Below are 72,089 nucleotides of genomic sequence, written 5' to 3'. Positions count from 1 at the left end.
TTAGACATATTAATTAATTAACCAATTAATTAATCATTTATTTTGAAGTGCTTTGGTTTAAACCCAGGACTTTGCACATGCTAAATTTTATTTTTGATTGATAAATAATAACTCCACCTATTTATGGAGAGTGATGAAATGAGACTAATCCATCACCTCATATACTCAACTTTTGAGGGTATGGTGAAAACATTTAAAATCTACTCTTTTACAATTTTGAAACATATAAAACATTGTGGTTTATTTGCAAGAGATCACTAGGCCATATTTCTCTTTTCTGACTGCCATTTTAATCCACTGAACAAGAGTGTGATGTGAGTTTCTGGGCTGGAATGGTTTCTGGTAAAGTGTCTGTTTTTGCACAGGGAGCTAACAATGCTGAAACAGAAGCTAGAAAAATCAGAAAAGTTGAGTACTGAACTCCAGCAGAACACAAGTGGGCCAGAGAGCCAGGTGTCTATCTACATGCCATCTCACAAGTCCCTGTGTGGGGCTCCATAGGTGTGGAGTCAGCTGAAGGGAAGAATGACTACCTGCCTCATGCTCTGCTACTTGCTTCACACACCCTGGGAATAATACATGAGGCATGTGCCACTGTTATGCCTATTTCACAGAGGAGAAAACTGAGGCTCTGGGAAATTGTGTAAAACTAATTTAAAAGTGAGAGTCATGCCAACCTCATCTGCTCTAAAGGAAGAATTTCTTAAATGAGTCACAGAAGCACAAATCACAAGGGAAAATGACATTCTGACTACACTAAAGTTAAGAAATTCCATTGATCAAAACATAAAGACACAATATGTACTTGGAGTAAAAATGGGCAGCTCATAAAACTGTCAAAGAGAAACCACAAAGTGTAAATAACTTCCTCAAATCAATTTGAAAACAAACATTCAAATAGGAAAAGAAATGGTTCAAAAATATAAATAAGAATATCCTTGGAGTTGTGTAGGAGGCTCTTATTTCAAATGTTCATGTGGTCAACAACTCATATGGCCAATAAAGTCATGAAAAGATGTTAATCTAACTAGCAAGCAGGAAAGGCAAATAATCACAAAACTAGGTACCAGGTCACATTTCAGACTGGCAAAACCAAAAAGTCCAATGTAGCCAAATGTTGCCCAAGATGCACAGCAGCATGAACTCTCTGCACTACGAAGGGGAGTCACACTCGTCTCACTGCTCTTAACCAACCTGACATTGTCTATGGAAGATGAAGATGTTCATAGCTGATGGCCAGCAATTTCAATTCTATGGATATGTGCTGGAGAATATCACCCATGTGTCTACAAAAAGCCAGAGAGTTCATAGCAGAAGCATGTGCAGATCAAAGGGATGTAATGTCCAGGTGAGAGTTTGTTAATAGGAGAATGGGTGGGACACAGTTATTTACTTTAAAAATGAGTTCCCCAGAGGGAGAGTGTGTGAAGAGATTCCAAGCTATGGCCCCCACATTAAATCCAGTTTATTTCCTGCTTTTTGGCAGATAAAGTTTATTAGAGCCCATTTATTAACTTATAGAATAAGGGCACCTTCCTGCTAGCATGATTGGGCTGAGTGGCTGCAACTGGAAACCATATGGCCTGCAAAAACTAACGATTTACTAGTCCTCTCTTTCTTTCTCTCTCTCTCTCTTTCTTTATCTCTCTCTCTCTCTCTCTCTCTCTCTCTCTCTCTCTCTCTTTCCTTCCTTCCTTCCTTCCTTCCTTCCTTCCTTCCTTCCTTCCTTCCTTCTTTTTGGTACCAGGGATTGGTACCAGGGATTGAAATCATGGGTGCTTAATCACTGAGCCACACCCCCAACACTTTTTTATATTTATTTTGATACATGGTCTCACTGAGTTGCTTAGTGCTTGGATAAAGTGCTGAGGCTGGCATTGAATTCTCAATCCTTGTGCCTCAGCCTCCTAAGATGCTAGGTTTATAGGCATGTGCCACGGCACTTAGTTCTACTAGTTGCATATTTACAGAAAAATTTCCTGATACTTAAACTAGAGAGTCATCAACATGAATTGCCCTTGCAAATGTGATATGAAAGAAAAGATTAAGCTATAGAGGAATATTTAAAATATTACAGGATGGACATTTAAATTTGTACATTACTGTTTTAATCCATTTGGTGCTGCTATTCCAAAATGCCACAGATTAGGTAATTTGTAGACAATTGAAGTTTACTTGATTCATGGTTCTGAAGGCTAGGTGGTCCAAGATCAAGTGGTCATATCTGACAATGGCCTCTTTCTGTCATCATCCCCTGCTGAAACACAACACACAATGAGAGGGCTGGTAAGAAAGAGGAAGAGGGACCATCTTCACTTTCATGAAAAACAGGTTGTAACCACATTAATCCATCTATAAGGCCTGCAATGTCATCCCCTCTGCAAGGTCATACCTCTCAGCACTGCTACACTAAGGATCAAGTCTCCAACACAATAACATGGGAGGGAACACATTCAAACCATAAAAATTACTATATATTTGTTATATGGCTATATAGCTGATGGTGTAACAAGATTGATGGGAAAAATAAAACTAAATCCAGTGCAGTGGTTTCCTGGGTACCAAAAGGGTCATGTGATCGGAGGTCAGGTTTTTGTGTGCGTGATTGCAATGCTTCTAGTTCCCCTTTTTGTTTGAGTGTTATGTTCATGAACTGCAGATGTATGAAAGAACTACAAAGTTCTGGCACTCAAGAAATCCTCTAAAAATTAAAGACAGACTCCAATTATGTGGTGTGCCACTAGTAAGCTCTGGGTAGAACAAAGAAGAGCTGTTTGGGCTGGGGTTGTGGATCAGTGGTAGAGCACTCACCTAGCACATGCGAGTCCCTGGGTTTGATCCTCAGCACCACATAATAATAAATAAAAACGAGTTGTTTGAGGCAAAGCTGATGTTTCAACTAGAATTTTCTGTCCATAACTAGAGTGAGGTGTGGGAAACACTTGTCTGAGGGACACAGTTTAAAGGGTTACCAAAAATATAAGCAAGGTAATTAATATTTGAGTGCGGTATCTTTAAATTGCAAATGAATGCAAAAATCCATGATGAGCAAATTATCAACATTTTAAATAAATGTAAAATTTGTGGCTCAGGATTAGGATCAAGAGGATGTGGTGCCCTGTGTGACTTCATTTAATAAAGTTTTGAAGTTTTCATTATTGTGGAAGTTTTTACACTCATTTAAAATAAATATTGCATTAAGAATATTCACATTTTCTGAGTGTCTTAGAACTTCAGAAAATTTTGCACAATTAAGAGTATACTTAGCTCATCCAAGGTCCATTTCTGTTTCTTCATAAAGCCAACAACACCTTATAGAGTTCAGATGAATTACAAATGGAACCCACTTATCCATCCACTCAACAAATATATGTAAGTTTCTCCTATGTGTTAGATATTGGGTGAGACAACTTGAATGAAGCTAGGAACAAGGTTTAATCTCTGTCCTAACAAAATCTAGAGGCAAACAGACAGAGACAGAACAAATGTCAACTGGCATTAGATTGTGAATTGCTATGAAGATAAAGCAAGGGAGCTGACCATAATTGGAGGGCAAATGAGCAGCTTCATCTAGGAAGGCTTCCATAGAAGGGGATGCTCTTGTGAACAGCAAACATTGGATCCAGATATGTGATGTCAAGTTCTGGAAGGAGCTATCTCTGGCCCCTCTTTATCCTCCCTGGGGAATTGTAACTATGTTCCCTGTACAGAGTTTTTGACTTCCCTTGCAACCCCCCATAGCCACATCAACCATGTCCAGCCATGCAGTGGCTCCTGGGAAAAAAAATGGCCACATCCACGCAGAGGGTTAAGAGAAGCTAGGCTGAGATGCTGCATCCTGAGCCTGTCACTCTCATGGAGAACACTGCCATGAGGAAGAGAGATGTCACACATATTCATCATAATCAGGGGTGTCTGTAGAGAGCTGATCTTACTGGTGGTAGTGGCAATGTGTAGAGGGGGGACATCAGAAATCAGAGTAGGAAAGATGGCTGTGAATCTTGGTGACTTCCTCATAGAAATTTCCTCCTCCAAGCTGACATTTGATGTGGTAATCTATCACAAGCTATCAGGTCAGACATGGGGATTTGCAATGCATTGTCTGCTGGGGAGATTGGGAGAGAGGAGAAAAAGCTTCTTAGCATTCAGAGGAACAGATCTGGGGAAACTTGAAGAAGGAACAATGGAAGTTCAACGTCTAGGACCTGAATGGAACAATTGAGAGTTGGTGCCTGCAGAATGCTCTGCCCAGGTTCTTGGCACCTTCATTTGTGTCACAGGGTTGCAAAAAAATATGTATAGGGCTTTAAACAAATGAGATAAACTTTCAAAGCAAAAATAACAAAGGATAATAAGTTCCAGGAGAGTCACCGATCCTGGCCTGCTGCTCTGAGAAGCAGAGACTGAAGAATCTTCCATAGCACTCATTTTAGATGAGCCACTTTGTTGTCTGGAATCAGTGGACTGGGTCACGGACTATTCACATTGGATTTCAACAATAAAGAAACAAAGATGCTGAACCATGCTTATCTGGAGCTTCTGATTCAGAAGCATTTCCAGATCCTGCCGTTGTTACCTGAGAGGAAATGCTGCTACTGCTTTGACTGGAAACAGATCGCTCTCCCTCACGTGTAGAGCTATTCTGACCAGAGATGCCAGAGCTCTGAGTGGAGTTTCCACTACTCTCTGTTTGGTGAATGACCCGGAACATGTAGAACTCTTTTCCAACTGAGCTGATGTACCTTCTGTTTTGCCAGAAATTTTTGCAAGATCTCGCTCAACTGCACAGTTGTTTTTTTCCTTCTGATTTGTTTTTTGGATAGCTCTTATACCCCATCTTAGCAATCAGTTTGTCTCTTGTTGTATGGATTGGAGCATCGGTCATTTTGATGCCTTCAGCCATACTAAGAATTTTATCCATAACTTTTTGAGGGTACGAGCACCAAAGCAAGATGTGGTTTGCCTAGGTCATGGAAAAGGAGACTAGCTGCTGCATCTGCCGACTGCAGGTCCCACTTCCTCCGGGTTAGCAGAGGCAAGGCCACCCTAGGGGGCCAGGTGCCCAGCATTGTGGAACAAAAACTCCCAGTGGTGGCGCCAGTGTTTGTCAGTCTTGCCCTCTCAGCACAGCACCGCCACCCAGGCGGCCACCCACGGGTTCTGGCTCAGGAACTCTGACACCTCTTGCACCGTGTTAGGCCTGCAGGAGGTGGAAGACACCAGCAGACGCTGCTCCAGGGAAGAGGCAGGGTGCGCAGGGGCGAATGGCCCTGTCACTGTGGCCTGCACTGGCTGCCCTCCAGAGAAAGCCCCTCAGGAGGACCACACACCAAACAACAGCATCCAGAACAGCTGAAATGCCCACTCCCCAGTATCTTATGCAGTGTTATCTGTATGTTCTTGTAAAAATCAAATTTCCCAGTAATGATTCAAAGGAAAAGTTTAACTGTATTTTTTTAAGTAGGGGGGGGGTGGAGAGAAAGAGAGATAGTTTAATAGAGAGCCTGCAGTCATCTGCCACAGAGAAGAAACAAAATGCTTAAGATTGACTGCATTTTGAGGAAAGTAACTGAGTAAGAAGTCTGGAAATTGGGAAGGAAGTGGTGGGCAGCCCATACAACATAAAATCTCATAAAGGAACAAAGCACACTGCAACTACAAGGTAAACTTCAGGGGTGAGGATAATATTATTATTATTATTATTATTATTATTATTATTATTTGGTACTAGGGATTTAACTCAGGACCACTTAACCCCTGAGCCCTGTCCCCAGCTCCTTTTATATTTTATTTAGAGACAGGGCCTCACTAAGTTGCTGAGGCTGGCCTCCAGCTTGTGATCCTCCTGCCTCGGCCTCCTGAGTTGCTGGGATGACAGGCTTGAGCTTCTGCACTCAGCTATAATTTTAAACATTTGCACACTGAAAATTCAGAAGAAATGATTCTGAAACAGTTATTTTCCCCCAGAGGAATACTCTGCATACATGAAAACTTCCAGCAGATGTGCCCAACCGGAGGCAGGGCCCTTACCTTGGTCGGTGTTGATGGTGGTGGGGTTGAAGGCCTTCCCCAGGATGTTGCTTGAGATGGAGAGGGAAAAGCCAGAGCCCAGGCCATGCCCTTTATAATGAAGCTCATGCAAAAGGAAGACGATCAAGCCTGCCACAAAGAACTGCAGAATTAAAATAAATTAATTAATAAAAGTGAACTCTGTGTTACTGGCCCCAGTGCCCTGGTTCCTTCCATCTTCAATGACAGGGCTCTCTGCTATGAGGGCCAAATAAGAGACCCTTCCTCAATCTGCCTCATGAAAATTCAGAAGCCAAAGCCAGGGTCTTTCAATTCTCTATTTTTTTTTAAATCTATTTTTTAGTTGGAGGTGGACACAATGTCTTTTTTTTTTTTATTTTTATGGGGTGCTGAGGATCGAGCCCAAGGCCTTGTACATGCCAGGTGAACCTCTGCCACTGAGCCCCAGGCCTAATATTTTTTTTTTGTTTCTTAATTGTTTTGGGGTTTGCAAGTGGACAGCATGCCTTTATTGATTTCAGTATTTCTCGTTGTAGATGGGCGCAGTGTCTTTATTTGATTGATTTCTTTTTGGGCGGTGACCAGCCTCCAACCCGGGGCCTTACCCTGCTCAGGCCAGTGTTTAGCCTTGAGCCCAGCCCTGAGCCTGGCCTGGCCCCAGCTCTGGCTGAGTACTGCTGAGGAGGAAGAGGGACAACAGGGTCACTCAGGAAGCGGGGTGAGAGTGGGGGTTCAACTGAGTGGTGATCAGAAGGCAGATCCCAGAACCCATCTTTGAGGGGGTCCCTGTCCATGCCTGTCATCACATTCTTAATGGACTGGCCGATGGTGACAATCATGCCAAACACTAGGGTCCTATGAAAATCTTGAGCAGAGACTGGAAGTAATTCAGATGACAAATACTGACACTGCCCACGGAAACCTTGTTGAGGAGTGTCCAACTGTCACACGTCAAAGCGCATGAGAACTCAGAGGCTTTCTAGTGAAAGCACCTTTCATCTTTTTTGTGGCTTTTGTGATTGAACCTAGGGCCTTTCGGACGGTAGGCATGTGCTATACTAAACTTCAGACCAGTCATCTTTAATCTTTTTTCAAAAAAAAAAATGATCTTGAATTCTTAATATGGAAAAACATTTTTAAAAAATTGTCAAGGGTAAGGAGAAAACTTCTGGGGCTGTAGCTCAGTGGTAGAGGCACAGAGTTCCATTTTCAGGTCTGCAAAAAAAAAAAAATATTAAAAACAAAGAGAGAAAGAGAAAAAAAAAACACCCAATTTGGGCTTTAGAAAAATAATGCAAAATTTTTGTTTGTTTGTTTTGATTTTTGTACTGGGGATTGTACTCAGGGTCACTCAACCACAGAACCTCATCCCCAGCCCTATTTTGGTTTTATTTAGAGACAGAGTCTCACTGAGCTGCTTAGGGCCTCGCTGTTGCTGAGGTTGGCTTTGACTCAAAATCCTCCAGGATCAACCTCCCGAACTGCTGGAATTAGAGGTGCGCACCACTGCACTAAGCCAAGTATATTATAAAATGTCAAAAATAAAAATTAAAAAAAGAAAACCACTTATTAGTGCTTTAGAAGGATAATGCATTAATTTAAGGCATTGAATAATAAATGCATTACTTAATATTTAATAATGCATTACTTAATTCATTAATGATTAATGCATTAATACATAAATATATTCTACAATCTTGATTTGTGTCTGAAACTCACAATTTAAGTTAGATGGATTTCTCACTGAATTATTTAACCTGGATGAAGAGTTCTTTAAGCCACTGTGCATTTTCTAGCTTTCATGGTAATTGCTCTCTAATTTAGAAACTGTGAGGAACAAGAATTTCTAGACAATTCTATAATTAGAAAGAGGCATATAATTTCAAACTACTCATATAAGCATATATTACATTAATACATCTGAATAAATGAAGCATGTGAGATCACAAAACAAAAACATGGTCCTAAAACTCCACACACAGTTATGAAAAGTGCTGTAATGACAAAGCAAAATAATTGTCTTTTGGGTCCAAAGCATGAGGTTTCAAAGTCCTGTAGCTAATAAATGTCTATACCTTCTTTATTTCAAATTTATTGCTGTGCATGCATTATCATAATTTGTTTGAAGGATCATGTGTTGATCTAGTGTTTCATTTCAAACAACTCTCTTAAAAGTACTAAAAATTTTTCTTCTAATATCCATCACTAATAGTATTAGTACCATAGTTATATGGTGATTTTTGAGCCTAAAGGAGAAGTTTACTTAAAATTTCAAAATTATGTGTCACTGAAAAGGTAGAAGATATACTATATTAAAGCTTGCTTTATTGTCTAGGAAATAGAAATATCAAAGGAATTATTTCCAGGTATTTGGTCATTTTTGATGTACTGATCTGTGTATAATAAATAAAATTTAATTATATTTGCAGATTTATGGAACTATGCTTCAAATTAAATGTTCCTTGAGAAAGAATATTAGTGTTTTTAGCTTCTATATCTATGTCTGAAAAATTTACACAATATCATTATAATTATATATTTTCTGTAGAAATGCTATTCACTGTATTGTATTTGGAGGAGATTAATGGATTTGGTATTTTTGCTTCAAATATTTTTTGTCAAAAAAAAAAGAACATGGTTATAAAGCTTTTTTTATATTATATTATCAATTTATAGTGACTTTTTTATTCTCTTTCAAGCACAACTATATATAAAAAATAGTGATTCTTTTTTTTTTGGTGTCATGTTATCTTCCAAAATTCTTATCCTTTGTGAAACAAAATGATAATTTTGTAGTGCAGAATTACATCCTTATAAAGCCTATTTTATTTCCTCCAATTTTAATCATGGATCTAAATTCATATTAAAATGTATTCAACATTTTTGACTGTGTATTATAAACCCATAAACTAAGCTAACTATTTTACTTAGAGACCTGGATCTTCAAATATACAATTCTATTTTACCCACAATAAATTAAAGTAACAGTAAAATAGAAGCATAAAATGAGATAAACATTCACAATGAAAAAAGGAGGTGATCTCCAGTGACAAAAGACTTCAAAGAACTTCTGGAAAACAGAAAGTATGGAATCAGATGAAGGATGCATTTGAGTTCTAATTAGGGCTCCCAAAGAGGGAGATTAAGACCATGACTAGGCATCTTGGAAGTCTCTAAGGTAGGGTGCTTCAGATCAGCACAATGGAAATAAAGGGAAGGGAGCTTGTTTGGGTGCACAGAATCTGGGTTTGCAGTCTTATCTCAAAGGAGGCTTCTGCTTACTCCAAGTAAAATTTTGGAGTTGTCTTGCACTCTCATATTGGGTCCTACTTGAGACATAGAGTGTGATTTACATGAGTCTCAAACAGTCTTGAGTGTTGGAAGCCTTGAATGGTCATAGCCAGAAAAACTCTCTTCTATTGATGAAAATATTTTGAAAAGACCACTTCCAGCAATTGTCTGGGAAATGAATCTTTCTGTCCTTATGGTGCCATAAAGCACAGTTCCCTATAGTGACACCACAAAAATTCGCTTTTCAGTCAAAGTTCTGTACTTAGTTTATGATACTGGTGAGAGTCTGTTCCTGAAAGAAAAAAAACTTATAAAAAGGAAAACAGGGCAATTAATTACAGTTTTGACAGCTGTGTAGACTGAATGTCAAATTAATGTCATCTTGTGTTTTTTCTGCTCTTCTTTTTAGATCCCCTAAATGGACTTTTTTTGGTCTCTACAACTTAGCTGATTCAGTGAAACTCATACATATGCCCAAATCAATTGAGCCTCCTCACCATGATTTTCTCAAGACACAACTACATCACTGGTCTTTTTACAATTCCTGTATGGAAAGTGAGTACTAAAAAGAAGAGAATTGGATCATCTGTTTTCAAATTGAATCATCTGAGTTCTTATCTCCATTGCAACATGGAATCAATGTCCTTCTGATAAGGAGAGTGAATTGACCTAGCTAGGATTGTACTTTCCCCTCTTGCTTTCTGTTTTTTTTTTTTTTTTTTTTTTTTTTTTAGTACATGGAATTTTGATTCCTCAGGTACAGTTTAAATTTTAGTTCGAATCTTGTTAGACATCCTGGTGGAATAGTGTCCTCTTAAATAATTAGGATTTCTAAAACTAGAGGATGCGGAAGCATGGTGTAAGATAATGTAATTCCCAAGTGGGTTAATGGGAGTGATAGAGAATGAAGAATCTTCAACTGTGACAGTCTAGCTCCTGGATCTATGTAGTCTATCTCTTGGTAACACAAACTGATATAATGTTATGTAATTTAAGAAGTATAAGCAACATCATCACCTGTTCCAGAATTCTACCAGGCCAGTACCTTTTTATTTATTTCTTTTTTGTAGGTGAAAATACAGTGAATAACATGGTCATAGACCCATATAATATCTTTGTTTTTGTTAACTGTGGTCTCATTCACTTTTATGCATGATCCCTTGGCACTTTATTAATGGTGCGTGCTTAGGATTTATTGTCCCTAAAAGCAAAATGTAAAAAAAAAAAAAAAAAGTTTGGGTTCTTCTTGTTAAAATTATTTCTTCATTAAAAGAGGTCCACTTTTTAATTTATGATGAGAGAATGATGAAAAGAATGATGCTGTCACAAGAACCTAGGAATAGACCTCTCTTCCTAACTGGCTGGATATTTGTAAGAAGTATTTGATAGATAAAATGCAGTGACTGGAAACCACTATGGTACTCAGTCCTCATTCATCCTGTGCATCATCAGAGGCTGGATAAATACAACTAGCGAAGTCAAGTTGTCAACTTGGTTGTCTTGTACAATGTCCATGATATATTTGCTTTGGTATTTGATAGCATGAAATCTCATGATATTTACACTGCATTATCTCTTTCAGAGATCCATCCCGATTACTGTACCCCCAAAATTTTATAGTCTTCAAAAGTTCCTTCTAGACTCTTGAAAAGTCTTAATTTCTTCCTATAAGTTTATGTACCTTCTTAGCTGAGGTAACATTTTTTACAGTGTAATTAAGGGTGAAGTGTGCTGCCAAGTATTCTTGTCTTTAGAAAGAGCTTTTTCCACTTTTCATTTTTCAAGGCTAACCCTGAAAGATACTGTAAAATGATGCTATTTTATTTCCATTTACTTCTAAATTAAGCTAACTCATATTTATTTCCAATAACATTTTGTTAAAAGATGGCCAATTTCTCCTTCTATATGATTTATAAAGGCACCTTTTCCCAAAGAAGGGAATGAATAGGTGTTGTATCAATTCTTTGCTCTGAAATTTATTGGGGTTTTCTGAGAAAAGTGTAACTTCGTGATTATCTTCTTGATTAGTTATTTGCTTAGTTATTGGTCACACTCTACAAGTGTGGCCCTAAGCGAAATGCAAAGGATGATAAAGAGTAAAATAAGTAGAGGCTGTACATTTATTATGCTTTTGTAGCTGAAGAAAGGTTTGTGAAGTACTTTATGACTTGCATAACTCTCTACCTTCCATTTAAAGTCATAAGATAAAATTCATCTTTATTTTTTGTGTTTCAAAAATAAACTTCTAAAAATAAAATTTACACCTATTTTTTCTAATCCTGTTCATGATTTTTCCATTTTCTTGATTATATGAAATTTTCATAACTCATACTAACTTGATAATCTGTGTCATTTCCTGGCTTACAAACAATTCTTGATTTTTGTCTCTTTTTATTTATAGTTGGCCTCCAGTGACTAAGAGGAAGACTCCTTTCTGTCTGCTCCTCCCAGCCCTGTTCCAGGCTCTGAGCTTCCCAGACCCTCATGCAATTGGTTGTAAATTCTCCCAGAAGCTTTTTTACTGTCTAATTTTCAGAACTAAAAATAGAAAATAAAATAAAAACTTAAAAAAAAACGTTAAAATGCATAATGTGGAGGGAGAAAGCCATATATATATATATATATATATATATATATATATATATATATATATATATATATATATATTGTAATTAGGCTTTTTTAAAATTTTGAAAATATTTCTCTTTTTTTAATGTGGGTCAGCCACTGATATTTCATCAAAATATAACAGTTTCTTTGTTGAGTTAAGGTAACCAAGGAATAGCCACACCCTCAGAACAAAATAAAACACACACATACAAAAAAAAAAAGAAAAAAAAAACAGAATCATCTTTAACCTAACATTTTATAAAATGTCTCAGATCCTCGTAACTTGCACACAAGCTTCTGTGTTCAGTTGAATTGTAACTGCTTTTTGTATTTGGAGAGAGTGTGACTACTGAACTTGAAACCTTTTATTCTGAGTGTCTTGGTGGTTTTTGGTGAGATTAAGTAGGTGACAGGGTGAAGAGAATGTGGGATGTTCTTCCCTATTATAACATGAATTTTTCTCCACAGTCTACTCTCAGCTGCCAGACCTCAAGTTTTTCTTACACTGGTATAATTTAACTATTCTTACTTCCCCTTTACCAATAATTTTTAACAGCAGATTATCAAACTACACTTATTAAGAACAATTTTTAAAATAAAGTTATAGTTCACCTAACCAGTCTACACTTATTGCTTATGGTTTCACTCACCTGCTATGCCTGTTTTTAGTGTCTGAAAAACATGGATATTATTTTCCATATTTTATCCAGTTTCTTTCATGTATATACTGGAAAGAAAATCTGGTCTGGAAATATTCCATTTTGATTGAATGCTATATTCAAGAAAATAATATTTAAACATGCTAAACATATCTACAGAATTTCTCAAGAAGTTATGCTTTAACCAAATAGAATAGCCTTAAAAGAAAAAAACTATGGTCAGCTTCAATAAAGCAAGAATAAAACCCAAGTATTTATCATTAATGATAGATTATAGATGATACATATAGAATAACCACAAGATTTAAAGAAAAAATCGTAAGCAGACTGTCAATTAATGATAAATAATAATAGATTTTTCATTAATGATAAAATTCTAAAAAAGCAATTTTCTGTGCCTCATTTCAAAGAGAGTTACTCAATATAGAAAAAAAATAAAACAAAAAGAGCACAGTTTGTGGACAGAAATTGTGGTTCTAACTACAGAGCTCAAGAAAGTTATGCTGATTCTGCAGTAGACCTTGAAAATAGTTTTGTTAGCTTACCTCAGTCCTACCTTTAAAATGATGCTTTAATAGAAATATTAGCTAGTAAGTAATCAAATGATTGAATACAGCAAAAGTTAGAAAATTCTAGTGATCTATTTTTCATGCCTCTCACACAAAAAAATGAGTATTGGAAAATACAGGAAAAACAAAGTGATAAAAAAGAAAGCAAAAACCCACTAAACAAATAATGGAAACTCAAGTTCTGCATATGAAACACAGTAAAATGTGCACTTTTTGTAATATTTGATGGGATAGAAGAAAGTAGTATTGATTGTTCTTGATGGTAAGAACATCCCTCCATGAGCAGCATTCATGTCCTGATATTGGATGTTAGAAAGGCTAATAAATTTGAGAAAGAAAGCATTCTTACTTCTTGTGTGTGTTTTGTGATGAAATCTATTTTAAAGTCAAATTTGTGAAAATTATTACTGGTTTTTAACCTTCATAAATTTTCTGTAAACAAAGAATGCAACACATAATTATTTTTAAAAGGGAATAACTAACTGATGAAGCATGAACACAGGTACTTGTAACTATTGAAAAATAGAGTGGGATGTTGTGGTGTGTACAGATGCTGATAGTCAGAAAAAATAAAGTTTCCAATGTAGATTAAGCAAGAAATCACAGAATGCATATCATTCTGATTTCATAAATGATAATCAATTAAACACTAAAGCCTTTTAATATTTGATTCATTAGTCCTGAAAAGAGAGAAGTGGCCCCATAAGCTAAATTGGTTTTTCTCCCTCTCTCATTGCTATTGGAAAAAATAATGGGAACACCTAATACATTGTGTATATGTATATATTTCAAGATTATGTATATATTTCAAGTACATATTTCAAGTTTCTATGTATATATTTCAAGATTATGGTCAATATCAGTCAACTAGTAGTATGTATGGCTAAATTTATTGCCTTTTAGAACTTTAAATAGTTGCAGATAGAGTGGAGGATGCTGATTTGGGTCTAAAGTATGGAAACTACTGTTTTATATGGTACTGGGGATTGAAACCAGGGGTGCTTTATCATTCATATACATTCACAATTCTTCAATATTTTATTTTGAGAACTGGTCTCTCTTAGTAACCAAGGGTGGTCTTAAAGATGTGATCCTTCAAGGCCTCACCTTCTATGATTTTTCAGATTACAGGTATGTACCACCACATCAGGCCTGGACACTACATATTAATTTTTATATGCATCTAATAATCAAAACTATTTTAAATATTCCTGCCTTTTCTTTTATTTAAAATATTGAATACTAACTTTCTGACATTGCTGGAGAGCATCTGCCTTTTCCCTCACTCCCACTTAGCTTGAGGAACACACAGAAAGAAACCAGAAAAACTGGTTTCAAAATATAATAGAATCCACTCTACAGCCATTCATATGTAAACAGAACAAAAAACAAACAAAAAATTATACTGAAGCCAGAGACAGTGGCACAGGCCTGTCATCACCAACAGCTCTGGAGGTTGAGGCAGGAGGACTGCAAATTGGAGGCCAGCCTCAGAATCTCAGTGAGAGTCTGTCTCTAAATAAAATTTAAAAAAAGGCTGGGATGGGGCTCAGGAGTTCAATGTCCCTGGGTTCCATTCCTGGTACCAAAAAATAAAAAAAAAAAAAATGCAGACTTTTTGTGCTCCTGCTGGACATACCTGGAAATGGATGATTACAGCAAAGACAAAGATGGAGGCAATGAGATTCCTGAGGTAGAGGTGATTCTGGTGGGAGAAAACCTCTCTAAGGGCTGGGACTTTGTCTGTGTTCGTGGCCCAGGGATGGAACAGTGCAAGATGGCGACCTCCAATTCCATGCCTGTTGGCAGAGTAGGATACAAACATGAAGGGAAGAACAAAGGGCTGGACTCCGCTGGGTCTTGGGCCTCCTCCTGGCCAAAGCAGAGGCAGGAGAACAGAATAAGCCAGGAGACTCAGCCAGGAGACTCATGCACCAACAGTCACAGGGTGATGATCTGGATTTTTTTGGCACCAAGGATGGAACCCAGGGGCCCTCAGCCACTGAGCCCCACTCCCAGCCTATTTGTATTTCATTCACTGACAGCATCTCACTGAGTTGCTGAGGCCTTGCTGTTGCTGAGGCTGGCCTCCAAGTTGATATCCTCCTACCTTAGCCTCAGCAACAGGCAGAAAGGGGCCTGGCCTGAGGAAAAGGCAACAGACCAGCCAGGGACACTGCAGCACAGGGCACCAAGGTCTGAGCACTTCAGAAATGGCATGAGACTGACTTTAGAACAAGAACACAGTGGGAAACGCTGTCACCATGGCCCCTGAAGCCCAGGTCGGTGCTTTACTAAACGTGGCATCTGTGGGCAGAGTGGCTAATAGCTGGGGACTCAGATGTCCCAGTCTCTCCCTGGGACTGCATTTTCCTGTTACCCCAGAGTTGGAACAGCAGGACTCGTGTCACCTTCTGGATGGCCACTCAGATGGGCCATTAGTCCTGTAGACCACATGGACAGGATATCTGTGACAGAAACGCTGTACTAGCTTTCCCTGGCCCCCTGGCATACCCGTGGTGGTCTTCTTACAGCCCCTCTCCCTGCCACCTGTGGCTGTGTAGGACAACCGCTGATGTTTCTATGGTAAAGAATCTGGAGACATGAAACCTTGAGCATTTTGTAAAGGAGGAAGTTCAGCAATCTCAGTAGGAGAGAGTAGGGACTTGTCCTGGATCCTCTTGCCACCAATGACCTCTCTGAATCCCTGCACTTGCTCCGCTGAGCCATAAGTGGACCCTCAAACAGACCAACTCATCTCTGCCCCAGGGCCTTTGCACCCGCCAGGTTCTCTAGATGGACCTGTATCACTCTTCCCCAGTCACCCCATCTTCCTTCTCTGCTCTATTCTGACCCCGGGGCCCTGGGATGACACTGACGCTCACACACCTTACGTTCTATCCCTTTGTATTATTAGCACCCACAGAAGCGCCTAGTGCTTAACAGCACGTTACTGACAAATGTCTGAAATGAAAGGTGGGTGACATCAATGGCAGTTTGTGGGCCTTAGAAGCTTTCTGAATGTTTAACATGGTCATTTCTTGAAAATCACTACCCTCTGATCTCTAGGAAATGGGTTGTTTCATGCACTAGTGTTATGGGGGCAAGAGCCATGTGACATCTGTACTGTCCACCTCCCTCCCAGCCTGGACTGTCCCAAACCTCAGGGAAGAAGGACCAACTGCACTCTCCACTCTAGGGGCCCTTCCACACCCCACTTTACAGGTCACAAGCTGAGCCGTGGTGGCACTCCTGCTAACAGGAAAGCCTTTCAGCTGAAAGCTACCTGAGCCTGCTCCACCATCCTCTTGCCCGTCCTGGGGCTGTCCCCGTGGCTCCACCATTTTGGCTCCTTACAGCACCACTCAAAGCCCCCCAGGTAAGATCTCTGCCCCAACGAGGTACCAGAGGTGGCCAAGGCAGCCACCTCCATGTCTCAGTTGTCTGTGGCCTTCATCTCTCCCTAAGTCCTAAGGCCCTCACTCTGATGTCACACTGGCTGACTCAGGCTGAATGGCTTTGCCACCTTGCCAGACATTTTCTCAGCCTGTCTCCAAGGGACAGCAAATCATTCCTTCAAAACTGTCCCCTCACTCACCATCCTGCACCAGAGCAAAGTGATCCTCTGGCTGGCTGCCATGGCCCAAGCCTTCACTGACTGGTCCCCTGTGGTCACCACTGCTCCCACTCTTTTTGAAGGCAGCCCCCCGCCAAAGCCAGGAGGTCTTGGCAGACTCCTAAACTCCTACCCAGATTTCACCGCCACATCCACAGCTGGGGCCCAGCTGCTTTGCCCCCAGATCCTCAATTCACCTTAGATTTTCTGAAATTCTAGGAAGAGTCTCGTGTCACCTTTGCCTATTCTTCTGTAAGTGTCACCGACACTCCTACCTGGGGTCCAGTCTTTCCCATGGGATCTCTCAGGCACCCTACAGGGATGCATCTGCAGTTTCCTCAATTTGATGTCATGGCACTGAAAGCCAAGAACCAGCTCCATAGTCAATTCCAAAAAAACACAAAAAATGCACACAAATATTTTCCATGAGAGACTCCCCAGCAAAAAACAGATTCAGGGATCAGAGGCCAAAAGAAAAAGAAAAGAAAAAAAAGTCAATTTCCCTCTTCTAAGAAGTTTCACATGTTTTTCAATTTTTATTTTATTAAGATTTGTAAGCCAGGTGTCATGGTGCATGCCTGCAATCCCAGTGGCTCTGGAGGCTAAGGCAGGAGGATTGCAAATTGGAGGCTAATGTCAGCCAAATTGGGGCTCTAAGCAACTCAGCGAGACCCTGTCTCTGAATAAAATACAAAAGAGGGTTGGGGACGGGGCTCAGGGGTTAACTGTCCATGAGTTCAATCCACAGTGCCTTCCTCCCCAAAATGGCAATACTGTGGGTTGAACCCAGGAACAGTCATTCGACTCATGACTGTTTTGAGACAGGGTCTCACTTATTTGCTAAGGCTGTCCTTGAACTTGTAATCATTGAACTAACTGCTCCTTGCCTGAACAAGTGGTTTGGTGTAGAAATTTTATGTTTAGAATCTTATTCGCTAAGAACAACTGCTAAAATATGTGCAGATGATTGCCCAAGGATATTCACTTCGATGCTAACTGTGACTGAGAAAGAACTGAAATGTCCACCAGAAGACAATAGACTAAAATCAACACTTCTTTATCTTTTCAGTGCAGGGTCCTGCTAAGAAATTTGAGGCCGGATTACTCTGTGGCATGCTAACTGTCCTTGAAATATTCTTATAAGACATGAAAGTTTAGATATCATTTGATTGTAAGTGTTGTTGTTGTTATTGTTATAATAATAATAATAATTATTATTATTATAATTATTATTATTATTATTATTATTTGGTACTAGGGATTTAACCCAGGACCACTTAACCCCTGAGCCCTGTCCCCAGCTACTTTTATATTTTATTTAGAGACAGGGCCTCACTAAGTTGCTGAGGCTGGCCTCCAGCTTGTGATCCTCCTGCCTCGGCCTCCTGAGTTGCTGGGATGATAGGCTTGAGCTTCTGCACTCAGCTATAATTTTAAACATTTGCACACTGAAAATTCAGAAGAAATGATTCTGAAACAGTTATTTTCCCCCAGAGGAATACTCTGCATACATGAAAACTTCCAGCAGATGTGCCCAACGGGAGGCAGGGCCCTTACCTTGGTCGGTGTTGATGGTGGTGGGGTTGAAGGCCTTCCCCAGGATGGTTTCACAAATGTTGCTTGAGATGGAGAGGGAAAAGCCAGAGCCCAGGCCGTGCCCTTTATAATGAAGCTCATGCAAAAGGAAGACGATCAAGCCTGCCACAAAGAACTGCGGAATTAAAATAAATTAATTAATAGAAGTGAACTCTGTGTTACTGGCCCCAGTGCCCTGGTTCCTTCCATCTTCAATGACAGGGCTCTCTGCTATGAGGGCCAAATAAGAGACCCTTCCTCAATCTGCCTCATGAAAATTCAGAAGCCAAAGCCAGGGTCTTTCAATTCTCTATTTTTTTTTAATCTATTTTTTAGTTGGAGGTGGACACAACATCTTTTTTTTATTTTTATGGGGTGCTGAGGATCAAGCCCAAGGCCTTGTACATGCCAGGTGAACCTCTGCCACTGAGCCCCAGGCCCAATTTTTTTTTTTTTTGTTTCTTAATTGTTTTTGGGTTTGCAGGTGGACAGCATGCCTTTATTGATTTCAGTATTTCTCGTTGTAGATGGGCGCAGTGTCTTTATTTGATTGATTTCTTTTTGGGCGGTGACCTGCCTCCAACCCGGGGCCTTACCCTGCTAAGGCCAGTGTTTAGCCTTGAGCCTAGCCCTGAGCCTGGCATGGCCCCAGGTCTGGCTGAGTACTGCTGAGGAGGAAGAGGGACAACAGGGTCACTCAGTAAGCGGGGTGAGAGTGGGGGTTCACCTGAGTGGTGATCAGAAGGCAGATCCCAGAACCCATCTTTGAGGGGGTCCCTGTCCATGCCTATCATCACATCCATAATGGACTGACCGATGGTGACAATCATGCCAAACACTAGGGTCCTAAGAAAATCTTGAGCAGAGTGTGGCAGGAATATAGATGATAAATACTGACACTGCCCATAGGCAAGTGCTTTACTAAACTTCAGACCAGTCATCCTAAATTCTTTTTTTTAAAAAATGATCTTGAATTCTTAATATGGAAAAACATTTTTAAAAAATTGTCAACGGTAAGGAGAAAACTTCTGAGGCTGTAGCTCAGTGGTAGAGGCACTGAGTTCCATTTTCAGGTCTGCATAAAAAAATATTAAAAACAAAGAGAGAAAGAGAAAAAACACCCAATTTGGGCTTTAGAAAAATAATGCAAATTTTTTGTTTGTTTGTTTTGATTTTGGTACTAGGGATTGTACTCAGGGTCACTCAACCACAGAACATCATCCCCAGCCCTATTTTGGTTTTATTTAGAGACAGAGTCTCACTGAGCTGCTTAGGGCATCGCTGTTGCTGAGGTTGGCTTTGACTCACAATGCTCCAAGATCAACCTCCCGAACTGCTGGAATTAGAGGTGCGCACCACTGCACTAAGCCAAGTATATTATAAAATGTCAAAAATAAAAATTTAAAAAAGAAAACCACTTATTAGTGCCTTAGAAGGATAATGCATTAATTTAAGGCATTGAATAATAAATGCATTACTTAATATTTAATAATGCATTACTTAATTCATTAATGATTAATGCATTAATACAAAAAATATTCTACAATCTTGATTTGTGTCTGAAACTCACAATTTAAGTTAGATGGATTTCTCACTGAATTATTTAACCTACTAACTTAAGATCTCAAAGACATGCTGTATGGAAGATGGCAGAGTAGAAAATTGTAAATATTGTTTTCTAAATAGCACATTCCAGTTAACAGAGGCTAGGCTTGGCTGACTCTGAGGCTGGACCCCATTATTGGGGCTGCCTATCATTTGATACAGCCAATACTCTTAACCTAGTTTAACAGCATGTAGAAACTGAGACTCCAGAACTATTATCTAAATTTCTTCCACATCAAAAAATCTAATCAACAGCAGAGCTGGACTGAGAGGATCACCTTTTTGCTCATTAAATTCTTTTAAATACAGAAGAAAAATAGCACTTGCTAAATAACTACCATGTGTTAGGCACTGTGAGAGTGATTATTTAATTTAATCCTCTTTTTTTTTTTTTTTATACTGAGGACTGAGCAGACGTGCTTCACTTCTGAGTCTCATCCCCAGCCATTTTTTATTTTATTTAGAAACAGTGTCTCACTGAGGTGCTTAGGGCCTCACTAAGTTGCTGAGGTTGACCTCCAAATAGTGATCCTTCTGCCTCAGCCTCCAAAGCTGCTGTAATTAGAGGCATACTCCACAGGATCTGGCTTTGATAGAATTCTTATGACAGCTCTGAAGTAGATGTCACCTCCTTCGTGAGGTATGGAAATCATGGCTGGTGAAGGGGTGACCTCCATGCACTGATCCTTCAAGTCCATCCTCTGGGGCATTCTGGCCCTCCCCTGCCCTGCCTGGCCTTCCCCCATACCCAGCACCACCCAGAAGTGCTCTCTCACTAACAGGCCATGGAGCACCTACAGGGTCGGCAGGCAAAGCACACAGGCCAAACTGGGCTGTTTTAATGCCCCCAAATTTAGAGCCAATTCAAATTCTCAACTGGACACCAGAAATTTACCCATGATCTTTCTTAAAGTTCTGGGCTCACGTTGAAAAGGGCTTGGTCTTTTGGGGTGTCACCCACTTCAATCATCTTGGTGCAAGCCAAGAGCTGCATGATGAGGCCCAAGTTGACCATTGCAGAGATACCGAGCTCCATGAGTGTGCCTAAGGAAACGGGCAGCCACAAAGCCTCTGTGAGCTCAAGAAAGCAAGACATTATTTAATAAAATGAACGTACAGAATTGAATGTGACCCCTTTTCCACATTGGATGGGCTTCAGGTTGCTGGCAGCAATTATAGCATAACCCCCCAAAACCGAAGATAAGAACACAACTCAGTTTCTCTGTCGAGCCCACCAGACCCCATGTCATTCTGTTTGGAAAGTCACGTACCCATCAAGAGCCTACTGCATTCCCATCCCCATGGACAGATCCATTCTGGCTGGACAGAGAGGCCCGTCCTTCATCAGTTCATAAAACTGGAGAACATTCCAATCATTTCCTGAGTCTGCAGATGGGGCTGGCACATTTGAATCTAGTTGGGAATCAACCTTCCCTTTCCATCATGTTCAGATGAGCTCTGATTCTGAGTGACTGGAACCTCTTTGGAACCCCATTTTTAAACCGTGTTCATCAAATGCACCATCAACATACACAAAAAAATCATTTCTAGACACACAGGTGACTGGTTAGATTTGACCCTCCACTGTCACTCATGGTTTTGATTCATATGTTTCACCTGTAGATATGAAAAAGATGCAGCTGAGAAACCAATAGAGAGTTCTAGAGAGTATTCTATGTGGACTCACCATCTCATTTCAGGGATTTCAAACACTCTAGTTTTTTTAAGTTTTCAGAAATTCTCAAGCAGAGACTTATCTTGCTCTTCCAGGTTTTGTATTGCATTCAAACCCAACTCTTAAGAAGATGGTGTTTCCCAGGCTGAATGCACCGTTGATCATGCTATTTGACGTGGCACATGCAGACTTTCCAGGCCACAGAGCTGCCCATTCTCTGAGCTCCACAGAAAGGCTGTAGTTTAACTAAATGGTGCTGGTCCAGCAGAAAAGAGGCACAGTGAGTCGAAGCCTCCCGCTGTTGGAGGCCAGAATCCCTCACATCCAGTAGAAAGGGTCCACAGAATCTGAGGCCATAATACCAAACAAAGGATCTGGAAACAAGTAGAAACCAAAGGAGTGGCACATGGTTCCCCCCTCTCCCCCTTTCCCCAACAAAAGCACAGGAGACCGGATTCACCTGACAGCAGACTAAGAAGATGAAAAGGGGGATGGCTCGCCACAGCACCTTTGCCTTCAACTGGACCTGAAGAAGAGGTAGAATCAGAGGACATGAAGTTTCCCAGTAAGTCATTAAAAATAGAGTCCAACAGACACTTTCTCTGATCACCAAGAAAGGCCAAGGTGGGCTGGTGGCACAGCTCCATGGGGAAGCACTTGCCGAGCATGCATGATGTTCTGAGTTTAGTCTCCAACAGAAAATCTCCACCAAAAAAGCGAAGAAGTCAAAACATGCACCAAGCTGAGTCCTGAAAGGTGAGTCTCATGCTTTCTGTGGACAAACCCAATGCGAAGATGTCCGTACGTATCACGTCTGAGAATGCTCATATTATACAGCATCATGATCTTCCCACTGCTTAAGTGAGTTCAATGGCAAAGCTGTACTCTTAACCATTTACATGAACAGTTTAGATCCTCAAGGAGGGGCAAGAGGAAGGCAAGTTCAAAGACAGCCTCAGCCAAAGTAAGGCAGTGAGCCACTCTATGGGACCCTGTCTCTCAATAAAAAACAAACTAGGTGTGGAGACATCTCTCAGTGAGTGGTTGCTTCTGAGTTCAATCCTAGGGATAAGTAAGTAAGTAAGTAAGTAAGTAAGTAAGTAAGTAAGTAAATTCTTTCTGTTGTTGATATTTTTAAAATAATATTTAATCTTTATTTTATTTACCTCTTCTCTGATGTTTAGTATTTTTTATTCTACTAGCTTTGGGTCAGGCATGTTCTTGATTTTCTACCTCCTTGAAGAGGAATTCTTGGCTGTTTTCTTTTTTGATATAGGTATGTACTGATCTAATCTTAAAATTGCCTCTGCTCTATGATATAGGGATTTTATTTTGTGTTTCTATCATTTTTCTCAAGAATCTTTATAAATTTCCATTCTGTTTGTCATTGACCCTGCTATTTGAGAGCTTTTTGTTATAATCGCAGACATGCAGAATGTTTCTGAAGTTCCACCTTTTGTAGGTTTCCAGTTTTATTACATTGTGCTCAGAAAAAAAGTTATTTCAAATGATTTTTAGCTTTTAAAATTTGTTAAGGTTTGTTTTATGACTTAATCTGTTGTCTATTCTGGAGAATGTTGTTGGTACTGTTGTGAAGAATTTGTCATCTTTTGGTTTTTGTTGGAAAGTTCAGTTAATCGTATCTGTTCTGCAGTGTATTTTAAATTCTGTGTAAAGCAAGAAGAGACAGAAGCAAGGTGTTGTGTATATTGTATTTCTCATGAGAGGATTAAGTCTGTGAGATTTTCCAACGTACTTATGGTTTTGTTTATGTGACTTCTGATAACAAATAGGGTTTATTTTGTGTGTGTGTGTGTGTGTGTGTGTGTGTGTGTGTGTGTGTGTGTAGGGGGGTTGTATGTTGTATTTCTGTGTGAATGCATACTCAGTGTTTGGTTATATCATGTGCATGCCTTCAGGAAGTGTAGAGTATATAGGAATGTATAAGCCTGCATTTGGAAAGTATACATTATAATTGCATGACCGTCAGTACCTGGGTGATAACAGGCAGGTGTATTTGTGGGTATGTATATATTTTTTTAGAAAGGAAGTGGTGGTGTGTGTATTCGGGGAAAGCAGGGATAAAGGTGATTTATGCATCTGTGTTTTTGTTGGGATGACAGTGAGTTTTGGGTCATGCACCTGTTTCTAAATGTGAGGTGTTTTAATGATATCTGTGGTGAAAAGGGTTTTAATGAGTGTGCATCTTTCCATGTATGTGCCTCAGCAAGAGGTGTTCACAGGTCTCTGTGGCTGGATGGCATGTGTGCATAAAAATCTCTTTGAACTTCCCCAAGATTGAGTGGAACCAGAAATACCCTGATTACAAAAATGTAACATTCTTAACCCTAAATGACACAGGTACAACCACTCACATACACACATAACCATTTAAGCTAATTAGAGTCATGAAGCTATAAGAATAGGGCATTATAATCCACTGGTATATTAACCTATTTAAGATGGTTGGGCTTTTTATACAAAAAATCCTGAAGTAGTCCTGAAGAATGTTTGTATTGAAACAGATGAGAAATATTGGTTGAGGCCCACTGCTATTTTGTGTTTCACTGATATTAATGCAGAGACCATTAGGAGCAGCGCACTAGCTGAGCTGAATAAAGATAGCCAATTTCAAAGAAAATCATATTTTATATAATACAGGATCTTTTAGATCACATCAGGTTAACTCTTTTGGAAAGCAAATGTGTAAGCCATGCAGTTCACAAGACATGACATGGATCATCCACATTCCGCATGGCTTGTGAGGCCTCTGTTTGGCAGCAGAAGACCCTCAACACTGGTTCCCAAAAAAGAGATTCCTGCAGTCCAATATTGGGATTAGAAAATTGTAGTAAACTATGGTGAAAGCAATTTTGAAGACAGATGCCTTCTGTTTGTTTCCAGAAAAAAGAGTAAGGAAAATATAAGTTAAAAAGTCCTTTTCCATGAAATCCTATTTGTTTTGCTTTGTGAGCATACCCTATAGAAGAAAATAGAATTCTGACTGTGAGGGGAAATCTGGACCTCCAGTGATTGTTATAGAAGAATAGGAAATGTTGACACCAAGGGTATGCTATTAAGTACTTAGCATAGGACTGCCTACTTCTTTGAGAGAAGGCTCTGTGGTAAATAGAAAATGCTGGTAAAATCTTTTCTTTTGATTTCATGAAGCCTAGAGTTTTATTTGATGTTTGAGATCCACTGTGCTTTGAAATACAATCTTCTTAGCATCCCTGCCACAAGTTTTTATGAAAGGTGATTTAGCGTACTGTGATGGGCTAACATCCATTTCTTCTTTTTATGGGAAACATTTTTTACTAAAAAAAATAAAAATGGTCAATACTCTTTAATAGGGAATTTTATTCATCATTGAGTGGAGGCTTTCTTAAAATGCTTTTATTCAAACACATCTTTTTTTTTAGAGAGAGAGACAGAGAGAGAGAGAGAGAGAGAGAGAGAGAGAGAGAGAGAGAGAGAGAGATTTTTATATATTTTTTTTAGTTTTTGGTGGATACATCTTTATTTGTACATGGTGCTGAGGATCGAACTCAGGGCCGTGCACATGCCAGGTGAGCACACTACTGCTTGAGACGTATCCCCAGCCCCCTCAAACACACCTTTTATTTAAAATATAGAAATTACTGGCTTTACAAAGCCAGTTATGTAAAAAAAAATTCAGACACTTTAAAACAAACATATCACTCACATTATATTTTCTACAAAAATATTTTATTTACCATTAAATTTAGAAAAATATAAAAGAATCAAATTATTTCACATACATATAAAAGTTAACCTTAGATAAAACATATATAAATTTATACATAGTGTTCTATAGTGCACATACACATACATATTCTAAAATATATATTAGATTTAATCGACTTGGAGAAAAATTTCAGGAAGTATCTAGAATTGATATTGTTTAATAAACTTTCATGAATAAGTAATTACAAAATCGTGTCTAAAATTGTGAGAAATAGTTTCATATGTTATCTTTATCCCAAGAAAGTAAGTTTTCAGAGATTTATCAGAGGATACATAATCTGTCATTCCTCACTGTCTTATCATGCATTCACTACTTTTCTTATTTTTAGTGTGGATTCTCTAGTGCATTAAGACTTCTTTCTTCATTTGTATATTTAGTTTTCCACTTCTACCTATTTTGTTTTACTTTCATAATCACTCTTTGTATTCTGTCTTTCTGTATCTCAAAGAATAGATTTAAATGAGACAATATATTATTTTTTAATAAATGAATATATTTTAGTTGCTTAAAAAGTATTTGGTTTTTTTTTTCATAATATGTTACAGTTATTCTTGAGTATTACAAACTCCACAATGGAATATATACAACATTTCAACATATATAAACATGCTTTTTTATTTTTGTATTTAAATATTTGATTTCCTCTGAATTTGCTCACAATCTTTTATGACATAATTTTTAGATTTTATTCTAATTTATTATAAAAGACAGTAGAATGCATTGTAATTCATATTACCCAAATAGAGTACAATTTTTCATATCTCTTGTACACAACAGAGTCACACCATTCATGTCTTCATACATGTACTTAGGATAATGACATCCATCTCATTCCATCACTTTCCTATCCCCATGCTCCCTTTCTTGCCCTTCCTCCACGCTGCCTTATCTATAGTTTTTTCTGTTCCTCCCATGCTTCTCCCTCCTTTCCATTACGTATCAGAAATTTTATGTCACAGAAAACATTCAGCATTTGGTTTCGGGGGATTGGATTACTTGACTTAGCATAATATTCTTCAGCTCCATCTATTTACTTGCATATGCCATGATTTCATTCTCTTAAATGATGAGCATTATCCCATTTTGTATAAAAAGAACATTTTCTTCATGAATTCATATTCTGAAGGGCATCACAGCATACTAAAAGAATGCAGCTACAACAATGTTTATACTACCACAGTTTAAAAAATGATTTTAACTATCAGATTATAAATGCTTTTTCTAAAAATCTGATATAAAGGTATAAAAACTCTACATGGTTTCTATTGAACATTGTGGATGTTGAAGGTGTTGAATATTTTCTTATATATTTATCATCAGAAATACTATTATTACTACTAATAGAATGTTTCTAAAATGAAAATATTAAATGGAGAAGCCAATAAAGTAATAGCCTTGCCTCATAATGTATTTGGTGTAAGACTTTGTAAATATTATAGTATTTTTTAGGTATAAAACCTTAACTAGATTTCATTTGAATCTTAGCTTTTCACACTTAATAACTTTATAAACTATGATATATCACTTTACTCGGGGATTCTCAGTTTACTTATCTGTCAATCATTAATAATTGCTCTCAGATTTTTCTGGAAAATTTGAACATGCCCAACATTGTTTTCTTTTTCTTTTTTAAAAATATTTATTTATTTATTTATTTTTTAAAGAGAGAGAGAGAATTTTAATTTTAATTTTTTTTTTTTTTTTTTTTTTTTTTTTTTTTTTTTTTTTTAGTTTTTGGTGGACACAACATCTTTGTTTGTATGTGGTGCTGAGAATCAAACCCAGGCCACACACACTCCAGGCGAGTGCACTACCTCTCGAGCCACATCCCCAGCCCTGTTTTTTTTTTACTTATATGTTATGAAAGAAATTTTTAGAGTTCTCTAAAGTAAAGTAGCCCTGAAAAAAAGCAAACGCTCTATACAATGTAGACATGCAGTGGTCATAACTTTTGAGATCAGAACTACATGAAGCTTGGTTTTGTATACTCCATCATTTCAAGTTTTGTAAACAAGGGATAAGACAGTGTTTCTATACCATGAAGAAGACCTCATAGCAGGACAGGTACACACTGCAGTCACTTATCCCCATGAAGTCCCAATATCACATCCACTTATCACGTCCACCACATTTGCAAAAAACATCTCATTACATCAAAACTGGTATATGAGATGTAACCTCACTAAAAGTCTCACCAAGCACAAAAAAAAATTGGACACCATACATGGGAAGGAGGAAGCCAGGACCAGATCAAACAGAAACTGCTTGCATTAAGACCTGTAGCCACCTTGGTGATGTAGCTGAACACAAAGAAAAATCAAAGCATGAGTATTGGGGTTTATAGATAAGTGTGCAAAAAGCTTATTTGTTCTAAGGCAAGGAAGCAATGTAAACCATTATTGTAACTATACACTTATAAATCACAATTTTAAACAAAAGGACAGAAAAACAGGCAGAAGTATCAAATTAAAGAATAGGATAGAGTTTTTAAGTCATAACAGAAGACTTGACAATCCTTACCAAAGGGGTGAAGATGTACAGAAATTTTCCTTTATGAAGGTCATTTGTGGAAGGAGTGAGTTTTTCGTTTCTGAAGAAAATTTTGGCAGAAAGTATAGAATAAGAGAAGGAATAGCAAAAGCACAAAGGTCACAGAAGGAAGCTAGAGTCTAGTAAGATGTTCAGTTAAAGGGTTGGGAATATAACTCAGTTGGTAGAGTGCTGGCCTCACATTCACAAGGCCCTGGGTTTAAGCCCCAGTACCCAAAAGAAGTTCAGTTACAAATGTTTATTGTGTTTATCATGATGTCATTTAGAAGTATTATTAGTATTATTATTTAAATCAGGAATTGAACCCACAGGTGTTAAACTACTGAGCCAAAGCCCAGCTCTTTCTTTCTTTTTTCTTTCTTTCTTTTTTTTTTTTTGAGACTTAATCTTGCAGAATTTCTGAGACTGGCTTTGAGCTTGCAATTCTCATGCCTTAGTCTCTACAGCCAACCAAGATTACAGGCATTCACCACCATGCCCAGGTTGGAATTTTTTAAAGTTATTATATTTTTATTATGTCAGGACTTCATCTGACAATGATTGTATTTTCTTTTGCTAATGTTTTGAATAGAATCTGTACCTTATACCACAAATAACCAAAAAACTCACTCTTTATGTAAATATGATATTGTCTTAGCGTGAGTGGAATGACTCTACAGTTCTTTAAGTGACTCCCTAAGTATCATCAAGCATAATGTCAAATCTTTGATATTGTTCCATAAGAAATTTGGAAAAGAATGTGCCACATTAAATGTATATTCCAATAAAATTAAAGAGCCTTGAAAAATATGTCCCAGATACTTGTGCTTTAATCCATTATGAGTAATGTTTTAGACTGTATAGTTGAGAAAATAAATGTTGTTTAGAACCCCACATCTCAGTGATTTATTTAATCAATGTTTATTTCCCACTCTAAAAGGTCTAAAGTGAACAAAATCTAATGGTCAGGCAGGTATACTGTGTGACTTACATCTGAGATAGTTTTCAGAACTCTGGGGTTCCTGCATTTCATGGGTTTTAAGAATCATTTTTCCTCTACAATTTGTTAGTATCACAAGAGTACGTGTTTCCATCAAAAATATCAACATTAGTCTCCCAGACTTTAGAAATCTTCACTTTGTGATGGTGTGCTTTGGGAGAGGCATTAGCTTTCAGAATCAGTTTCAGCCTTCAGCACACTTGTTCGTGCTACTTGCCATCTTGAAGTATTTTTTCCAGCAAAAAGTATGCTTAGAGAGTTATTTTGTGTATGGAGACAAACTTGAATTTTTATTTAACTTGCCTCTTGTCTGATTCATGTCTCTTAACCAGTGATGAATTTCTATTAATCATTTTACATGAATAATAAATGTAAAGGCATATTTAATAGAATAAAATTATAAGTAAAAAGACAATGAGCCATTTTGCCTTCATTAGGATTGCCAAATGAGAAAGAAATTTAATGTATTTTAAATATTTGTAATTTAAAATTATTGTACTTAAAATATTATAGCAATACCTTTAAAACTGTTTCTTTATCTTAAAATATATGATTGAAACTTTATAACTTAAAGATTATTTTTTTAAACCTGAACTCAATGAATCACATCTCACCAGGTGCAAAACTCAAAAATGAAGGCAGAGAACTTGTATATTAAGAACAAGATTAATTTTTTTTAAAAAAATAGATGGCTATTTTAAAATCTGAAAGATAATGTTGAAAAGATCCTTCAGAATGAAAACAGAAGATTAGACAAGGAGATAAAATTTTCCTAACATGATTCTAAAATGAGAGAAATGAGATATGGAAAAGGGGAGACAGAACATGAAAAAATAAAATTCCCTACTGCTGAGTGGGAATGTGAATCTTGAAAGAGTTTTAAGTCTTTCCACAAAGTAAAAAGTGATCATGAATAAAGGTGCCAAACCCACAGTTGTCCCTGTGTTACCACCAGTCTCTCTGTCTAAAGACACAGGAGAAGTTGTTTCATGTTTTTTCAGATAAGATTTAAAACTAAACATACAAGCCAGTCAACCTTTCTTTAAACTATGAGCTAAACATAAAGACCATGGTGTCAATACAGACTTTATATCCTGTGATATTACTGTGTCTGTGTTTTAAACAATTTCATCTGTTGCTTTATGAATTTTTAAAAATGACCGAATTCTGTAATGGAGTCCTTTGTAAATTACCTGATAAATGTTGAATAAGAAAAAGTTATCTACCATATCTAGGAAGGCATTAAAATTAATTAATCTATAGAACTAGAAGTAAAAGTGTCCCAGAAATGAATGTAAATTTGCTAGTTTACATTTAACTTCTGGATTCTTACCATGTATCCATTAAATTATAAGATTTGAAGAAAAATATTTTAAGACAGTTTGTACTAGTTATTTGTCTTGGCTAAGGGAAGTCAGACCTCTTAAGACCAACTCCATTCCTCTTTGATATACCCCTAAATGCTGTGTGGTCCTGCACTGGCTTTGGCCTTGTTTTTCAGTTCCTACTCTTCTGTAGCACTTTTTGTTCTGACATTATTTAAATAGTGCTCTCATTCTGGGTGGTTCTACACATTCTGTATTATCAGTAACAAGCACAGGGTAATCATTAATTATTGAAGAAATACGAAGGAAAATTACTTCTAAAAAATAGATAAAGAGAGCTAATTATTTTCTTTAACTTTTTTAAGACCTAAATATAATTACTCAAAAACTTGTTCTTCATTTTTTTTTTGATGTCACACTGGAAAGACATGAGAGAGACACATGGACAGACACAGGGGATGTATAAAATTTTCTGAGGTTAAACCTTGTTGTGCACACCCATTTCTCATGTATTTGCTTAAAATTCTGACTTCTTTTCTCTAATATATAAAATCAGTAAGGTTTGGTAAATTAGAATGCTTATTAGTTTTGACTTTACATCAAAATTGATTGATATTTTCTTGCCACGCATTTATTTATTTCATGATCCTCAGATTTTTGAGGCTTACTTAATATTCTTATCATCTTTCTCTTATGCTTGCATTACTCAGAGACAGAATTGCTGTATTCTTTCATATGTATTTCTTAAGAGCAAAAACTTCAGAGTATTTGTTTGGGTATCAAAGGTATTTTAAATTAATCTCATGGTAAAACAACTCTAAATACTCCTTTCTATGTTTTACATTTTCAAATTGAGGTTTTTTTCAGAGCATATTTTACTGAATATTTGTGTTTCACAATAACAGACTCAGAAATTTCAGTCACTAAAAGCCATTTATTTACTGTTATACGTGCAATTTGGATTTTTAATTTTGTGCAGCTACAATCATATTTGATAATAATAGTTATGATGCTTTCATGAACAAAAGTATATTACAAAAATAGATGTATTTCACTATACCTTAATAAAAATGGACATGTATATGTATCATTATTTAAATGTTTATTTTCACCTCTGGGTATATTTTACCAATATTATTATAAAATAAATCATATAGCATTTATTAATTTATGTTTATTTGGTTGTACCATAGTTATTTATTATGTTATTGTTGTATACATATTACTGGTTAACACATTCTTTTTTTTAAAGAGAGAGAGAGAGAATTTTAATATTTATTTTTTAGTTTTCAGCAGACACACATCTTTGTTTGTATGCGGTGCTGAGGTTCGAACCTGGGCTGCATGCATGCCAGACAAGTGTGCTACTGCTTGAGCCACATCCCCATCCCCAGGTTAATACATTCGTAAAAAGAAAATGCTATTTGATAACCATAGTAATGGAATATTAAAGAGCTTATTAAACTACTCTTTTAATACATATTTTCTTTTATCTTTCTAAAACCTTCTAAAATGTGTAAATGTATAAATATACACATTAAGGAACAAGAGATCCTATGGCAATAAGTAATATATCAAAGAATCAAAACCTGATAAATTCAGTGCTAGAATTAACAGGTTTCCTGAATTGCAGGTCAACGATGTCTCTAATGCAGATAGTAAGCAAAACATTAAAATAACTAAATAACTGTAATTGAAATGATTCAGCAAACTATTTGGCATGACCATATATGGCCTCAATTTTAATCAAATATATATTAGATTTATTTATAATATTTAGGTTAATTTATTCCTTTATTTCCTCTATCTCTTCTTTGAGAAATGACCTCTAGTAAACAGCCTCATTTGGCCTCAGGATATGTGTACAGTAAGAAAAAAAAGTCTCAAGAGTTCTATTATATTCATAATATATTCACATATTCCCAAGGCCTTTCACATACTAGTCAGTCACACACAGCAAGCAATTTGAAAGTTCATGAAGTTTTGCAATATAACATTGTTATCCTTCCAAGCCCTTTCTAAGAATTCTGTGTGATTTATTGAAAACATCAAGGAAAATGAATATGTCTTTTTAAACCCAGAACTTGAAATGACACTGGACTCAAGAGATCAAGTTTATGAAGACAGGAGTTATGTGTTATGGCTTCTGTTTATCTGCAGAAGAGCTGTCAAGGTGAAAGGGGTTGTGTGAGAATGGCCTTAGGCCTGAACCTAAGCAACTCCTGTAATGCCAGATTCATGAGACCCCAATAGACCTCCAGGAGCTGAATCTGATGTAGTCAGACAAGAGTGTTTATTGTAAGCTCAAGCCTGGACTCACAACCATTTCAGATTTAGTGGTCCCAAAGAGTGAGTCTTGACCCTTAATTCATTGAGGATTAATAGATTTTGTGGGATATTGTATGCATCACAACATCACACAGCCAATCATTTCACATCACAGAAAAGTCAAACAACAACTCTTAACATTGATTAGCACATTCATTGGCAGAAACAAGTTGTGTAAGGGTGATTGGTTAGTTCAAGTTGTGGATACTTTTGAACCGATTGGTTTAGGCCATGAGAGGTTGCAAGAGTGTATATGATAAACTTGCCTAATCATGTTACCAATCAACAAAAGTACTGGGAAGGTCACCTGGTGTTTCAGGTATTTTCTGTGTCTCATGTTTTTTGTGGTAGCTAGGGGGTTGCTGTGGGTCCTAACCTAGTTTAACTGTGTCAGGATCACTTGGCATGGAAGATCTCTCCAGTTATTTACAGACAAACAACTCAGCAGGGTTAGTATATGCCTAGGAGCACTCTGAGTTTTTCCATGGACAAGGGTAACTCCTCCTTTTGGACAGGCTTTGCTCTGAAGTGGCTGGTTTCTCAAAAATGGAGTCACATCAGTTTCTCACTCCATTTAAAAAACTCCATTTTGAAACCTGAGGTCATTAATAGAGGTCACTTTTCACCAGGCACACCCACAGAGCCCTCTAATATGGCCTCAGACAAATTACTTGCCCTCACCCTGATAAGCTGAATAAAGCCTCTGGCAGGCTTTCCTCTCCTGATAAGAGTGAAAGGTGAGAATATCAGGATGGAGACCACCAGACCAGATATTTCTGACCTCAGGGTAAATGAGAATTCTGGTGGCACCTGGTAATTACAAGGTGTGGTAAAAAATAAAAAATAAAAACAAAATTTAGTATAAAAAATAGAGCTAAAAACAGGGATTTAGCCAGCCTAAACGAGTATGTACTCCAGCTGGAGAGCCTGATGAGGACCTACACTGACATCCCATCACTTGCCATCATTTTCCTATTCTCTGTGTGATCCTCACTGCTCTCAAACTCTACCACCTTGTCTGGACCTTTGTGTGAGCTGCAACTTCTCCCTGTGACCCTCTCCTCAACTGGTCGTCTATTCCCCACCAGAAAAAGCCTGTTTTGCTTTAGGACCTGATCACTGCTGTTGAGTGAGTGTGAATCTGCAGGACATAAAGCCTAAGGCTTGAGAGTTTTGAACTTAGCATTCAGAGGAAATGTCTGTCACTAGCCTGTCATGATTAAATCTGTTTTGCAATGTTCAGAATTAATCTAATATTGTTTTCTGGGAATTAATTAATCTAGAATTGCTTGGTATTATTTGATTATCTCCACTGCAGGGCCGATCATTAAGGATTGTTGTTTTCTTCATTAGGAACCTATAGAGTAAAGTTGTATTAAGAATTTGACTGAATAAAGAATTGAAAGGGGCAGAAATGCATGGACATTCTTTATTTCTCCCCTTGACTGCAATGCCACAAGTTTGCTCCCTGGCAAAATGTTGTTATTATTTTTAAAGTATTAAATTAAGGAATTCTTATCACTAAAGATTATTATTATCTTCAATTCTAAATGTTGACTTTACTTTTGGCATTATCTCTGTCCTTTGACTGTTATTGTTACGGCTATTTACTGGTAATGAGGCCTTGCTTTCCCAATGCTGAAGTATAACACCAGAGAAGCACATCAAGGCAAGTTTAGAGTGGAAAGTTGAAGCTTTATTAAAGGACAGCAGAAAAGACTTCTCCCTGGAGGAAGAGGGGGACCCAATGAAGTGGTACCCCCTTTCTCCACAGAAAAGTCCACTTCACCATGGCTGATTTGGGGACTGTCAGGCAAAGAGTCTCTGCAAAAGAGTTCAATGTAGATAAACTTTCTATTTTTGTGTTGCCCTGTTTACTTGGCCACTGGCCAAGGTGCTGGACACCCCCTTACTATTTTCACAAATATATCCAGTATAGTACTTTGAAGAAATTGCAAAGAAGGCCTCTGGCCTTGAGCTGGGCTTCACAGAGATGTCTACATTTTTAAGATAAGTTACAAATTGGCTCCATGGTAACAGCTGGCAGAGGGAAGAAGAAAGGGAAGAAGAAGTTCTCCTCTTTTCAAGTGTTGTCATTGAAGTGTTAACTTGCCCAGAACAGTGTAAGAAAAAGCTGCTTTTATGTGAACTTCTGCAGACTGTAAACTTCTGAGCCCCTCTACTTACATGCTGGGTATAAAACTCTGAAACTCCCTGAACTTGGAGGGATTGATTGATAACAGCAAAAGCTGTGCTTTCTGAACCTGGATGCAGCCAAATGAAACTGTTTCTTTCTATCTTCAGTGCCTTGCTTCATTTGTTCCTACAACAAACTGGGACACAGCACTGGAAGGACTACTGTCACATGTGATGAGTCAGGTTTTGCAAGAGAAAACACCAACTGGGCTGCTATCCCATACATCTTTCCCACTTAGAGTAGCAATCTGACTCTGATTATCACCCCCAAACCTATCCCCACAACAGGAGGCCTTTACATATAAGGGTCTGCTGACTGTCCCATGTCAGTCACATGTTATTTGGAAGCCAATGACAGATCCACATGGCTCCACCACAGATGTTTTATCAGACACCTGCACTCCACTGCTCCAAGGCCAGTTCCCAGGAGGCTCCAACTCAATGGCATCTCTGTTCTACACCATTTTCATGAATTCCAGTCAATAAAGAAACTATCTGGTTCAGTCATGATGAGCAACAGGAGATCGGATGGATCTCCAGTTCAGAAATTCCTGGTGATGAGAATTTCAAATATTTCACTGTATTGGTCTAGACATCATTCAAGGATGAAGTAGGTGGCACTGTGGGTCTCAATTCTTTCAGGAACCATTAGGTGTGAGTAAACTCCATTCAAAGAATAATATATATGAGAGAAAGAGAGAGAGAGAGAGAGAGAGAGAGAGAGAGAGAAATATATATTAAAGACATGTAAAAGGAGCAATAGATTTGCAAATTCAAATTCTTAATGGAATATATAACATTCAAAGATCTCAAAATTATTTATTTGACTTTACATAGGGTTATGTATAAACTTGTTCAAATATGGAGCTCACCATTGGTTGAACTTTCAGTTCCCCTGGGGTTTGGTGGAAGTGATCTGTTCATGGAATTTGTATTTGCCAAAGTCAGAATACTCACATGAATGTACCTGTGATAGCAGGAAGGGCAATCTATATGTATATAACAATACATGTTCTTACCCAACCTACAGAGAAAGGGAATCCATAAGTTATATATTTGTTAAATTTGACGATACATGGAGAAGCATTAGAATGAAAATGTGACTAGTGATATAACACATTCCCTTGATAAAGCAAAAGGAAAATCAAAATACACAATTCCTCCTATGAACTTTCTGCATTTCTCTATTTTAGGTTTGCTTTTATGCATATGTTAGGATTAGTACTCAGAGTCTAGTAGGGTATGGGTTAGGGTCAGAGATTCAATACTTCAAAGAGAAAATATTAAAATCAATCCAATGTGTATATGAACATGTGCTACACAAGATCACCTCCCACTGTCATCCAGAAAAATGCCTTGACATTACCATCACCCCAAGTTATACACAATTAGAGGGAGAAGAAGAAGAATATCTGTGAATACATACTGGAATGGAAAATGCTCAGCAGTTCACAACCTTGTAGGTGGCAGAGGAGATTACAGTGACTGAGCCTTTAATCTCTCCTACTCTTGGTTGTGCCCTTCCAAAACCTGATCTCAGGTAGTATTTTACTGAGTCTCTGGAAACAAAGAATTGAGAAACAGAATGCATTAGTGGAAAGCTTTCCAGCACTCATCTTGGTGAATATATAAATAGACTGCTGCTTGCTTTGCAGATGGGAAAGACCTACTATGTTCCTAAGTTCCTGTATTTTTCCTGAATTTTGGCCACTCTCCAGAATGGGCTTGTGGTTTTGTGTCCAAGATATGTACCAGCTCCAAGCTCTGTGAAATGGCCATTTCCTGGATTGTTGAAAGGAATTTCAAGCATCTTAGAAAACTCAGTAATCAGTGTGACCGGTAAGGGTCTCAGTGGAGAAACCCTGCTTGGCTAGATAGCAACTCAAGTAGCATCATCAGGAGCTGTCAGTGCCATAGTGTACATCTTGTGCAGAAGTCTGTCCCCCAGCTGTGTTCTTACCTATTGTTCAATTCCCCTGCAAGTAAGGAAGGTCTTTGCCTCAGGCCACACCTTTGTGAAGCCTCAAGAAAACAGTTTCAAAATGGAAATTAAGGGGCCTCACCTGTGGTTTTTTGGTAAAGTGCTTTGTGAAGGGATGTGTCTGAATCAACCTCTTGGCACTGGGTGAGGCTGTGGCTTAGATTCTCAGCACCCCATGAAACTAAATAAAGATCCTATATGTCCATCCAAAACTAAAATTACAGAAAAGAACAGTAATTTTGGATTAAGTCTTTCACCTCTTTCTGGTAAGGCTCCTGACCTCCATTTAGTTTGAAAAGGGATTTATTCATCAAATGAGGTGTTCCAAGCCCTGAAGTAGCTAGCATATAAGTGGTTGTGTTTTCTGCCTTGGACTTTGAATAGCTGGGATAACAGGTATACACCATATCATTACACATAAAGAATCTACCCCCAGCAGTCAGTAGGCTTCTAATTTGAGAAGTAGGGCAGTATTAAACAAATTCTTCTACTTAATCTCATCTAAAATTAGTCAAGTTCCCAATGAAGCTACAGAAACAAAATTTCTATCAATATTCTCTATTGATAGAAATTTTTATTTGCCAAACTCAGTTGTAGTCATATCCTATGGAGTGATAGTCATATTCTATCACTAACTTTAGCATCCCAGATCTGGTCTCTTTATTTGTCAAAGCCAGCTCCCCAGTTCCTTCTCTGCCTCAAGGCGTCCCATTCCCATGGGTGAGCCCACTGCCCCTTATTTAAGGCAGTGTACTCTCACTTCAGTAACTCCTCATGCTCTGTCTAGTGAGTGTCTCCTTCAATTATCTGTTCACAAAAAGAACCTTGAACTACAAACCTTGTCATTGCATCCATCTTGCAAGAAAATCTTTCATGATTAGAAGTTGAAAACAACTAGAAATAGAAGAAAGAAAAACAGCTGGATGATATAGTGTATACCTGTGATCCCAGCTATTCAAAGTCCAAGTCAGAAAACACATAAGTTCTAAACCACCCTGAACCCCTTGACCAGATTCTGTCTCAACATTTTTAAAAGGGTCAGGATTTAATTCTGTTGCTGGGAGTATGCATGTCTAGTATATGTGAGACCATGAATGCAATTCTTGATACTGAAAAAAATGAAAAATGCAAACAACAACAAAATAAAGATCACACATGAGAAATTACCTTCTAATACATTAACTAATCAAAAAAACAAAATATTTTCTTCCCAAAATGGAAAGAAGACAATTTTACATGCTTTCACTTGTTCTTTTTAACATATTAGAAATCCTGGTCAGATCAATCTGAAAGAAGTACAGGCAGAGGGCATGCCAAATGGAAAGGTAGAAGTATAAAAACCTCTGTTTATCAGTGAGATAAAGTTATATCTGGAGAATCTCAAGATTCCAAGAAAATAATCACCACAATGAATAAATTCAGCAAAGGTGCCAATACAAAAACCCCACACACACAAACTGTGTTTCTATACACAAATAATAAATATTTATATATATGAAAAGAAAATCAAGAAAACAATTTCATCTGACAAGTAAAATAAAATGTAATACTACACCCAATGTATTACTACCCAATCAAGTAGATCAAACATGAAGACTTTAAAACAAGCAATGAAACTTAGAATAACAACAAAAAGTGAAAGATATCAAATGATCATGGGCAGGAACACTTAAACTTGTTAACATATCAACACTATCCAAAGAAATCTACAGTTTCTGTTCCATCCCTAAAAAAATTCCAAACTTCTTTTTTTCATGAATACCATTTTTATTTCATGTTTTTATTTACTCATATTCGTTTTACATGAGAGTAGAGAATATTTTGATTTATTCATAAAAACATGGAATGGATCTTATTCTAATTAAGATCCCAGTCTTGTTGTACATGATGCAGAAATTATTCATTGCAAAAATTTAAAATTCCATCCTAAAATGATAGGGAATGTGAAAACAACCAACTTCAGGAACATTTTGAACAAGAACAAAATTGGTGGTCTAACCTGTCATAATTTCAAGACTCCATGCTATAAATTTACCAGTCATACAAATACAAAATATAGAAATGTTGATTAATAAAACAGGGTAAGAAATTCAGAAATGAAAGAAAATAAGTTCTCAAGTGATTTCTGTCAATAGCATTCCACGGAAATTGACAGTATTTTCCACAAATACTGTTGAGAAGACTGAAATGATAGCAACACATGAAACAAGGAAGTTGGGCCCTTATCTGACACCATGGACTTAAATTAACTCAACATAAATAGGGGACCTAAATGTAAGATCTGAAATATAAAACTCATAACACACAATAGAAAAAGCCCATGACAAGGGATTTTGACAGAGACTTTTTGAACAGCACATCAAAAGCACAGGCACCAAAAGGAAGAAACAAACTGAACTACATCAACCCGAAAACTTTGATTCATCAATGGACACATTCATTAGTGAAAAGATGACTCACTAAATGCAAGAAAGCATTTGAAAATTATATTTGTGATTAGAATTTAAGATCTATGATATAAAGAGCCCTTATACCTCAATAAGAAGAAAACAGCAAATCAATATTAAAATGGGAAAAGGACTTGCACAGATATTTCTCCAAAGAAGATATGCAAATGGCTGAGAAGCACATCGGAAGATGTTCAATATCAATACTAAGTGGAGAAATCAAAATCAAAATCAAAATCAAAATGAGATCCAGCTTCAAACACAAGATGAAACAGAAAGAAACAGAAAACAGAAAAATCCCTGATCGGCTCCCATTCTCCAGTCCAGGAACAAAGAGGCACATCCACCCACCACCACAACTAAAACAGAAAACACCAGTGCTGCTGAGAATGTGATGGAGCCAGAACCCTAGTGGGTTAGAATGCAAAGTAGTGCAGGCTCTATGGGAAACTGATTGGTGGTTCCCCAAATTATCAAAAGGATCATTCAAATGACCATTCAATTCTACTTCTTTTGAAGAGATATTTATATGCTTGTAATTATTACAGGGTTATTTATTATACTCAAGGGTACATTGAGGAAGAATCTTTTTATTTTTAGCTGTGCATTATAGTTATACAAAAGCATGGAATATAGTTTGTTCCAATTCAGTCTCGAGAACTTGCCCTTTCCCTCCCTTCCTCCCTGACCCAGTTTCCTTTCTTCTTCTATACTGGTCTTCCATCCATGTATTTATAATTTTCTTAACTTGTGCTTTACAGATATACATAAAGATAAAACTCACTGTGGTCTCTTCATATATGTATATAGGATAGTATGGTCAATTTCATTCTAAAATTTTGCCCTTTTCCTATCCCAAGGAAAAATTTGTTTTTTACATGTAGCACATGATGAAGTATTACTTGGTCTAACAAACAAAGAAAATCCTGACCGATAGTAGAGTAGGGATGGACCTTGAGAATACATACTGTATGATCCTACTTATATGAAGTACAGTACACAGAATAATTAAAATAATACAGAAAGGAGAATGGTGACTTCTTGGAGCATGAGGGAAATTGATGATTACTGTCTAACAAATGAGCTTCAATTTTGCAAGATGAGAAAAGTTTTGTGGCTGCAAAACACCACTGATGTGCTTTCCCAAATAGCTGACATGGCAAAACTTTGCTGTGAATATTTGAAAATGTATATAAAATTAAACTCATTCGGCTTATTTCCACACAAACAAAAACCAAGTAAATTCTCCACTAGTAGAAACTTATTAAAAGGAAGTTCTCTATGAGTAGAAATGTGAAAGGATCATTCAGGTTGAAAGGATGAATCACTCACTTGGTCATGCAAAGAAAAAAAGAATACAATGAGGGTAGCTCCACAGGAAAATTTAAAATAAGTATTATTGTACAATCAATTCTTAACTCCTCTCCTAATCTGACTGAGGTGCAGTGGTGTAATAATTATAGAGCTTGTGATGTTGCCAGAGATGCACACCATGAGGCCAGTCATGTGCACATATGGGCCTAGGACACCACCAAGCTGTGAGGGCCAGTGGAGACTTGGTCTTAGGGTCTCTGTCTTTGTCTTGGCAGAGGGAAAAATGCAAGGGAGGATGCAACATGTGGGCAAACAAACAACTCTCTCAACAATTGTCCTTGAATCTGTGAAACTCCTGGCAGTTTTCTTCCAGAGTCAGTCCCTTTGAATCACAATGGCCATACCTTACATCTTGGAGAAAAAGGTCCCCCAACCACTAATGAGGGACCATCCCTGATCAACTCCCATCCACCAGCCCAGGATCCAAGAGGCACATCCACTCACCACCACAAGTAATGTAGACAGATGTCAGATAAGAATGAGAATGCAGAAATCACTGTTGGAGCTCCAGATCAACAGGAACAAGCATTAGTGCTCTTGGGAAAGGCTTGCCATAACCAATGTGTTTCTGCCATCCCTTACGGCCACAGATGCACACATGCCACCCAGCCACAGAGACCTGTGAACACCTCTTGCTGAGGCACATACATGGAAAGATGCACACTCATTAAAACCCCTTCCACCACAGATATCATTAAAACACCTCACATTTAGAAACAGGTGCATGACCCACAACTCACTGCCATCCCAACAAAAACTCAGATGCATAAATCACCTTTATCCCTGCTTTCCCCGAATACACACACCACCACTTCCTTTCTAAAAAACTATACTCATACCCACAAATACACATGCCTGTTATCACCCAGGTACTGACGGACATGCAATTATAATGTATACTTTTCCAATGCAGGCTTATACATTCCTATATACTCTACACTTCCTGAAGGCATGCACATGATATAACCAAACACTGAGTATTCATGCACCCAGAAATACAACATACAACCCCCCTACACACACACACACACACACACACACACACACACACACACACAATAAACCCTATTTGTTACCAGAAGTCACATAAACAAAACCCTAAGTACTCTGGAAAATCTCACAGACTTGATCCTCTCATCAGAAATACAATATACATAAAAATCTCTTTGAACTTCCCCAAGATTGAGTGGAACCAGAAATACCCTGATTACAAAAATGTAACATTCTTAACCCTAAATGACACAGGTACAACCACCCACATACACACATAAACATGAGTCCATATTCCCAGAATCACTTGATACGCAAAAACCAACTCTGAAAAACACATAAATTTTCCCAACCCTCTCCAAATGTACACAACAATGATGTCACCTACAATCTACTCATTGTCATTTCCCAAATACATACATAACACATGTGTGGCCTTAATACACATATTTTACCCTGCACTCTAATCTCACACCCTTCCCTAAATAAAAAATTAAATTAAATTAAAAAATCAATATTTTGTGAATATCAAAAAGTATTCACCAAAATACTCCATTCAGACACTCTTCTTAATAATTATTCACAAGTCCCACCATGACATAATAACCCATATACACTGTCAGTACCCAATCCTCCTAACTTGTATTCCCATATAAATATAACTTCTATATTATCTCAGTGGAAACACACACTACCCATCTACTGTTTGAGAATGAATACTCAGCCATCACACTTCCTAAATACATTCACAGTCCTAGATTATACAAGTCTGGGAACACACGTGTCCATCTGAATCTACAAATCCACAGTACTCCCAAAGACCCAAAGTACATGCAGTCAGTCTCTCACTATTAAAGGGCACAGAACTCACTATTAATATACAAAACTGCTCATTCTTTCTGATATACTCAGTTAACAGCACACAACACTGTGGAGCTCTGAAAATCCTCAATAGCATAAACTTCCTATCTTCCAGCTGCCTGAGTGTAAACCCAGAGTTCCTCATGCCCAAATTAAAACAAATGCACAGCAAAACCCAAACAATTCCAATCAAAAACCTTACTTACAAACTCTCACACATATTCCAGTCGCCTCCATGAAACACTTAAAATAGACATGAAGTAGGACTGAAGAGGCTGGATACCACAGGAATTTTCAGAAAGCAGGTTTATTGGCTATTGCCAACCAGTCCAGAGTGTGGCTCATGCCTGAAACATTCTAGGGACAGATAATTTCAAAATATTTTGAATTTATGTCCCATGGGGGAAAAGGGCTTGAAGATTCACTTGACAAGTGTTTTTCATTCCATTCTCTAGGCCAGACAGAGCTTTCACACGTATTTACCAAAAAAAAAAAAAAAAAAAAAATTGGCATTTACAAGAAATAGGAAGCTACCAACCACAGTAATCTTTGCATACTTGCTGCTGATCTGACAAGAGAAGAAGCTTAATTATGGCAAGGGTCTTTTGGTTGAGAGTATCTGGTGTGCTTCAGATACACATATCTTCAGACCACACATCAATCAGTATCACCCAAAAAGCAATCACACAAACACTCCCGAAGTAACTGAATGGAGCAAACAAATTACTTATTAACATGACAACAATTTGTATTCTCAAAAGAAAACATTTACAATCACCTCTATGTTGCAAACATGCACATACACAGAATGCCTCAGAATATGAAGTTCAACAACAAATCTCAGATGTACAGACACTGCTAACTCCTCCTACATACTCATAAAAGACACCCCTCCATTCCCAAGAATAACATGATCATCTCAAAGCCCTAAACAAGAAAATACACAGCAGTCCACTTGAGACATTATCAACAGAATCTATACACATCTATGTGCCACATATACATAATTCCAAACACCCCAACATACCCCATGATTCCATTCTCTCCAAATCTCTGAACACCAAAGATTATGTCCCTAAATTCTGACCTAGACATCATGAACATACACATACATTCTAAAATCTGAAAATGCACAGATCCAACACATAATAGTAAGACAACATCCTAACTCCTCTCAAATGCATTCACAATAGTCCACAATGCAAACAACACCTACAGATGCACCACTAAAACCCTAAACACATGTCCTGCCAGAAAGGTACTCAGTCAACAATAACCAAAGAAATCACTCAGAAAATATTTACACACGACAACCAAACAGTCCCACAGAGGAGAAATTATTGTGTCTTGTTTCATATGCTTTCCATACTTATACACATGAAACACATGAAAGCACAAAGTCCTGGTGCTAGAGGGACAAGTTCTTGTGTTCTCTCTCTCTCTGTCTGTCTCTCTCTCTCTCTCTCTCTCTCTCTCTCTCTGTCACACACACACACACACACACACACACAAACAAACACGCACACACATATACAGAACATTACATACATAATCTGAACACTGAAACACCCAGTTCAAGGATTTATCTTGTGGGCCCTGCACACAGAGGTAGAGGGGTGAAGATGCAGATTTCAGGCACATACCTTGCTGTTGAAAATGTAAGAAAATATAAAAGTGCAATGGAGAGAGCACATTCTCTCCTATAAAACTGAAAGGTACTTGCCAGCCACTCAATAACTCCTCAATATAGAGAAAACTCTTCAAATAATAAGAGAGTACTCTCAGATAATGCTTCTGGAGATGAAGGTACTCTGGGACATTTAAGGGGTTTCTAAAAGAGAGAATCACCCCAAATAGATTCTTTTGAGTATCTACCATCAGCCCAGATGGATGTCTTCTAGCTAGAGAGCAAGACCATTGTGCAATGTGTGTTCCAATGCCAGGGCTAGGCTTGTTCACCTGGGCTCCCCCCTAAGCCACATCAGCTCCAATTTCTGAATGGGGTCTGCAGTGTTCTCACACAAGAGACCTTTGGCATCATTACATGCCCAAATTCTAACCTGAAGATATTACTGGCATGTTTGTTGGTCAAAAAATTAGTGAGTAAATTGTCAGCTTTTCTGTGTTACCTTCAGACAGAAGAGGTGAATCTGGTTAGAGGAAGGTCTGGGGCCTCTTATATTTTGGACAGCAGCTCTCCTAATCACTTTCCAAACCAGTGATAATATACCTGAGATCACCACATTCAAAGGTGTAGAGATTTATTTTGGCTCATGGTTTCAGAGATTAGAGTCCATGGTCACTTGGCCCTCTAACCTCTGGACCTGTAGCAAAGCAGAACATCTGGCCAAGAGTGTATGGCATAGGAAAACTGACCACCTCATGGCTGCTGGGAGGCAGAGAGAGACAGAGACAGAAGTGCATTAGGGTCCCAGTACCCCATCAGTGGCACATCCTCAATGAGGTAATTTTCATCAAATGGGACCCAGTTTCCACAAGCTTCCAACACCTCCCAATAATGACTTCAGCTTGGAACCATATATTTAAGAGTGAGCTTTTGAGAAACACCAAATGTTAATGCTAGAACATCTACTCCTTGTCCCCAAAAGCTCATGTCTGTCTCACAGCAATAAATAATTAGAAATAAATAAATAAACAAGCATTTGGACTCCAAGAGTCCACAAATATCAACAGTGCATTCTCAATAGTTTTTGCCCAAAGTCTCTTCTGAGACTCAAGGGAACACAGTGACGCTGAACCCTGAATTGAACGTTTTTTTTTTTTTCTGCCATTCTCTTCTTTCTAATTCATGAGTATAGCTTTCTTTTCTCCCCACACCCTCAACCCTATCTTAATGACTAACCATAGAGTCAGTTAAAAGCACGAAAGTCAGTTAAAAGGGCCCTTGCACTGGGCACCTTACTATGTCACAGGAAATGTCCAAATTAAAAGGTATTGGCAGAAGTGTACAGAAGACACTGACTAGGAGGAAAACCAGACACACACACACCTTCAGAATTGCAAGCATATAAAAAAATCACATTATCTTAGATTCACAGGTCTGGGATGTGTCAGGGTCCACTGGACCCAGATATAACCCACAGAATCCCACCTTCTTTAAATAACAGTTTTTTAAGAGAGAGAGAGAGAGAGAGAGAGAGAGAGAGAGAGAGAGAGAGAGAGAGAGAGAGAGAATTTTCTAATATTTATTTATTAGTGTTGGGCAGACAAAACATCTTTATTTTTATGTGGTGCTGAGGATCAAACCTAGTACTGCACACATGCCAGGCGAGTGCGCTACCACTTGAGCCACATCCCCAGCTCCTTAGTGACATCTATTTTTAGTTGTCTATCAATATTTATTGATTTATATATGGTTCTAAGAATTGGCCCCTGTGCCTCACACATGCCAGGCAAGCTCTCTACCACTGAGCCATGACTCCAGACCCCTCTGAAGGACAGTCTGTCAACACTAGTAACCTGTGCTTGTGTCCACCTGCCCAAGACTGCGAGAACAATTCCACATTACACACTGTATACACTTTCACTCAGCAGTACTAAGCAAGATAAAACCAGGAGCTAGCCATTCATCTCTGAAATGCTGAATTGTTGCCAATGAAGCCTTTTCCTCTCCCACCTCTCTGCCTCTTCAGTTACTGACTTTCATGAGTGGAAGCAAAGCAGCAGAATCAAACCTTTTGTAGCTGCATTGGCTGCAATCCTCATTAATAATCAAAAAAAAGTTAACACATTTCAAAGATACATCTACGCAGGGGAAACACAACTAACCCCAAAGGGAAGAAGAGGACAGCAGTAAGGAGAAGACTGAAAAAGCACAGCAGGGCACACGTTAAGTCTAGTGCTCCATTAAGTCTAGTGCTCCAGGTGTGAAACTAGGGCACCTGATGGTGTAATATGGGTGCCCTAGAGCTTGAGCATCCTTACCCCTCCAGCTTGGTCTGATGTGGGACCACTCCCTAGAGCTTCTGTGCTCACTGACTTTCAGTTACCTGAGCAGGGGTTCATAGGCCTGCCACTGATAACTTCCACCACAACACTGGCTCCACTCTCATAGTTTGATAAATCACTGTTTTTGGGGTTACTGGGTTGCACTCTGAATGTGATATGCACATCCTGTTCACCAGCGTTTCCTCTGAAGTATGAATGCAAACCTTCACAACCCCTCAACTCTTCACTCTGTAAGCCTGATAACCAGCATCACATGGACAATAACAAGGTCAGCTGAGAATGAGGACAGTAGCCAGACCCACCTAGACCATGGCCTCTGTTAGCCCATATGATGTTAGTTACACAGCAAAATGAATCTGGACATAGGATTCTGAGGCTGCCTTTTGCACACAGGGCACCCTGATAATCTCTCCACAAGTCATTGAGCCTGCTAAGGGTGGTGTCCTTCCCATTCCTGAGACGTCGAAAGGTGGCTTCTGTGTAATGGAACTAATCTCTTTACCAACCACACCATCTTTGGCCCCAACATTACAAAGTTTTCATTTCTGGAAAACCTGCAAGTATTTTAAATCTTTCTACCCTGGCTTTTGCTCCTGATCCCCATGGTATATCAGGCTGAAAGCAGAAAAATATACCCAGGCCATATCTCAAATGCTGTACTGCCTTTAATATTCCCTGCTGGATAAATTAGTCTGTGTTTTAGTTGCCTTTTACATCACTGTGACCAAAAAAATCTAACAACAACAATTAGAGCAGGACAAGTTTACGTAGCTCATAGTTTCAGGTCTCACTCCACTGACCACCAACTGCATAGCTCTGGGGCCATGTTGAGGCAGAACATAGTGGGGGAAGTGTAGGGAGTGGGAAAGCAGCTCAGCATATGGCAATGAAGAAGCAGAGAGAGAACTCTGCTCACCAGGGACAAACTATGAACCCTAGATCCGTTTCCTCCACTTGATCCTCCTCTTTGTCCTCAGCCTGGGTGGGCTTATCTATCTGCCTGTGGTTGACTGGGAAGGCGAGAACAGGCCCATGGTGTGGCTTAACCTTTGTATTAGCCCGCCTTGGGCCAGCTTGGGTTGACTCTGTGCCTAAGGCTAATGAGCGGAGCTCAGAGTCAAGGCATCTTAATTCTTTTAAAAGTTGGATCTGTTCCCGTCTATGTTGGAGAGACTTGAGCAAGGGAGCCAGGTTAGGCAAGGTAAGTGGAGAAAAAATATCTGATGGGGCAGTTGGCGCCTGAAGGGCCAGAGCACAAAAGGCAGGAGGGATATAGGAGGGAGGTGGATGGGTAAGTCCTATAGGCTGTGGCAGGGTCCTGAGAGTGGCGGGTCTTGTGAATGGTAGCGAGCTGCTTCCTTCTCCAAGGTAGCCTCTTCCCCAGGTGTCAATGTGTCTCTGGGATTTAAAACTGGATAAAGGCGGTTGGTAGCTGTTGGAGTCTTATTCATTAGGGTGGGATTTTGAGTGCATCCAGGAAGGTTCCCAGGGTCCTGGGGAAACTGAGAAGGATCTATGTCTATACTAACTGAAGGGCATGCCTAGGGGGGACGAGAGGGATGAGAGGTCTTTTGCATAGCCTCTTCCCCAATCCTGACAAGTTTTAAGGTACCATTGTCAAAGGGTGAATTTTTAAGAATTTCATTTTGTTCCAGTAAGAAAAGTTGGGAACAGGCACCTTTTCTTGGCCAAAGGATTCATAATAATCTTTTAAACAGTCTCCTACTCTAAGCCATCTTTTACCATCAATGGTCCCTTCAAGGGGAAACCACGGACACAATTCTCCTATGTATGAAAGGAATAATTTTAAGTCCTTTTTCTTAACACGTGCCACTCGTGTCTTGAGGGCCTCCTTGAGGCCTGACAAAAACAAATCATGTGACGAAACTGCTTGTCCCATGGTGGGTCATTCACTGTGCGTCGTCCCCACTCTCCTCCTGGATCTGTTTCTCCGTCGTGTCTTCCAAGGCGATCGCGAGCTCCGCTTGGCCAAGTCTCCCCGGAGGACGGCGTTCCTTCTCAGTCAAAGGCTCGAGCCCCAATTTTTGGGCGCCAAATGTTCTGACCCACAGGACACATCAACGTGGGCGGTGAACCTAGGTGGGGAGGAATGAAGGGACAAGAGACATGAAGGATGACAGCAAGACAGGAGTTCTGATCAAGCTGCAAACTTTTATTTTTCACACAGGGGTATTTATATGCTGGGGATGGGGAAGCTCTCTAAACAGCAATTGCTGGATGTGGGTGGAAAAACTGCCAGCTGCAAGATTTCTGATGATCCTGATAACCACAGGATGTTCCAGGGAGATAGGTAGCTGCAGGATGTCTCCCAGGCAGGATGTCTCCCAGGAGGCTGATCTTGTAAATGTCATTCTATTCTTTGAAGGAGAATTACCTTCTAGCCCCTGACACCATACCTCCTACAAAAAAGAAAATGCATTAACAGAAAAGAGTTCACACTGATCCTTCCTGAATTCCCCACCCCACTCCACCCACAACATCCAAAAATGGCCTTAATAGTCATTGCAGCCACGTTGATGCAGCACCTCCTATGTGCTAGGGACTGCTCTGCATAAATAAACCCCAGGAGACACACCAGTGTCTCCATTTAAGAAAGAAACTGAGGCAAAGAGAGATTTATTAACTTACCAATGATCACACAGCTCAAAAGAGGCCCATAGGGGTTTTAAACCCGGGCCATTTGGTTTTACTCCAGACCCCTCAGACCAAAGATGCAGTAAGTGGGAGGAGAACATCAGACATATGATCCACCTATGGCAGGAGGAGACTTGGGTGAGTGGAGCCTTCTGTGACACAGACAGTGTCCCCGCTCGGGGGATGCCTCACCTGGTCCTGAGAGGCCCACTCAGCCTGGGGGAGAAGAGAGCCCCCTGCAAGCCTTTTGGTTTAAGAGAATGTTCACTTACCTTAGCTGCAATGTCTCCACTGCTCTGAGGAGTTGGGGCCACGTCCTGTCAGAGATCCTTAAAGGTGACCTCATTTTAAGGAAACAAGCCTGTGGCCAATTGTCCGAGATTGACTAAGTCAGGGGCCAGCACAGGCAGCCAGCAGAGGGGACACCATTGAAGAGATGAGCCGGAGCAGGGTCCAGGGGCCTGGAGCACGGCCTGGGCACGGCCCAGTGGCTCCCAGCTGACATCCTCCCTGTCCGGGAGATCCTGGAAACTGCCTTCATGGTGATTTTCAGGTGCATGCATGGGAGGCCCTACTTGCTCCAGCTTCAGGGTAGGACAGGGAAGATTTCAGGCCTCATCAGATTATGGGCATGAGCAGGATGGTGGCCAGCAGGGGAAGACATCAAGGGCCTCCATCTCACAGCAGTTTATGCATTGTTTGTTGAGCCACTACCATGCATCATATGGATGTAGCTGGAAAGTGGATTTTTAGCATGTGTAAAGGACCTGAGGCAGCAGTGGGCTTGGTACATTTGAGGCTGTGTGGGGAGTTGAGGACCCTGCTATGCTGTCCTCTTAGCTGGCTTCCCCGCCAGGGCCCTGGGCAATGAATGAGCCTCGGGCATCCCTCCTGACCCCATTGTCCTTGCCCACGCCTTATCAGTGGGCACAGGTAGAGAGGACAGGGGCTGCCACTCGGGGAGGCCTGTTCTAGAAGCATCCACCCATCCCTCCCCTTCCTCTCCACCCACCCAGCCCCTCACATCCGCTGGTGGCCCCACCTCTCAGCCATTGTCCAGGCTGTTCCCCGCCCCCAACTCGCCCCTTAGCAAGGACCCCTAACCTCCCTCTCCAGGAAGCCCTCTGGGTTCCCTTCCCTCTTGGCCTCGAGGCGCCTGCACCTCACCCCTCCCACACCAAGATGTCCATTTCTTGCTCCCTGTACATGACCATGGGATGGGGAAGCGTGGAGTTGTGGGAAAGGTGGACAGCTGGGTTCCCATCATCCTGGCACCCCCAGAAGTGGGGGGGAGCCCTGGCCAAGGGCAAGACCACTGCAGGAGGAGGGTGGACGGGAGGGAGAGACCCAGGGAGTGCGGTGCCTCTATTCTCGGGCCTCCAGGAGTGAATCAGGTCCCTGGCCTTTATTCAAGAGTAAAGGATGCCACCACACACATGAGGAAGTTAGTAAATTCCCTCCCCTCCTCTCCCCACCCAGAAGGCTGCCAACTTCTAGATGGTAATGGTGTGTGGGATAGTGAAATCAGCATATCCATCAACACACTCCCTGCTCATCATGTACAGGGAAGGGCCAGTGGCTCCAGTTCCACATCATCATCCTCTGGAGGCTCCCTGGGCACCGGCTCCCAAATACCCAGAGGGAGGGACATCCCCCCAGTCCCCTCCTAGCCGCCACCCAGCAGCCCCCAGGAGCTCTGAGGGACCATCATGAAGGGGACTCCTTACTACACAGACTGCCTTTGATTTGGGGGACAGTGAGTGGGACCTGTTGGTTGAACTTGGTGTGACAATGGTGGGCATCCTGGGTCCACCCCCATAGCCAGAGGCCTGCTTAGGAGCCTCCCCAGTGTTCCTCCCACTTGTCAAGTGAGCATGTCCAGACATGGGGAAGTAGGATGTGCTCCTAAAAGCATGTCTGAGGAGGTGAGGCTAAATTGCAGGGCCCTCTACTCATAGGAAGGGACAGACAGCACATGGCTTAAGAACTGGGAATTAGACTCAGGGGCACTCAATCATTGAGCCACATTCCTAGCTCTTCTTATATTTTATTTAGAGATAGGGTCTGTCTAAGTTGCTTAGCATCTTGCTAAGTTGCTGAGGCTGGCTTTGAACTTGCAATCGTGCTGCCTTAGCCTCCAAAGCTGCTGGGATTATAGGCCTGAAGGACATAGCCTTTTTGTTGGGAAAACCTGGGTTCTATTCCCTGCCCTGCCACTTGCTACCTTGGAGATCCTGGACATGTGGCTTGGCTCTTCTGAGTCTCACTCTACCTATCTGCAAAATGGGGGTGATATCTGTAGCCCCTCTTTCAAGACTCTGTAAAGATTCACATGAATTTTATGTGGTGACTATATCCCACATAGCAAGCACTGGACTAATGCAGGCCTTTTCATAAAAGTATTTCTGATTCAAAAAAACACATTCCTGGTAATCCCAGTGAATCAGGAGGCTGAGGTAGGAGGATCAAAAGCTTCAGGTGAGCTTGGGAAACTTAGTGAGATCCTCAAAATAAAAAATAAAGATAAAAAAGTAAAAAGGGCCAGGGTTATAAGGCTCAGTGATTAAGACACCTGTGGGTTTGATCCCCAATTCCACAAAATAAAAAAAAATGATTTCATGAAATGCCAGGCATATTGTAGAGATGCAGTAAATATTCTTTAGATTGATGCTTGGCTTTCAGCAAGAGTCAAGTTGCAGCTGCCTTTAGTCTGAGTATTTTGTAGGTGCTCCATGGTAGACTAAGGTTTACCTTGTTTCCTGGGCCCTGGCAGCCTGGACACCCTTTGCCTCTTCACTGGAGGGCCAACAGGGGTTTTTGAAATGACCCTGTGGATGGGGTAAAGGGAGCAGGTTCTGTCCAGGGTGAGGTCCCTGGGAAGCTTTTAGCACGGGTGTGTTAATGCAGGCTGGGAGGTCAGGAGCCCCGTGTCAGCCAATGAGACCTGAAAGCTTAGTCCCAGCCTGGAAGAAGGTTAAGGGCAATGTGCCAACATGAGGCTGACCTGAGCTTAGTTCAGATGTTGCCATTTACTGGCTGCGTGGCTACAGGCTTCTCTCTGGTCTGTGAAATCAGGCTCATGTTGTCTTCTGTGCTCATCAACCAGGTTGGGGTTGAGGAAGCAATGATATAGAAAGAATGCATAGATACAATGGAGTGTGGGACACAAGTGTCCTGGGAAATCAAATGAGAACTTTGAACATCTTTTACAGAAGTCAGCAGAGTAAAGAGGAAACCTTGAACAGGGACTCAAATCTTGGTTCTGTAACTTTGGGGCTGTGTGACCTTAGGTAAGTTACAGAACATCTCTGAATCTGGTTCCTCATGTGAATGCGTACTCTATTATCATGAAGGCATAATACTCTTTCCCACGATATTGCCCACCTGGCACTCGCTGTGCTCCAGGAGAAAACATCTCTGGCCAGAGCCTGCCACCACAGAACATGGTCTGTCCTTCTCTGACCCCAATCCACAATGCCACTTGAAGCAGATGGAATGAGAGGGGCAAGCTAGGGAAGAGCTGTGGAAGCTTGGTTGGATGCCAGGGAGCAGTGACAGTAAAGTGAGGTCCTGCCTGGCCTCCTGGTGGTCGTGCTCCGGCAGAGGGGTGCATGTTGGAACATACGCTACAAAGAGCAATAAGGCACGGGAGGGGATAGGTGTGGCAGCAGGCTGTTCTGGTTTGGATGTGAGGGGTCCCCAAAAAACTTAGCTGTGAGACAATGCAAGAGGGTTCGAAGGACAAGTGATGGGGTTGTAAGAGTCTTAACCCCTCAGTGAATTAATCCCCTGATAGTGATTGACTGAGTGGTGACTGAAGTGGTGGGGTGTGGCTGGGGAGGAGGGTCATGGGCCAATTATTTGGGATATATATTTGTATTTGGCAAGTGGAGCCTCCCTCTGCTTTCTGATCATCATGTGAGCCCCTTCCCTCTACCACACTCTTCCGCCATGAGGTTCAGCTCACCTCAAACGTTGAGGAATGGAGCCTGCTGTCTGTGCATTGAGACCTCTAAAACCCTGAGCCCCCAAGGCAACTTTTCCCTCTCTACAATTGTTCTGGTTGGGTCCTTCCATAGTGCAGCAAAAAAGCTGACTAAAACAGAGACTATTTTCAATCAGGTGGCAAGGAAATCTTCCCATTTGGTGGCACAGGATACAGAGGAACAGACTGACCCAAGGTCAGCCAGCAAGGTTCTGAAATATTCCAGAGGTCTGGCCCTCCTCTCTGCACCACACTGTGTCCAGGGTCCACTCACACTTTCTGCATGGCCTTGTCCTACTCGTGCCCACACCTCTGCAGGGACAGCCCAGCTGGCTAGCCCTTTCTTCTCTCAGGCAGCCGAAGCTGCTGGGAGGATCTGAACTCCAGCCAGCCACGGCGCTCTCGGGTCCATCCCTGCCCAGTCGTGGGGAGAAGGCTCAGGACCCTCTCCTCAGGGGGGGCATGTTGGGGGCCAGGAACTTACAAAGGCAAATAATGTCTGGGTAAACATTGGCTGCTGATAGCTCCAGCTGTGGGGGCCAATGATGTCCCCTTGGTCCAGATGTTGGCCTCACCCACCTCCCTCCTGTGGCAGTACATTTGAGGAGAACATTGTAGGCCAGCGGAGAGCAACACAGAATGCGGGGTGGGGAGGGCGCTGGCAGGGCCACCCAGCACAATCCATGCACAGCTAGCCAGCATAGTCCTCCGCCTCCAGGGTTGTCCGGACAGCAGGGGTCACTCCTGGGCTGAGAGTGTACCAAGGAAGATGGGGTCACAGCCTCCCCTGTCCAATGTCCCAGATTTCCTGGCTGGGAATGAAAACTGAATCCAGAGGTGGAACCAATGCCAGGACCCTATGCTCTCCCAGGATAGAGTGAGCTCCTTGTCCCTGGAGGTATGTCAGCAGTGTCTGCACCTTCAGAGCTGGCGAGAAGCAGGCTACTCAGGGCATTGGAGAGGGTTGGGACAAGAGCCTTCTCTTGGATTCTTGCCAATTGCCCCACCCCTGATCCTGAAGCCCACAGGGTGCCCAGTCCACCCTCCCCTCCAGCACCAGGAGAGTCTAGAACTTGCTTCTTCAAATCTCCCTTCCCTGAGTGGGTCAATGTCTTGATGGGACCCTCCCCTGCCCCAGGTGCACACCGACACTTCTCCTAATGCATCCTGGCTGGCCCACTGGGAGCCACAGACGACATGTCACATGAGGGGACATAAGGGGGCTCTCACATTTCCCACGCCTGGGCTCCTGGGCCCCCAGCATTCATGATGGCTGATTTCAACATGAAAGGGCCCCTTGAGAAGGAGAGTCCCCCTCCCTTTCCCCCTCGCCTCTGCTAAGCCCCACTCTGCAGCTAAACACTGTCTGAGCCTCATTCCCTCTGGAGCACCCTCTCACTCACCTGCCAAGCCTTCCCCAGACTGCTGCAGCCTTACCTCGCAGCCTCTGCCAGCCAGGATGAGAATCCCAAGGTGGGGTGGGGGGATCAGGGCTCCATACTGCAGAGGAGAAAGGGGGATCAGTCTGTCCTAAAGGTATAAGCCATTTGGCCAACCATAGGCCAGAATGACTGAATCAATCTTCGTGGGTGCTTTAATGCTCTGAGGACAGGAGGTCTCCCAATCTCAAATCCAAAGACAGCCAGAGCAGTGAAATTTACTATGAGTCCTTCCAGGCATCTGCCCTAAATTTTCGAAGTGGCATTTTTTTAAACCTTTTATTTTGACCTAATTTTAGATTTACAGAAAAGTTGCCAAAAATAGAACAGATAGCTTCAGTACACCCCTCACCTAGCCTTCTCTAATATTCACATCTTACATAACCCTAGTAAATGATCAAGCCTGAGAACTTAACCTTAGTTCAGTACAATCACCTGAACTTCACATCTTATTGGATGCTGGGTACAGTGGTGCATGTCTGTAATCCCAGCAGCTCAGAAGGCTGAGACAGGAGGATAGGGAATTCGAGGCCTGCCTCAGCAAATTAACAAGGCCCTAAGCAATTTAATGAGACCCAGTCTCAAAATTTAAAAAAAATGAAAATAAAAAAAGGCTGGGGATGTAGCTCAATGGTAAAGCAGTCCTGAGTTAGATCCCCAGTACCTAAAACAAAACAAAACAGCTCTTATTTGAATTTTCCATTTTTCTACTAAGATCTTTTCCTGCTTCCATCACCCCATTCTGGACACCACACTGCATTTAGTTGTTATTTTTCTTTTGTGTCCCTGATCAATTGGTTGCCGCAGTCCGGCTGCAGCAAAATAACCAGGGGGTGACGAACAACTTGTGTAGATTGATACAGCAGGAGTCGGAGCCATTTATTGTAGGAAAGGAGGGGTATATATACATTCCACACAGCTTATCTTAATTAACATAAACTAGATACAGCAGTCAACGAATCACAGTTAATGGCTTGCTGGCACCACCTCACAAACCACTCCCTCTGGCAAAATGCCAGGCGCCATCCTGACTTGTTTACAGACCTTAACATTGGTGACATTCCCTCAGTCTATACTCATCTTTCATGATCTTGACAGCACTGAGGAACAAGTGTTTTGTAGAACTGTGGGTTACCTTGTGTTTTCTCAAGATCAGAGGAAGGCTCTGCAGTTTTGGATATACCACAGAAATGGTGCTGGCTCCTTCTCAGCTCACCATATCAAGAGGCTCATGTCTCCAACATGTTTGATTACTGGTGGTGATGACCTTGATCACTTAGTTAAGTTGATGTCTAAAGGGTCTATCCACTATAAAGTTACTATATTTTTCTTTTGAATTAATACATATCTTGGGGAAAATACTTTGATATATATGTGCAACTATTCATAACTTTGTATTTAATTTACACATATATCTTTTTTAATTTCTTTGTTTAGTTGTAGATAATTGCTATATCTTTATTTATTTTATGTGGTGCTGAGGATTGCACACAGTGCCTTACACATGCAAGGAAAGTGCTTATCACTGAGTCACCACTCCAGTCTGACACAAGTATATCTTTATCATACAATATAGTAATTTGACACATATATTGATAATAATGGTGTAATTATTATTTTGCCTCCTAAAATACTTATCATTTCTCATTTTGTTTATCACATTTACTTTCTTCTTGTAATTTTGAATCATATCATATATTGTTGTATATATAGAATAGAACACAAGAACTAGTTAATCCTACCAGTGTTTGTGCCCATTTCAAAATTTGCCTACAACTAAAGATTCCAAATGTTCGGCACGTTTTTTTAAATATTCATAAAATGTCAAATTATTTAAACATACTGAAAATGATGCCTGTAATCCCAGAAGCTTGGGAGGCTGAGGCAGGAGGATCATAATTCAAATCCAGCCTCAGCCACTCAGAAATGTCCTAAGAAAATTAGGAAGATTCTGTCTCAATATAAAAAAGATAAAAGGGCTAGGGATGTGGCTCAGTGATGAAGTGCCCCTGGGTTTCATTACAGGTGCAAAGAAAATAAATAAATAGAATAAATAAAATAAGTAAACTGCTTATCCACAGAAAAACATGGAAGAATCAAAACACTCTTTTAAACAAAAACGTAGACATCAAAGTGTATATCATGAGAGACTGGGATTTTGCCTCAGAGGTAGAGTGAGCAACTAGCACATGTGAGGCACTGGGTTAAAACCTCAGTGTCACATATAAATTAAATAAAGATATTGTGTCCACCTACATCTAGAAAATAAAAATTTAGAAAATAAATACTTTTAAAAGTGGATATCATGATTTTTTTCAGTTAAAATATTTCATTAGTGATTAAATTAATACTTTGATCAAAATCAAAATGCATATGGTCAATGCAGTTGAAAATTGTACTAGGTTTTTTTTTCATTAGTGAATATGACTGTCATGGTGAGGGTGTTGAATCCTGCAGAAGAGGAACAGTTACTGGTTTGGTTTGGTCTCAAATAAATTATGCGATGATCCCCTGGTTTATGTTGTAGCTAGTGGATCCATGGTTACTTTGAAGAATCCTGTGGTGAATAGATGCCTTGGAGGACCTAAAATTCTCTGTGGAGATTGAATTTAGGTTACAATATTACAAGCTTAGTGAGTTTAAACTGAATTTATTTTCTCCCAATAATCTGAGGCAACAACTCAGTTGTTACAACCTCCATAGAAGATGTAGGCAGGCCTAAATAATATCAATTTATTTGTATTTATTGGTATTTTTTTCTCACTCAGCATAGCTCCATCAGTTGACTTGTAGGTATGATGTGAAAAGCAGCATGAAGAAAAGTAAAACCTTCTGCATAGATTAAAAGAAAAAAAAAGGGACTCATGGACAAGCTGAATCCTGCTTAAAATAGTATGAAGGAACTGTCATTCGTAGAAAATGGCAGGATACAGAAAGTTCTTTTCATTATCTCCACCCTAATAAATGCTTAAAAAAAAAGAAAAGATCACCCTGTCATTTCTAATGGAAGAAAATCCTTCTCTGGTACAAAGACTAAGTGAGTAAATATCCAAATATCGAAGATGTGGTGATGGAAATGCAAACATACTGACATTCATTAGAGGTCAGGAGAGTCACATTACAAGGATTTTTTTTGATCCTTCAAAAAAAGAGAAATGCTATGTACTGATGTTTATGTGTGCTCTTTCTCGTCCAGCAAGGGGTTTCACGGAAAATTGTAGAAGAGACTGTGTCTGTGAAGTCACTAATCAAGACCTCTGGACATCAAGCAGGAAACAGGTCCCATTTTATTGTGAAGTTACCATGTATATATACTCAGGCAGTAGCTTAGCAGATTACAGGCAGCCACCAATGCAATTTCTGCAGTGACCAATCAAGGAGTGAGCAATGGAGCAAGAGCAGGGAATTCAACACATAGCCTCATGCCCAGGGCAGTGCCTAAGGGGTAAGTATTTTGCTCTTCACACAACCTAGCATGGAGTAGTGTGTTGCCACTCAGGCACTCTTAATGTATGCCATGAAGGCAGTATTCCATGAACTTGACTCTAAGACATCATTGTGGCCTCGCCTCTCTAAGGTTTTTTGAGGTTCAAGGTTGTGCCATACTTCTGATCTCTTTCAGATGAGATCAATGTGGTCAGGTGATGCAGGGGTGCATCCACCTCATTACAGGAGTTTTGCTACCTTTACATGGGGACACAGCACCACGTCTGCTTATAAATAATTGATTCTTGAAGTCTCCTTGGACTTGCATTCTTTAACAGAGATCATTAAGTTATCACTTTCTGGCAGTAAAATCTCATCTATCAGCAATAAGATAAATATGGTGTACTAAAGATTAAACACTTTCATTCAAAATTAAATTTAATCAAACAATGTTAAAGATAGCATTTTGTAATTATTAGTTTTATTAGATGTATTATTTGGTAATTTATGGTATATATTCCCCCCTTGTGACAGAACAGCTAGTTCAATGACCTTTTGGGCATTCTTTGCCTCAAGAGAATCCAAGTTGGGTGCAGCTCTGACTTGAGAGCATGTCAGCAGGAGGAAATCTCCTGTCTGTTCTTGAAGTCTGTGAAGGGTCTTTGCCACAGCTTCAGTTAGAATTTTATGTTATAATCGAGCACAAAAGTGCTCACATTCTGTACTGTTCCCAAGTAGGTTGTTCTTTACTTCCTCAAAAAATATTTCTGAAAATATTCTTTTAAAAAACTGTTTATCATTGAGGGGTTTATTGGCAGAAGCCATATGGAGATGTGATAATTTTTAAAAATTCAATGTCTTTTTTAGAGAAAAATCCCCACATAAATGTAGAGGGCTTTATGTTATTGTTATTGTTGTTGGTGGTGGTGGTTTGTGTCTTATTTCAGCAGCATCCCCAGCTTATAACTAAGTGGGCTTGAGTCATGTTCTACTAGGACCTTTTATGAAAACACCCCAATGTCCTAGATGTTGGATTCTGCTGGAGCAGTGGTTTTCTAAGTGTGGTACCAATGCCAGCAGCTTCATACTCATAGGATGGCTATGAGTTCCCATGCACAAGAATTATTTGGAGTGGCGCAGGTAGTGGTTTCCTGATTGGCTAGTTTCCTCATTAGCCTAGAAGGTAAGAGGGATTTCGACAAAGGACAAAATAAGAGTCACTGGCCTTTACCAGAATGGGAGGGGGCCTTCCAGGGAGGTGCTTGAAATCCTGTGATTGGAAGAGGCCAGGTAAAACCTGGTGGATGCTCTAAAACAGAATTCATTAATGTAGCACCTGATAGCTGTATCCACACCACTCTATTTTATTTATTTATTCTTTTTTAACAAAAAATTTATATTGGAACACAGTTAGCAAGGTATTTGTTGAAAGGTACTAGATTTGAACTCTCAATAGGTCATATTATCCATAATATTTGCTCCTGGTGATTTATAGAACATCATCATTCAATAACTTTCGCGATTATGGAAATGTTCCATGTCTATCCTGCCTAATTCAGTAGCTTCAAGCACATGATATTTTGGCATATAGATCCTGTGACAAAAAAGCTGAGTTTGTCAATTTGATGGATTACATGGACAATGGCCACAAGATTGGGGAGCACCATTCTAGGACACCAAGGCAGAAAATGGAAGCATTTCCTCTAAAAACTGGAAAAAGACAGGGATGCCCGTTTCCACCACTTCTATTTAACATAATTCTTGAAACACTGGCCAGACCAATTAGACAAATAAAATTAATTAAAGGCATATGGATAAGTAAGGAAGAACTCAAATTAGCACTATTTGCTGACAATTAATTAAAGGCATATGGATAAGTAAGGAAGAACTCAAATTAGCACTATTTGCTGACCAAAACAACAATAACCCAATCAATATATGAGCCAAATAACTGAACAGACAATTCTCAAAAGATGATATGCAATCAATTGACACACATATAAAAAATTGCTCAACATGTCTAGCAATTTGATAAATGCAAATCAAAACTACTCTGATTTCATCTTACTCCAGTCATTTAAGAAAAAAAACAACAATAATTGTTGATGAGGGTGTGGTAAAAGGCACACTCATACAATGCTGGTGGGACTTCAAATTGGTGCAGCCAATCTGGAAAGCAGTATGGAGATTCCTTGAAAAAACTGGAATGGAACCATTTGACAGAGCAATCCCACTCCTTGTTCTTACACAAAAGACTTAAAAACAGCATACTACAGGGACACTGTCACATCAATACTTATAGCAGCACATTTCACAATAGCTAAACTGTGTAGCCATAATAGATGCCCTTCAGTAGATAAATGGAAAAAGATGTAGTATATGTACACAATGGAATATTACTCGCCATTAAAGGGAAAAAAATTATGGCTTTTGCAGAAAAAATTGATGGAGCTGAAGAATATAATGCTAAGTAAAATTTACAAATCACCCTAAAACAAACACCAAATGATTTCTCAGTAAGGATGCTAATTCAGAGCATTATGTGTTAGGGAACAGAATGGAAAGATTACATTAACTTCAGATAAGGAAAAGGATAAAAGGGGAGAGAAGGGAAGGAAGGGGGCATGGAGGTAAAAAAGGACAGTGGAATGTAATTGTTATCAATACCCTAAGTACATGTATGAAGCCACACAAGATATAAATCTACTATGTGTAGAACCAGAGATATGAAAAATTGTGTTCAATACATGTAATAAATGAAGGAAGTTGAGTTGATATTCTACTTTTGCTAAAATTTAGAAGATGCAGAACATGAAGTGGATAATGATAGGTGCTGAGTCCATGTTGACTGGGTGACAGATGAGGTTATGGGTTTGTTTTGCATTAGAGTTCAGCTTATTGCAATAAGAATGTATGCATGCTGAGAGGCTGGCACAGTATCATTCTGAGAATATGTGTTTTGCTAGTTTGGAAAAAAGGGGAAAAAGAGGTTATATAGAGCATAAGGCAAGCATAAATACATGTAACATGAATTGTAATGCATTATGTTATCATATTTAAAAAATAATTTAAGAAATGAATACATAAAAAAATAATAACATAAATATTAGGTCATTAAGTGGTGTCATAAATTAAGCAATCCCCAACATCTTATTCATACATAAAGGTATACTGAAAAATTTAATAATTCATTTTAAAAGAAAATTAAAACACTACCTTCAAAGATAATAACATTTGACAGAAGTAGATTTTGGTGGTTGACCTTTTGTTTTGCATTGATAATATGACTGACTTTGAACATTCAAGTGTTGTATAGTGATAGCACTGAGCCTTTACAGGTACTTTCTGTTTGTTAAGAAGTTATTGATAGTGAGTGGGGGATAGGTAGAAACTATGGTGTTTGCAGTGAACTGGCCTTGATGGATGGCACCCCTACTATCTCAGGGCAGACTGTAATTAAAGAATGATGGAAGATTCATAAAGGGAGGTGTGATTAGTGTAGGAATATGCACTGGCATTTATACCATAGAAGGTGTAGTATTGGTTTGCAGGTGGAGTCAAGAGAGAGCCAGTTAACTAAGGGCAATATGGAAAAGTACAGGTACCGAGGCTAGCAATTTTTAGGTGGCTTGGTCTTCTACAGAAAAACCTCCCCTCCACACAGGAACATAGGCCAATTCCCTTTGCCTAGTTCCCTACACAGAGGTCTGGTTTGTTTCCTGCTCTGAGAAACCTAACACATATACTTGCCTTGTGCTATATATAGCCTCTTTTTTTTCCATTTCTGCAAACTAGCAAAGCACATATTCTCAGAGTGATACTAAGCCAGTCTCTCAGCACCCACATATACTTATTTCAATAAGTTGAACTCTATAGCAAACTCTACCCATTACCTCATCTGCCACCTAGTCAACATGGACCCAAGCACCTCTCATTATCCCCTTTATTTTCTGCATCTTCTAAATTATAACAAAGTGGGAAATCAACTCAACTTCACAATGGCAAACAGAAATTTGATGGTTCTCCTATAGCACATCCCTGAAAACACAGGGTGTAGAGACTCTTTTCATTCTTCCTCCTGTCAAATCCAAAGAGCATTATATTATCTCTATACCCTCATCCCCTCCAAATAAAGCCAAGGCCTACAAATCTCAAGACATAGAGGACGCTAAATAGGCTTTCTGTCAAAAATAATAAGGAAATGAATAAATTAGAAAAACCAGTATGACATGCTACCAGTTTACTGCTCACCACAACTGCTTTCAAGAGAAAACATTCTAAGGTTTTGAAGTAATGGTGAAGATGGTGTTTGTAGCTCTGCAGAGAGCAAAGGTCCATAACTGAGAAGCTCAGTGTGGCCATTGGTTTCTCATAAACACAAGGTTTGGAGTGTCCAATTTATTTTAACAGAGTTTTTGTCTTTTATTTTTTTTTTAGTTAAATCTAATGTGGATTGCTTTGCAACGTAAGAAAATGTTAAAGGGTAACTCTTACATTTGTAATGAGTAGTTGTCAACGAAGTGAAAGTTTGCTTTAATAGCTATAATGTTCTAATAGCTTCATTTAGGTACACTTAGAATTATGCACACACATTTATCCTACGTATGAGTATGTTTTGATATAAGTATACCCTATGGATCAATTTCCACATTCTCAGGAATATTTCTTCTGCTGCTGTTTTTGTACCTTAAACTCATATCATCAAGAATTTAAATAAATCAAACTACTCAATACCATTTTTGGTGTCTAACTTATTTCATTTAGTGTAATTATTTTGATACTTACTTATGTTCTGAGTGTTTCATTAGTGTCGTTAAGTCCTCACTTGTTAGAATTCAATATTTTTTATCCAAATGCTTCAAATGAGAATATTCAAAGAGATTTATATATAATAACTTTATTTTAAGAGTCAGAGAGACAGAAATATCTTGTGGATGGCATTGTAATTTTCAAAAATTTATAATTTTCCGATAGTTTTTATACATGGTGTGAAGGTAATTTCATAAAATAATTTAATGCACCTGTGTTTTGACTGTGACCACGTCACATAGGTCTGTTGTAGAATTTTCCACATGCAGCATCATGTCACCTCTCATACCTCTCATAATAATTCAAATTTCTGAGAATTTTCTATTTTTAGATTTGCAATGCTTATCTTTTAGAACAAGGTTTATCATTTAACTTTCATTAGCATTTGGATCATTTACAATTGATGTCTGCTCTGTAATTTACAAGTTGCTATGCATGAAATAATGATCTAATATTTCAGTTATAAAATTATTGTGAAATATTTCAGTCTTAATTTATGTATTCATTTAAATTTTAAAGTATATGTTCAGATGTTTTACTTGAAATGCTCCAAGATGTAATTCATGAGCTCTTTACCCTGGCCTAATATCTATGTTTATATCTAACCCTTGTTTGATGTTGTAAATCTTGACATGCTCTCCTGATAATGTTCTAGGTCTATATTGAAAATGATGTCTGGGTGCAGTGACCATCACCCAGTGCCTTAATTAATTCTTCTGTGAAAAATTAGGAAATCCACCTGAAATTGCCAATTCAGTTATTTTTTTTTTCATTTAAAGGCTTTTCTGAAAAACAACAACAAGAACAACACAAAAACTAACTAACAAACAAACAAACAAAAAACTCTTGCAACCATAGTTGCTCATACTTAATATGTTAAAATGTGAATGAAATAATGTATTTTACCTTGGTAAATGTATTAAAATTTTAAAACAATAAAATTAATTATTATTATTCAACTATCAATTAAAATTAATCACTATGCTCTAATAATAATATTAGAGCATATCAAATCAAAATTCCTAATAAAATTTAATAATAATAATTAATTTTATGGATTTGTTTAAAATGTGACTATTAGTTTTGAATGCTCAGTCACCTACAGTAAAACAATTATAATTTCCACAGTAAAAATTCACAAGTCACAGATATCTGAATGGTGATATCATTGTACGGTTTTGAAATGGGGATTGCCATGATATATTTATCATTCTTTGTGACATAATCGCTGTCTCATGTCATTACATGATTAAAAGTCTAACAAAAAGAGATTTAAAAAAGTGGAGACATGTCCAGATTATTGGTTAGAAATGAAAAAGCTTGGTACCTAAAATAAATGAATAAATAAATTGTCTTCAGTGAATCATTGAAATGTCTGAATTTCATGACAGTTCTTATCCTTCTGTTCAGAGAGTAGTAACCCTAATTTTTTAACAGATAAATCTTGTTCCTTACAGGACCAAATACAGCTCACCCATGACATACGATTATAAAGTGTTTCTTCCATTCAATTTGTCACTAAAATGTTATAATTTATGAAGTGGCAAAAAGAGGTATATAATATCAAGACATATATGTGTGTATATCTATGAGGCTTGCATGGAGGATATCCCTGTTAGTTTTAAATTTTTTTTTGCAGTTTTTTTTTTATCTAGGAAAAGTTTAGTTAAGAAGCATCCAAGTGATAGCACAAGCAGCTCAATAGAAAGTGTCTAGTCTGCTGAGAAGTCTTGATCTAGTTTTGAGAGACATTTGCAAGTTTCATAACTTTAATATAAAACCTGTTTTTAGATATGTGGTTGCTTGTGTGTGGCATCTGAAAATGGAATGTATGTATTAACTAAATGATTTTTAAAAATATAAATATATTTTGTTGTTTTCATTTGCATGATAGTTAGTTTACCATTTGGAGAATTTATGGATTGAACACAGGGACACTTTACCACCGGGTCACATCCCCAAAATTTTATTTATTTATTTATTTTAATTTTCAGAAAGGGTTATCAGAAAGTTGCGTGGGGTTTTGCTATGTTTCTAAGCCTGTTTTTTTTTTTTTTAATTCTCCTCTTCCCTTTGCCTCTCAAGCCGGTGGTATGACAGGCATGTTCCTGGGATTTTAGCAATTTTGGGGGGGGGGGTGGGTCATAGAGATTAAACTCAGAGTCACATTCTGAGCACTATTTTGTATTCCATTTATGACAGTTTCAATGAGTTGCACAGTGTCTTGCCATTGCTGATGCTTGCTTTGAACTTGTGATCCTCCTGTTTTAGCTCCAAAGCCACTGAGATTTCAGTCATGCACCACCATGACTACCCAGTTTACCAATTTTTTAAAACAAATACTACCTTAAAATGTTTTCCAATGTAGAATTTATTATTTATATATTAATCTTGGCACAACCACCAAAAATTCATGACTCTTAAGAATAGTATATAATTACATAGTAAAAAGTTATTTTTTAAGCTAACAAAAAGTATATACACTGATTGAAATATATCCTCTACTTTTGTAAGACAAAGAATCATAATTTTGACAGAACTCTCGAATTTTTTTTGTGCTGGTCTAAGTGTAAACCAAAACTCTCCTGAGAAGTCAGTGTTATTAAATATTCGTTAATAAATAAATAATCTCGTTTTCTTTTGATTTGTGTCATGGTGTTTTTTTATAGAGAATTTTATTTATTTATATGTAGTGCAAAAAATCAAACCCATTTCCTCACATATGCTACGTGAGTGATATTCCTCTAAGCCACAACCCCAGCCCCTTCATGGAACTGTTTATAAAAGACGTAAAGTTAAAATATTATTGTCTGAGTAAAGATCAGTCAGTAATTTTTAACATTTATTATTTAGTTGTAGGTGGACAAAATACATTTATTTATTTATTTATTTATTTATTTATTTTTGTATGGAGCTGAACATTAAACTGCATTCCTCATACATGCTAGGTGAGTGCTCTTTCTCTGAGCCAAAACCCCAACTCCAAGTATAGTTAAAGTAACATTTAGCCCTCTGATTTCTGGTATAAAGAATATAAGAAATGGCAAAATCTAAATTTTGTCATTCTATAGTCAAGAAATGAGGGACTCAGAGAAATAACTGTATTATTTTGAGTTGCATATAACATTAGTGGAAGATTAAGTTCAAATACAAATAAATAATAGGACCAAAAATAAAACAGAATTCTTTCCGTATATTAATTATGTTCTCTTCCATATGATTCTAGCTAGAAGATGTGACTTTAATCAGCATCTTACCCTTTTTGTACATCTGAAAAAAGTACTATCTAGTCACTATGCACACAAATAATCTTTTACATTAGGATTCAATGAAAAATTATGTTTTATAAGCACTTTCACAGAGGAGTATTCATCACCCTTCTTTGATTCATTCTCATGCTTTATAGGTATTACTGTCAAAGGTTTCCTTACCATGAGTTTGTTTAGATACTTGTGAGGCATCAATTTCATGGGTGTCTCTTACCCCTATAAAATTATGTGCCAGATTTAGCTGGAAAGTTCTCAAAAATCAATTTCTCAAAGTAAAAATATATTTTTATTCTATTGTTTCTCTCATTATTTTTTTCTTATCTTTCTTGGAATATGCTTACTTTTCTCCATAAGATAGTGCTGGTGCTACCTTAATTCACAATTTATTATTTATCCAAAGATAAATGTTAGTATGTTTTAACTTTTTTTATAGATTTTCTTTTCTTCACATTTTATACCATTTATAGATATCTGTTGAACACTTTTCAAGTTCTTCATGAGCATGAACACCAAGGAGTCAAAATGAGAAACTGTGTATTAAGGACTATCTAATTAAAGATCTTGGATCTGCCAACAATGGTGTCAAAATGTGAAAAGGAGAATATCTAAAACTGCTGAGTCCAGCAATGAACAGCATGAGAGGATAGCAGGCATGTGATGTCAAAAAAAAAGCAGGTAAGAATCTTGTGAAACTAACAAGGTAGGAGAGGCAGAAGGGTCATAATTTGAAACTCGGCCTCAGCGAAAGGGAGGCACTAAGCAACTCACTGAAAGCCTATATCTAAATAAAATGCAAATGAAGGCGGCAATGTTGCTCAGGAGTTCAGTGCCCTTGAGTTCAATACCATATAATAATAATAATAATAATAACAACAACAACAATAATATAATATTCAAAATAAACTAATCTCCAGTAATGGCCATTAATGTGTCAGTGGTGTCAAATTCTTGATCTTTGATAGACAAATAAAATTTCATGCATGCTTTGGTAAATCTGAGATATAACAGTCATACAAAAATTATATCAGTTCTTGTAATGTATAGTATGTGTATAAAAATGCCTCATTAAAAGACAGGCATACACTCTAAGAAATGCACTCAAAATGACTTTTCCATTGTTGCAAATATCATACTGTATACTGACATTTAGATTGTATACTACTACAATCTTAGGCTATATATTGTAGCTGTTGTTGTATATAAATTCCATCACTGACTAAAAGATCACTATGCCACACATTATTGTATGTTATAAACTTAGAGAGATCAGTGTACCAAAAAGAGAATTTTAAATTTTTTTAGTTGTTAGTGGACACAATATCATTTATTATTATTATTATTTTATTTTAATGCGGTGCTGAGGATCAAACCCAATGCCTCTCATGTACTAGGTGAGCACCCTACTATTGAGCCCTAATCCTATCCCTAAAACAGAATCTTTAAAAAAAATCTTTACAATTAGACAATGAAAAATGAAAGTTTCCACTGCTGAAGAGTACAAAATTGCCATCCTTTCTAAATAAAGTTTTATATCTATGGGGTATCTGTGTCACACACACACACACACACACACACACACACACACAAACACACACAAAGTGATTTTAATCTTGCTTAGTGCAACATAATAAGTCTTTCAAAGATAGTCAATATGTAATTATAAAACATTCAATAGTTACTATAAGAAAAAGTAAGTTTTATTGTGAATGTGTTGGTATTGCTCATAGTATCAACTGCTTAAGAAGTTATGACAAAACCAATCCCCCAAAAACAAATGCTGAATGTTTTCTTTAATACAAAGAGACTGATTCATAGTGGTGTAGGGAGGGACATGAGAGGGATAGACAAACTTTAGATAGGGTAGCAGGGTAGGGGAGAAGAGAGGTGGCAGAGGGTTTGCAATTATGGTGGAATCTGATGAAAACCATTCTCTAAAGTACATTAATGAAGACACAAATTGATGTGAATATATTTGTATACAGCAAGAGACATAAAGCGTGTGCCCTACATGTGTAATAAAAATTATAATGCATTCCACTGCCTCATATAAATAATAACAACAATAATAATAATAAAAGAAATTTCACAGAGATGATTAACAACTTATTGAGACTCTGTCTCATATAATATTAAGACTAGAGTCTAGTTTTGAATGGAAAGGCACCCTTGATTTCAGTCATAAGAAGCACACAGCAATGGGAAACTTATTTCTTTTCAAAGTTGCACAAAACAAAATGTTAAACAAATTAATAAATTGGGCATTAAAATAATCAATAAATGAAGTTATACCATTAAATGGCACAAAGTAACAGGTAAGATAAATTGCCTGATGCATGAATAAATACATTCAGGAAGAAAAAGACAAGGACATCATGAGAAGAACAGTCAAATAACTTGAATATTCTCTTTATACAGGTGATATCTAAGGGTTCAGTACTCATAAAAAATAAAATATAACCAAATACATAAAATTAAACAGTATTCATGAAGATGTGGAGTGAAAAGTTCTCATGAACTACAGATTAATTATAAGTGGCTATCTTTTTGTAAAAAAATGTGTGCCTATTGAAGGACATGACACTTCCCCACCGGTAACATTAACTTATAAATATGACTGCTCTTAAAAACCATAATAATATATAAAAGAAGAGCTGCATGGTCCATAGAGTTGAAATCTGTAAGGTGAAAGAAAATATAATGTGCACATAAGAAACGTAAAAATAATAAAGTGTGAGTAAAGTGGTTTCTACTGTCAAGACACATTTTTTACCACACTACATTCAGCCTAACAAACAGTAAAAAACACCACATCAGTATTATATAAAGGTAACTTTTTGATACTACTTCACACATTGCATATACATTTTAAAGGGAAATATATAGAATTTACTGGTAAATAAAACTTGAATTAGGACATTAAAAAAACCAATTACACACATGTGTTTAGATACTATACATCACTACAAAGAAAACAATTTTCCTTGAATGAAATCTGTAACATTTTCATCAATATTTTAGCATGTAGGACTGGGGTTATGGTAGAGTGCTTACCTAGCACATATGAGGCACTGGGTTCAATCATCAGCATCACCTAAAAGTAAATAGATAAAATAAAGTTATTATGATTACAACTAAGAAAAAAAACATTAACAAAGAAATTTCAGCATGCTTCTCTATTAAAAGAAAGAGACTGAAAAAAAAAATTACATGGAATGAAAAGTATTTATGAAATACCTCCAAAACCTATGCTTCAGAGAATCAAATGAACTATTAGTATCATTAAGAGAAACTGATGTATATAATGAATGTATAATACAATACTGAAATCCAAGGAGTCATAGTATGAACCAAACACAAAGATGAATCCATATGCATGTAATTTCTTCTATTTTTAAGATAAATAAAATGGTCTAAGCCTATCCGTATGAAAAATAAGGCTAGAAGTAAATGGATAATACAATACAATCTAAAGTTAGATGGGTCACATTTTCCTGAGCGTTTGTTTGCAGAATATGTAAGGTACTGGGTTCAAAATCATCACAAAGAGCAGATATTAAGGAGAGATCAAGTTAGAAGTTGTTTTAGTTGCCTTTTTCAACAATGTGACTAACAAATTGACCAGAGAAATTGTAGAGGAATAAAAGTTTATTTACAGGCTTAGGGTTTCAAAAGTCTTAGCATATAGAATACTGCTCCATTTCTCAGGGCTCAAGGTGAGGCAGAACATTATGGCTAAAGGGTGTGGTAGAGGGAATCAACTGACATAGTGATAACAGTAAAGAGACAGATTCATTTTGGGGAGAATATACAAATTTAGATTCCAAAGCTCTATCCCCAATTCTCACTTTTTTTCAGCCACACACTATCAATTCAGTTACCACATAGTTAATTCATTCAGGGATTAATTCACTGAGGACTTTAAAGCTATGACCCAATCATTTCTCCTCCAAACCTTCCTGCATTGTTTCACATATGAGCTTTTGGGGAACACGTCACAGCTGGACTATAACAGAAATAGAGCAAAATAGAAGGCTTTTAACCCACCCTTTCTTTACTATTATATTAATACACATTTACTCATGTTATGTGTGTTACTTTGACAAAGTCATAAATGAATTATGAGATTTACATACATTGGACAAGTGAAAGAATATCTACAATCAAATGAGTAGAAAAAGCTAGGGTACACATGGGCATTTGAGTTGTTTACTGAAGTGCCACATATTTGAGAAATATTCCTACAAGTTTGAAGGCACCTTAAATAAGGGGAGATTGAGATAATATATAAACTGACTTTAAAATTTTCTGTAATTTTTATCTTAACTTATCCACTGGTTAAAGAAGAAGTGAAATGTAAATGTGAAAATTACAAAGTGGTTTTCTTCTATGACCAAGTAAGTCTTTTGATTTGTTTCACAACCTGAAGTCAAGGCAGAAAAATTACATCTCAAAGGTGTCAGTTTGTCCCAAAAAGAGATTTACCAGTGGTTTTACTAACTTCTCTTGTTGGAAGAATTACTTCACTCTTGAATCAATAAAGGGTACAAAAGGGAAAATTAATCAATCTCCTGATAGACTCAGTAAGATTTGAGCACTTTCTGAGACCTGACCTACCCTTGTTTACACCAGTAATAATTCCAGGCCTACCAGTAGGTTTTCAGAATAAGTTTCTCCATGCACTGAATGTCTAACATTAGCAACTTCTGTTCAAGGGAGAATATCTTAAACTTTCAATTGCTAAAAGCAATAGAGACGAGCATGGGCAAATCTTGATGTATTTCAAGCCGTTGGATTTGCATTGTTTGTAACACTTCCAAAGACAAAAATTTTCAGCAGTAGTGTTAACAAAGTTTACAAATCGCAGATCCTTGTTTCATTTCATCACAGAAAATATTTACAGGACACTCTTCCTCTGGCTACTTGAAATCCTGGAATATAACACACTTGCATAAGTAATTTAAAGTATCAATAAAATAAAAAGTATCCTGCACTTTGTGCAGTGTTGTCAGAATGCCTATGCTTAAAATCTCAAAGACTGAGGATAGAGTTCTGGTTTAGTTGTAGAGTGCTTGCACAGCACATCAGCGGCACTATATTTAAGAATCAGTACCACATAAAAATGAATAAATAAAATAAAAGTAATTTGTCTATCTATGACTAACAAAACGTAAATAAAATATTAAGAACTAAAATATAAAAATCTGAAAGATAATAGGTACTCCAGAGCATGCAAGCATCATATAAAACGACTCAGTTGAAAAAAATATTGGTGAGAATATCAATTGAATAAAGCTATTTTTGAAAATGGTATTAAGGTTCTTCAGAAAGTTAAAATAAAAAAAGGCCACTAGATGTTATTCTGGGTATGAATCTAAAAAAATACTGGAGTTATTACATCATAGAACCACTGCATGGCTATTTTCATTATAGTATTATTTACAGAACCTGGTAAAAAAAATGAAGTACTTTTTTTAGATAAATGTTAGGTTGGTAATGGTGCCACATGCCTGTATTTTTAGTAGCTTGGGAGGGTGAGGCAGGAAGATTATGAACTTAGAGCGAGTCTTAGTAACTTCTCCAAGAGACACTAACAAAATCAGTGAGACCTTGTCTCTAAATAAAATATAAATATAGGGCTGGCGATGTAGCTCAGTGGTAGGATAGCTCTGGATTCAACACACAATACCATAATGAAACAAACAAAGAAAGAAAGAAATGAATAGGACCAACATACTGACCCCATTCTTTATTTTCTATGAAGCAATTTACTTGCATCCTTTCTGGCTTAGCTGGAAAGGATATGTCACATTCCTTAACAAACTGTTATCTGCAAGAGAAATGCAGTTTCAAAATAATGTTTATAAAAGCAACCTATGTTACTCTAAACAGGAGAATTTTTTGACTGTGCTAAAGACCAGATTCTGAAAAACAGAGAAACAAGGGTAATTCTTAATAACCAAAAAATCTGCAACAATTTTGCTTATGAGTTAATTTAGAAATGGTGAGCATGAATCTAATTAACCTAAAGTTGTCAGGGCAGTGAATACTTGAGAGTTTTATGTTATTCTAACTATCAGTACAAAATCAAGAACTGTACCTGGGAAGGA

The sequence above is a fragment of the Callospermophilus lateralis genome, unplaced genomic scaffold (assembly GCF_048772815.1).
Source record: "Callospermophilus lateralis isolate mCalLat2 unplaced genomic scaffold, mCalLat2.hap1 Scaffold_741, whole genome shotgun sequence".
Taxonomy (NCBI): domain Eukaryota; kingdom Metazoa; phylum Chordata; class Mammalia; order Rodentia; family Sciuridae; genus Callospermophilus; species Callospermophilus lateralis.
The sequence above is the reverse complement of the archived record's forward strand: the minus strand, read 5'-3'. Positions refer to the sequence as shown.